The 72,089-nt window shown below is 36.9% G+C and overlaps 3 protein-coding genes and 4 pseudogenes across 4 annotated transcripts in view; 5 read left to right on the top strand and 2 right to left on the bottom strand.

The window, feature by feature from the left end:
- The window catches only part of LOC148589865 (L-type lectin-domain containing receptor kinase VII.1-like), a 9,817-nt gene extending 602 nt beyond the window's left edge, over positions 1–9,215 (top strand). Inside the window, exons 2-5 of one of the 2 annotated variants that reach the window (XM_088512163.1) lie at positions 3,120–5,089; positions 7,771–7,806; positions 8,510–8,550; positions 9,172–9,215. In XM_088512163.1, coding sequence (XP_088368289.1) covers positions 3,120–5,089; positions 7,771–7,806; positions 8,510–8,550; positions 9,172–9,215 — 2,091 coding nt within the window. Of the gene's footprint in view, positions 1–3,110; positions 5,093–7,770; positions 7,807–8,503; positions 8,551–9,169 lie in introns of those variants that run through there. The other variant, XM_088512164.1, reaches the window with a different exon arrangement.
- A 7,236-nt stretch (positions 9,216–16,451) lies between these two features.
- On the top strand, positions 16,452–18,495 carry LOC132172132 (L-type lectin-domain containing receptor kinase VII.1 pseudogene; annotated as a pseudogene).
- An 8,548-nt stretch (positions 18,496–27,043) lies between these two features.
- Positions 27,044–28,021, bottom strand: LOC132169835 (uncharacterized). Its single transcript, XM_088515464.1, has one exon. The coding sequence runs from the start codon at positions 28,019–28,021 to the stop codon at positions 27,044–27,046; it is 978 nt and encodes a 325-aa protein (XP_088371590.1).
- A 6,871-nt stretch (positions 28,022–34,892) lies between these two features.
- On the top strand, positions 34,893–37,640 carry LOC132171022 (L-type lectin-domain containing receptor kinase VII.1). The gene has a single exon (XM_059582216.2). The coding sequence runs from the start codon at positions 35,344–35,346 to the stop codon at positions 37,414–37,416; it is 2,073 nt and encodes a 690-aa protein (XP_059438199.2). The 5' UTR covers positions 34,893–35,343; the 3' UTR covers positions 37,417–37,640.
- Positions 37,641–41,937: 4,297 nt separating this feature from the next.
- On the top strand, positions 41,938–58,216 carry LOC148589864 (L-type lectin-domain containing receptor kinase VII.1-like; annotated as a pseudogene).
- Positions 58,217–59,828: 1,612 nt separating this feature from the next.
- On the bottom strand, positions 59,829–61,322 carry LOC148589863 (L-type lectin-domain containing receptor kinase VII.1 pseudogene; annotated as a pseudogene).
- A 3,873-nt stretch (positions 61,323–65,195) lies between these two features.
- LOC132172548 (L-type lectin-domain containing receptor kinase VII.1 pseudogene) lies at positions 65,196–67,274 on the top strand (annotated as a pseudogene).
- Positions 67,275–72,089: the final 4,815 nt, after the last annotated feature.

Raw genomic sequence — 72,089 nt, 5'->3', positions numbered from 1 at the left:
TCATTCTAAATTATCTGTACGGTCAATCGTGTATATATATATATATACGATTGCATTTAAGTCATGCGTTAGTGTGAGTGTGATACTTAAAATTGTAATATATGACCATGCTCGTCAATGACGGCCTACTCTAGCGAAACTATACATGATTGTAGTTCTTTCTCTTTTGGCAATTCGACTCATCTATCACTAAGGACACACACACACACGCGTATATATATATGGTTAGGATTGTATTTAAGTCATGTGTCGGTGTGATACTTAAAATCGTAATATATCACCATGCTCGTCAATGATGGCCTACTCTAGCGAAACTATACATGATAGTAATTCTTTCTCTTTTGGCTGTTCGACTCATCTATCATTAAGGACAAAACCATAATTTTTATCGAGGGGAGACAAAGCATGAATCAAGAATCAAGTCTAATTTTGATAGAAAGAAGGGTAAATATATTATAAATCTCTGAGTCAACGCACCAAAACTATAAAATCCAATTTTTTTTTTTTCTTCGAATTTTACTCCATGGGTCAATCAAAAATGCAAAAAAAATCCCTACCGTTAGATTTTCCCCCAAATGTTTAACTTTCATCAGTCCCAAACTAAACAGACCATTTTGCCACTTCAGTATATTAATTTTTTTTATAAATTTAATTTTAAAATTAAATAATTTTTTTTAAGGGGTGGCCAATGTAACATTAAACTACTCAAGAAGAGAGAATAAAATGGAAATAAGGAAAGAGTGAGAAAGAAATTACTCCTTCATTGAATCAAATGGCTAATTTGAGATGACTAGTCTCCTACAAAGCATTTCGAGGATGTTTAAACCTCCAAAGTTCCTCCATGAACAAATGACTCCAAAACTTCTTATTACATCTTCCTGCAGGCTATTTATAATTCCTTCCATGCTAACTACTACCACTAACAACAATTAACAACTTGCTAACTTCTACAACTAACTTCTTAACTACTTTAACCAACTACTCAACTGTATGGGAGGTTACAATAGAATGTTCCATTAACCTAATATACCCATTTCAGTCGGAAAGCCATCCCTAACTTTTGACCACCCTCGAAGGGGTTAGAGGTGGCTGAAAAGCCACCCCCAGGGGATAAGGGTGGCTTTCTGGCCACCCTGAACCCCCTGGGGGTGGCTAGAAAGCCTTAGTCCAATGGCCCTCAACAACATCAACAACAACGGAGGCCGAACTCAAAAGGACAACTGTGTGCTTGTTTAGCTTTTCTGTCCATAGAGTAATAGAGGAGAGCTCCAAGTGAAGAGAAAAAATGTTAGAATTCACGGCGTTCATGATGCAGTACTCGTGGTGGCCCCAACCCCACAGCAAGGAGCTCCTCCTTGCCATGGAAGAGTCCATTCCCCACCCCCCCACCCCTTTTTTTCCCTTAATCAAACATTTACCTTCTGGGTTTTGAAAGATTTACAAGAAATTGCATACCCATGCAACAGTTCGTGATTTCTATCGTCGTTCTAATATTAGAGTTCAGTGAAATTGGACAACTCGCTAGCATGATTTGCATTTGAAAGGCAAGTTTTATTTAAACCAACGTTGTGTACGAAGTTACAGTGTGAAAAATTGGAAATCGCTAGCATGATTTATGGCCACCCCTAACGCCACTAACGTTAGGGGTGGCCGGAAAGCCACCCCCAACCCCTGGGGTGGCTTGTGAGCCATCCATAGAGGTGGCTAGGGGCCAAATCTGGTTGGGAGTGAACGTTAAGGGTGGCCGGAAAGCCACCCCCAACCCCTGGGGTGGCTTCTGAGCCATCCGTAAAGGTGGCTAGGGGCCAAATCTGGTTGGGAGTGACACGCGGCCAATTCCATGGCCTAAAAATTTTCCTAATAAAATAATTATTCTATTTCAAATTTCTCTATTTTCGGTAATACATGTTCTCTTTCTTAATGGAATACTCAATTTCAATTAGGCCATGTTTGATTTGCGGAATGAGTATTCAATTAAGGAAATGAATATGTATTATTGGGAATATAAAATGTTGGAATTGAAAATTCTTTAATTTAGTAGCAACACATATTTTATAATTGGAATTGAACCAAAATTACTAAAAAATCTCATTTAATTTCTAATTTTTCCAAAACTCAAATTACAAAAAAAAAAAAAAAAAAAAAAAAAAAAGGTTGAAGGTGCGGTGGTTTGCCTCCCACAGCAGGCATTGAGGGTGGCCGCGCCACCCTAAAGGACCTCGCCGTGGCCCTCTAGGGATGGCCAAGACCACCCCCGGTGAGAGTCCGAGCCACCCCCGATGGCACCAGGGTTGGCTGCGTCACTACCGAAAGGCTTCACCAATCCACCACGAGAAGAATGACTATTTCATAGGAATAGCCATTTTAGGGAATAGACATTCTATTTGAAACAAATGAATAACTATTTATAGGTATAACTATTTCATTTTAGGGCATGAACCAAACGGATCATAGTCTTAAAACCACGTTGAACTCCTGGACTGTCGCATCTGTTCCCTTTGTCCATCCAAACACACAAACCATGTGCAATGCTTCAAGTCTTCGGACGCCACTTGATTTTCGCAGCATGTGGCGCCAATATGAGGTCAAAGATAGATGGCCTTGATCTCAAACAAAAATTTGACCGTTGGATCATATAAATAATGACATCGCTCCATGAATAATGAAAATTTTTGAACAATTAATGACAGTGCCACGTCGTTGCATTCGCCTTCAGAATCTAAAGACACCCTTTTTCTTGCCTTCTCTTTCAAATTATGCCCTCATTTCTGAAGACCATTCCTCGTCGCCCGTCGGATTCGCTAAAAACAATCAGGAGATTCTGGATTGTACTTGGGAGGCAAATTAAACCATGCAATTCTGTAGCCCTTCTTTGACTCTTCTAAACTCGATCTCATTCTCTTCTCAATCCCATGTTTTTTCTCCATTCACTACAATTGATAACTCTGCTATGAAAATGTTGATAGATAACAACCCGGCTACCTGCGTTGTGGCGAAAGAAATCAAATGCAATGAATATCTACAAGGTGACCAAGAAAGTTCAATAACTCCTCATCCAATCCAACACCATCTGCTCATCTCTCTTTCCGTTTTTCTAGCTATCATCCCCCATGGATGAGCATAAACACCAACAGCCTCTCCTACTATGCTTTCTGCTTCCCGTTTTCCTCTTCTTCCAATCCATATCGGCTGTTGATTTGGTCTTCAATGGCTTCAAGTCCTCCGATATGTTACTCTATGGCCTGGCCGACGTTGAATCTCGTATTCTAACGCTCACTAACAGAACAGATCACTCAATCAGCCGGGCAATTTACCCAGAAAAAATCCCCGCTAAAAACCCAAACTCTTCTTATGTATATCCTTTTTCAACTTCTTTCATCTTCTCTTTGGTTCCTTACAAGAATAATCCTTCTGCTAGGCATGGCATAGTTTTCATGTTTGTGTCCGTTAAGGGCATCGAAGGCGCGGGCCCAGGTAATTATCTAGGCCTTCTCAACTTCACCAACAATGGGAATCCCAATAACCATGTCTTTGGTGTCGAGTTTGATGTGTTTAAGAACCAAGAATTCGATGACATAAGCGCCAACCATGTTGGAATCGACGTGAACTCCCTCAAATCCAATGCATCACACGATTCCGGGTACTGGCCCGACAACAGCAGCGATGCTGATGATGACAAGTCATTCAAGGAATTGAAGCTCAACAGTGGTGAAAATTACCAAGTTTGGATTGACTATTCAGATTCTTTGATAAATGTTACTATAGCTCTGGCAGGCATGAAAAGACCTCTGAAGCCTTTGTTGAATATTTCTATTGATCTTTCTGAGGTTTTTGAGGATGAAATGTTTGTTGGCTTTTCTAGTAGTACCGGAACGTTAATTCAAAGAAACAATATTTTAGCTTGGAGCTTTAGTAATTCCAACTTTTCGTTAAGCCAAGAGTTGATTACCACCGGTTTGCCATCGTTTGTTCTTCCAAAGGGTTCTATATTTCGATCCAAATGGTTTATTGCAGGAATCACAGTGGGAGGCTTCTCCGGTGTCTGTCTTTGTACTCTGTTTGCTCTGTTTTTGATCAAGAGGAAGCGAAGGGGAGTACATGTTAGGGAGAGAGAAGAAATGGAAGAGTGGGAACTGGAGTATTGGCCACACAGAATGACTTATGTAGAAATTGAGGCGGCAACAAGAGATTTCTCAGAAGAAAATGTGATTGGAACTGGAGGGAATGGCAAGGTCTATAAGGGTGTTTTAGCAGGAGGGGCAGAGATTGCAGTGAAATGCATTTCGCACGAAAATGATGGGATGAGAGAATTTCTGGCTGAAATTTCAAGCCTTGGAAGAATGAAGCATAGAAGTTTGGTGGGGTTGAGAGGGTGGTCCAAGAGAGACAAGGGCAAATTCTTTTTAGTTTATGACTTTATGGAAAATGGGAGTTTGGACAAGTGGGTGTTTGAATGTAATGACAGGAGGATGTTGAGCTGTGAAGACAGGATAAAGATTATAAAAGACGTAGCTTCAGCAGTCTTGTACTTACATGAGGGGTGGGATGTCAAAGTCCTTCATAGGGACATTAAGGCCAGCAATGTGTTACTTGACAAGGATATGAATGGAAGGCTAGGGGATTTCGGATTAGCCCGAACGTACGACCATAGTCAAGTGCCTAACACGACAAGGGTGGTTGGGACCGTCGGATATTTGGCACCGGAAGTGATTAGGAGCGGACGGTCATCGGCTCAAACTGATGTGTTTGGATTTGGTATCCTGATTTTAGAAGTAATGTGTGGGAGGAGGCCTATAGAGGAAGGCAAGCCACCATTGGGAGATTGGGCATGGCTATTGATGGTACAAGGGCAATTAATGAATGCCCTTGATGAGAGATTGAAGGGTAGAGGCGAGTTTGATGAACAAGAAGTGGAGAGGGTGCTTCACTTGGGCTTGTTGTGTGCGTACCCTGACCCAAGTTCCCGGCCAACCATGAGACAAGTAATGAAAGTGTTGGAGGGAAACAATGAGGTTGCGGAGGCGGTTGAAAGTGAGGATACAGATGCATATTTGCTCCGTAAAATGAAATCCATTCCACGAAATTTTGGGTCTTCATCCATGGATCTCTCTTGGTCCAAAACTATGGTGGGGGCAGGTGAATCTGCATCATGAATGGACAATTGAGTGTAATTTGTTGCATCATCTCAGAAGCAACAGAAGAAAGAAAGTAGATTACATGCATAATGAACGAGGGTCTAAATGTATTACATTGTATTATGGGTGTTGGGTATCTATATGACTTGTCTTCACTGTTTGTCTCTATTTCTATGTATTAATGTATATGACATGTATGTAAAAATGCAAATGCATATAAGTTATTAGCAATATCAGCAGCTATCACTTTAAGGTATCTGCATCTGCATCTGCATTGTGCGATTATTATCTGCATCCACACGATTATTACATTAAGGAGGGGGGAGGGGAGGATTCGAACTAATGATCTTCGCTTCATTAAGCGTAGTCACAGCCGATTGAGCTACCTTTTGTGGACGTAATTTGTGCTTCTAGTTGAACACTATTATTCATATCACACTTATTAATCATTTTGCCATAAATTACAAATCCAGCAAACCAACAAAAAAAAAAAATCAACACATTATGAATCTAAATCAACCCTCCTACAAGTACAAATCATGAATCAATTAAATGTAAAATATAAGGACAATTGTATTGTAAGTAAAATATGACGAACTAATAAGCTTCATTACTTATAAACTTCTAAGCAAGAGAAAGAGACGCTTCAATAATTGAATTTAAAACTTTAATATGTATTATATATAAAGGGAATACATATACGATTATTAATTGTATCTATATACCTTAAAATTTCTATCTGCATTTGTATATGCAGATAGTGGATGCGATCGATTTTTATCTACCCGCACTTTCATCATTATTCTTAAGTACTCGAAAACCTAACATCCATAAAAAATAAAATAAAATAAAATAAAATTTGAGTGGCTATATGATGCGTAGAAATATATAATATGAAAGAGAGAGCGGAACTAAAGAAAATATGATATATTATTGTTAATTTCTATATTCTCGTGCTTAGATAAATCAGGGGTGATGTCCCTATTAGAATTCTACAACATTCATTGACATAATGGCTAGTGTAAAAAGATCACAAAAGTCTAACGGTGACGTTATTCAATTGAAACTTGAAATCTCCAATGGGTAGTTGATATAGAAAATAAATAGAAGGAATTATTAATTACCTGCAAAAAAAAAATCATTATTTTTCACTTATTTTTAAATATTCCAGCCTGTATCCGAGCCTATCTGTCCTTATCCTGAAAGTGATTGTTCTATAAGGTTACATGAAAATGCATTTGATTATAAGAGCAATCAGATCAGAAAAAAAAAAAATTATAAGAGCAATCACAATGGCTCAGTTCTTACTTTATCTAAAATAGAGGAGTAAAACACTAAAAAATCATCTACATTATAATATTATGCATCTCAATTAATGCAAAATACATTTGTTTAGCGTTTGTGAACAATTCCGCTATATGTAGTTGATACTATTCACACATCTATCTCATTAATATACTATTTATTTCTCTACATCGCTCTTTTCCCAAGATTTTCTCTTCTACATCTCTGTTTTCTCAAAATTGTTACCGGTCGGAACAGTAACTGGTTTTTAAAAAAAATTGTTTTCTTAGCTTATTTTTTGTATTGGGCCTAAAATAAGCCTATTTTTTCATATAATTGGCCTATTTTAAAAAACATCTATTAGCTTTTTTGTCAAAATTAATTGGGTTTTGTTGTGATGGTTCCAAATAATTAAAATAAAAAACCAAAAAAAGCTCAAAAATCATTAAAAAAAAAAAAAACATTTTTGCCTATATGGGCCATAGAAATAAAAATTCAATTTTTTTAAAAGGCTCTAAAAATTATTTTAAATTAGTTACATAAAGAAAACATTAAAACAATAAAAATAAGTATTTAAACAAACCAACATGCACAAGAAAAACCCCCTTACTACAACAATTCAAAACCCAAAAAAAATAAATAAAACAAATATTTAAATAATCTACCAACCAAAATAAATACCTCTTACAATAAAAATAGTTCATAAATATAAATATATAAATAGTTCGTAAAATTTTTTAATATATATAAGTACCCTGTTCCCGGTAACCCGATAATTACCGGGTACCAAAAACCGGGTATTGGAACCGGGTACCGGTTTTTGGTTTTTCCCAACTCGCACTAACGAATTTCTGAAAGTTGACCAAGAAACTTCAATTACTACTTCTCATCCACCACCACCACCTTTTCTTAATTTTCTCAGATCCACCTGCATCTGCTTATCTCTCTTTCATAATTTTCTTCAATTATGAAAAAGCAGAAACACCGACAGCCTCTCCTACTATCGTTTCTGTTGCAGGTTTTTCTCTTCTTCCAATCCAAATCGGCTGTTGATTTCGTCTTCAATGGCTTCAACTCCTCCGATATGTTGCTCTATGGCCTGGCCGACGTTGAATCTCGTATTCTAACGCTCACTAACAAAACAAATTTCGCAATCGGTCGTGCTCTTTACCCAGAAAAGAGCCTAGCTAAAAACCCAAACTCTTCTTATGTGTATCCTTTCTCAACTTCCTTCATCTTCTCGATGGCTCCTTATAAGAACACTCTTCCTGGGCGTGGCATAGTTTTCCTTTTTGTGCCCATTACAAGGATATGGATGCATACTGCTCCGAAAAATGAAACCCATGGGTAGGTGGTCTGAGATTCAACGAGATTTTGGGTCTTCATTGTTGTGCGAAAGGTCACGAATTTCTCACACAATCAATCAAGCAGAATAAACAAAATGACAACAAGAACACAAAATTTATGTAGTTCGGTAAATTACCTACGTCTACTGTGCCACAGTAGAGAGATATTTCACTAATTCGGAAGGAGAGACACAAAAGAGTGTTTAATCACTCACAAACCCAAATCCCCAAATTCACCTAATTTCTCTCACTCACAAGTTCTGTTCTATTTTCTGCCGATCGAGGATACTTTCTACAACTCCCATGTAACCCTTTTATAGAACAAGGTAGCATGTGAAATGAATAAACTAAATGAGTTTATTCATTTCTTCTGACGGCTGCCCAAGATGGCTATACAATTATGGGTGCTTCTTTTGTTGACAATCAATAATAAACAAAAGAGTTATTATAAGGCTAAAACTCTTGGGTGCAGTGAATTCTTAGGTGAGAAGTCTTTATGCGACGGTTCTCTGGAGATTAAGGACAAATCACAGCAAATGAGGTGGCAGACTGGCAGCTTCATTTTACAAAAAAACTGAATGGCATATGTTGGGCGCAGCTCTTAGGTGCGGCAGAAGGCAGCCCACAATTCAAGCCTTTTTCAACTTTGCTTCTCCATTAAGAAAACAAATAACAAATTCAATAACCAAAAATTTGGCCCATTTCTATTGATCAAATATGAGCCAATCAATTTCAACATTCATCACACCCAACAATTGAAGATATTCTGCAGTTCCACTCTTCATCTGTTAACTCAGTTTCCGGTCACCCCGGAGAACTTAGGTTCAATTGAGGTGGTGCAATGTGCTAGATAGCTATTGATAATTAGAAAGATATTGAACTCTGAAGGGAGAAGGAGAAGTGGGAGTTTTTTGGTGTAAGAGCTTTGTTCTATGAATGAATTCCTCTGTTCTCATTAGCAGTGCATGTCTCATATATATATATATATATATATATATATATATATATACTCGCACATTTGGTTACAACACGTTTTACATACGTATACACAGTACACTATCTTACAAGGGATGGCCAAAATCTTTCATTTGGGTGTATTGAGACGTGCGTTTGTCAGATTGGCCCTTCTCCTTTTATGTGCATCCTTGGTTTGGGTCGGTATGGCCTTACTATGGGCCAATTTCTGTTAGTGGAAAGGTGTGGCCGATACCTCTCGCGCAAGAGAGGCGTGCTTGAGTCAGGTCCGTACGTAGTGGTTACCATAAATAGCGAGGTCATACAATAAATGCGACGTGCACAATGGGCGCACAGTCACATGCCCACTAGGCGACACGGGCTCACTGAGCGACCTGCTGTTGGCGACTCATCGCCTTGCTTCTAAGGGGCTGATTTTCTCTCCAACATCATCATGTCTATCTCTTGGTCCAATATTGTGGCGGAGGGGAGGTGAAGCTTAGCTGGATCATGAATGGAGAGTTGAGGGTCATTTGTTCTATCAGCTCAGAAGCAAAGGAGATTTGCTTAAGAATACTTGACGTTGCTGGATTTTGTGTCTAGACTCGGCTTCTGGAAGTCCGGACAAGGCCTTCTAGAATCAGCTTTCTGGACATCCTGAGATGCTTCATTTTCAACAACTTACATGTAAACCGAATGTGCCAAAACATAACCTAACAAACTCCCCCTTTGGCCATTCGGAGACAAAAATTATTGTACATGAAAATGACACATCAACTCCCCCTTTTTGTCTCTGAAGGACAAAAGGAAACAACAACAAAAATGGGATTCTAGAGTTTAAACTGAAAAACAACCCATTAAATCTGAAATAAGTAGCCACAATAAACAACAAAACAAAATTCCGTGACATAATGGCATGCGATTTGTAAGCAAAGCAAACAAAAATGAAAATTATTCTTGCCAAAAACTGTCCTTGATATACTTCACATCTTGCTCCAAAGTCGTCAGGTAGGTGTTAATAGCTTCGATGCTTTGGCCTTGAGCTTAAAGTAAGTCAATTATTGTATTTAATTGACCGGAAACATCTGATGAACCCGAGGAGGATGCAGCTGGAGGATCTTGAACGATTGGAGGAGCATGGTCAGCTGGAGCGGGAAGCCTATGAAGTTGGGCATTTGACTTCATCACTGTTGCTTTGCCAAAGTAACCTTCAAGAGAACTTTTAAAAGAAAAACACGACAAGGCTGAAATAGGCGTGTCCGGACAGGTAAGCGATGTGTCCGGACATCCTCCCCCTCAAATTTAAAGCAAAACAAAAAAAAATCTGATTTGATTTTTTTTTTTTTTTAAAAAAAATAATAATAAAAAAAACACAACTTGTATAGATACCCAATATCTCATGCATGTCCTTATGAATATCTTATCAATCCGGAGTGATCAACATACTACACACACCATAAATGTACCATATGCATGAAGTACCCATGTTCTGTGAATTCAGAAAAGTAAGCAATAACTCAAAAAACTATGCAAAAGGTGTAGTGTGTGAAAACTCCCGTTAAATAAGATTTCATTAGTGGAAGACAAATCTAGACAGACTTTTTGTAAATGAAAGACAAACAGTCTGATTCAAGCCACAGTCAAACCTTATAATGTTAGGATCTAGATTCCCTCATCCGATACACTCCCCCTGAGACGAAGCATTCGCTTTTCACCATGTCCTTTAGTAATCATCTATTTCCGCAATGATTTGATCACTGATTCTTTCTATAGGGACATATAGAAGCAAACATAAGTCATTTGAGCACATTTTATGCCTCCTTTTTTTTAAAAAAGAAAATGTCGGAATTTTTAGGAGCTAGGTTCAACTAACGAGTGGTCAAATGGATAGAAAAGACATATCTATCTTCCAAACAAAAAGTTTGATCTGAATTCCCAAACACATATCAAAAATACTAACTTAATGGGGGCAAATAGTGCACAACTTCGAACATGAGAAAAACTGACTCTTACTCCCTCAACAGTCTTCAGAAGAACAAGATAGATCATAAAACATATGAATCATTAGATGTAAATTGCAAAATTATTGACCCCACTCTTATGTACAATATGCATTTCAGAACAATACATGAGAAACTGACCATTGAACAAGAAAGAGAGAAAAGAAAAAAAAATATCACAAAAATAACACACAAAAAAACCTCAGAATACCAAAGAAAAATGAAATATGCATAAATTCAAAAAATAACACAAAAAAAAATGCCTTAGAATACCAAAGATAAATGAAATATGCATAAATTCCAGGCATGTCATGTGCCCACCTAATCTAGGTGAGTCCATTACCACTCCCCCACACTCCCCCTCAATGGGTGAATGATATTAATCTTCTTGACCCAAACTTTCTTCACAATAGGGACAACTGTGTGACTCTTATCCAAGACATCTAACCGTGTTATTACGTCTCTCATCATGTTGAATAATTTCTCATAACTATTTTTAGAATGGAAATATTCTCTTTTAGGCTCATGACTGTTAAGCTGAAAACACTGAGGACGAATATGTCCAATCTTACCACAGTTATGACACGTTAGAATAAACCTTTGAGAAGGTTGGTTCCTTAACATATGCACACTTCTTGACTTAGAACTAGACATATAGGAATCAGTTAGATTTCCCTTACCTTTTCCACCGTTGGAAATTTGAGGAGAAATTACCTTCTTTTCAGCCAAGCTATCTTCTTTGTTCACTGGTTTCACAAAAATCATCTTTGAAGAAGAAGCAACATTAGTAGATAAAATAGCTGATTTATCAAAACCCAATCCAGTTCTATCAAACGAATGTTTCTGATTATGTAGCATTTGATTTAGCTTTTCACTAGAGAATTTTGTTAAATGATTCTTTGATTCATTCAGTTCATTCTTTAAGGATTTCACTTTGGCAATTAGCATTTGATTTTCAGACATCAAAGTATTATGAGTATCAAGAGAATCAGTTAAGGTGATAGAAAGTTGATAATTTTCAAGATTAACCTCTTTGAGTTTCTTCAATTGCTGCTTATTCAACTTTTTCAGTTTAGTGCATTCCATAAAGAGATTATTATAAGCATTTTGCAGATCATCTTCTTCTTCTGAATCATTATCGGACACACCTTGTTTGTCTTGAGAATTATACTCACTATTCTCATGCTCACTCTCATAACTAACTCCAAATGCTAAGTAATTAACTCCCTGTTTAGCATCGTCCTTGTCTGACTCATCACTTTGAGTCACATTAAATGCCTTGCTATTTGACTTTCTCAAGTTAGCACAGTCAACACGAATGTGCCCATGTCCTAAAAATTCGTGACAATTGATACCTCTAGGTGACTTTCCTTTCTCAACATTCTCAATTCTAGATTTCTTAGAAAATTGTGAATTACTATTTCTAAAATTTCCTTTCTTGGATCTAAAGAATTTCCTAAACTTCTTAGCAAACATAGCAATTTCTTCCTCATTTCCAGAATCCTCATCAGATGCACCACAAGAGTCAACCTTAACATTTGTTGCCTTAAGAGCAATATTCTTGGTGCTCTTGTGTTTAGGAAGAATTAACTCAAAAGTTTGAAATGAACCTACAAGTTCTTCTACTCTCATTGTGTCTAGGTCTTTGCTCTGTTGTATGGCAGCAATTTGAGGTATAAACCTCTCAGGGAAAGACCTTAAGATTTTCTTCACAACTTTAGCATCATCCATTTTCTTTCCTAAATTGATAGTCGAGTTTTTAATGACACTAAGTTTTGAGTAGAATTCATCAAATGTTTCATCTTCTTGCATTCTAATCTCCTCAAACTGAGAAACCAACATTTGAATTTTTGAAGTTCTAACAACCTTAGTTCCTTCATGTGTGATTTCTAAAGTTTCCCAAGCTTCCTTAGCTATCTCACATCTAGAAATTCTTGAAAATTCCTCATTTGAAACAGATATGTAAATAGCATTTATAGCTTTGTCATTAGCAGTAGCATTATTCTTTTCCTCCGTTGTCCATTCAGCTATTGCTTTGTCTGGACGAGTCCATCCAGATTCAACAATATGCCAAACGCTAATGGATTTAAAGTATGCTCTCATACGTATTTTCCAAAGCGTATAATTAGTTCCGTCAAAGACGGGAAGGGAATTAGGAGCAACAGTATGAGACATTTGATATGGAGTCTCGGATCACACTCAGGAAATAATTCCTTCACAGAGTGAACCCGCTCTGATACCAATTGAAAAACCTAACAACGACTCCAAACGACACCTATCCACATGTCTAGGTGTTTCACAAAGATTATGCAAAAATAGATCTAACCTAGCAGTTAAAAATCAACCAAATACAGATATGAAATAAGCAATCAAGAACACAGATATTTGGTTACGGAGAGGAAACCATTTAGAGAACTCTCTAAATGTAAAACCTCTCCAGGGCAGCCAAACCCAGGAAATCAATCCACTATAAGAAGAATAAGGAATACAAGAAGAATTACAAAACCTTTGCAATTTACTCTTCCTAGTACACGACAAGCGACCCACTTGACTTCTATCGCAGTAGCCCTTTCCAGAACATCTGGCACAATTCTTCTAAAAGATTTCCTTTCACTGGAACTCTAATTGGCTTCACGTATTTAATCTTTACTCACATAAACTAAAACAATATCTCGCTCTAAGCTCTCTATTTTTGTTCCCCAAAATGCGTACATATAATAGGCAAAACAGTTTGCTTGAATAGAAAATAAAACACCATTTAGCAGTCGTGTCCAGACAGGAATAGTGGGTGTCCGGACACAGCTAGGGTTACATATGCGTAACCACATGGTGTCCGGACATCCAAGTCTTGTCTCCGAATAGGCTATATAAAATGGACTTGCTGGAAATTGGGTCCAGACCTGACTCTCAATTGCAGCTTTCTGGAACTTGGGTCCGAACCCAGCTTCTTGCGGTCCAGACTTGCAAATCAAAATCAGCTTGCTGGATTTTGTGTCTGGACTTGGCCTCTGGCGGTCCGGACAGGGCCTTCTAGAATTAGCTTTCTGGACATGTTGAGTTGCTTCATTTTCAACAACATACATGTAATCCGAATGTGCAAAAACATGACCTAACAATATATATATATATATATATATATATATATATATATATATATATATATATTGTTTTTATTTTTACTTTAGGGTTTTCTTTCTCTCTTCCACTTCCACTTCCGCCTCCCTTTCTCTACCTCTCTCTCTCACTTCCAGGAACCGGCAACAAGACGAAGTAAACCCTAGGGAGCACGGTCTTCCCGGCGGAGAGATAGTCCCAGCGACCGCTCTTCCCGTCGAGATTATACATCGCCGAGCACATGTCCATCGAGACTGTGAGCAGGTTTGAGTGCATCGAAGCTGTAGACCGGCTTGACGAGGTCGGAGAGGAGGGCGCACGTTGATCTCCAGGCGGCCCCTGTGCGCTTTATGGGCTTATTTGCTTCAGTCTCATCAATTTGGTGTTGATGTTTTTTTATTTTGGTTGATTGGATGAGATCTGTTTCCTTCTAGATCTAAGTTTTGTTGATTTTTGGGTTTCAGACTCTGTCGTTGGTTCTGTGATTTTAGATTTGAAATTGATGCAGATGAATTTTGAAATTTGATAAATTCAATTAGTGATTTGGGATCTATGTGAATTTTTTTTTTTTGTTGGTTTTGTAGATGTTTGAGAATTTTTATCTGTCTAAAGCATTTTTTCTTTTCTTCCTTTAATCTTCTATTGCAGCTAGTTTTGTGATTTAGAATGGGTAAAGACTAAAGAGAAGGTTCACATTAGCATCGTTGTCATCGGCCATGTCGACTCCGACAAATCGACCACCCAATTAGCCAAAAAAAAAAAAAAAACGCAATTTTCTTAAAAAATCGGTTACCCGGTCCGAAAAATCGAGTGAAAATTGGAACCGGGGTACCCTGATTTTGGCCAAAAACCGAGAAACCGGACCGGGTTGAGACCCCTAGTTTTAAGTCATGTGTGATACTTAAAATCATAATATATAATCATGCTTCGCAACCGAGGTCAACAACGGGCCTACTTTAGCGAAACTATACAAGATAGTTGTCAGTTCTCTCTTTTGGTTGTTCAACTCATCTATTACTAAGGACAAAACCATAATTTTTATCGAGGGGAGAAAAGGCACGAATAAAGAGTCAAGTCTAATTTTGATACAAAGAAAGCTTAATTTTTAAACCCAAATGTGTGTGTGGTATATATATATATATATATATATATATAACCCCAATGATAATTATTACCCACCACCCTTCGTGAATATAGCCCCATGAATTGACTCTTTCACCATCCGAAAAAAGAAAATGAAAATGACAAAAAAAAAAAAATCATTCTCGGTTTTGGGTTTTTGGGGGTGGTTGGACAACCCCCAAGGGCATGGGGGTGGTTTCAGCCACCCCCTACGGCCAGTATGGGGGTGGCCGAAACCGCCCTTGGGGTTGGTCCGGCCACCCCCAAAAGCCCAAAACTGTGAATGAGTTTTTTTTTGTTTTGGCCTTTTGGGGGTGGCCAGACCATCCCCTTAACCATGAACCACCCCCAGACCAGCCATGGGGGTGGTTGGAGCCACCCTGATTTTCTTTTTCTTTTTTTACTTTTTTTTTTTCTTTTTTTTAATATTTTGCCTATTCTTTTTTCTTTTTTTAAAACAAAAAAAAAAAATGACAATTTTAATGCCCAAAACGATGTCGCTTTGGGTTAGGGTGGGTGTTGCAGTTTTGTGGTGTTTTCGGAATTTCAAATGGACTAGGTGAGGGTATAATGGGCATAATGGGCATAAAATGCCAAATCGTTTGAATTTAATGTTGAAAACTAACAGAGGGGTCCAAAGCGATAGAAATTGAAAGTTAAGGAGTTCAAAGTGAAAGATTTGAGGGGGGTTTGTAAAATCGGCTGAAGTTCAGGGAGGCCAAAGTGAAGTTTTTCCAGTTTATAAATTATTTTTTACAAAAAGAAAATAGTGGGGGTGACACGTGGCCTCCCCATGGCCTAGGAATTTTCCTAATGAAATTTTTATTCTATTTCAAACTCCTCAATTTTCAGTAAATAAATATTAATTATCTTTCTAAATGGAATACTCAATTCCAATTAGTCTTAAAACCACATTGAACTCCTGGACTGTCGCATCTGTTCCCTTTGTCTTTCCAAACACGCAAGGCGTCTTTCTAGATGCGCAAGGCTTCAAGTCTTTCACGTCACGTGGGCTTACCCGTTGCATTCAACTTCATGATCTAAACACATTCCAATCGGGCTATTAATGAGTGATGGCTTTTTAAGATTACTTGTGGCCACCCTTTTCCTTGCCTTCTCTTTCAGATTATGCTGTGACTCTTCTTCTGAAGACCAGTCCTCTTCGGACAAAAATTATTCTGTCATATCTTGGAGAATGCATGCAAGTTGGATTGGCTAAAAACAATCAGGAGATCTGGATTGTATTTTGGAGACAAATTAAACCATGCAATTCTGTAGCCCTTCTCTTCTCAATGCCATTTTTTTCTCCATTCACTGCACTTGATAACTCTGCTATGAAAATGTTGATAGATAACAACCCGGCTAACTGCCTTGTGGCGAAAGAAATCAAATGAAACGAATATCTACAAGGTCATGACCAAGAAAGTTCAATAACTCCTTATCCAATCCAACACCATCTGCTCATTCTCTTTCCATTTTTCTAGCTATCATCCGCCATGGAGGAGCATAAACACCGACAGCCTCTACTACTATGGTTTCTGTTGCCGGTTTTTCTCTTCTTCCAGTCCATATCGGCTGTTGATTTCGTCTTCAATGGCTTCAACTCCTCTGATATGTTACTCTATGGCCTGGCCGACGTTGAATCTCGTATTCTAACGCTCACTAACAGAACATATTTCTCAATCGGCCGGGCAATTTACCCAGAAAAGATCCCCGCTAAAAACCCAAACGCTTCTTATGTGTATCCTTTCTCAACATCTTTCATCTTCTCGATGGTTCCTTACAAGAATAATCCTCCTGCCGGGCATGGCATAGTTTTCATGTTTGTGCCCTTTAAGGGCATCGAAGGCGCGGACCCAGCTCAATATCAACGCCTTCTCAACTTCAACAACAATGGGAATCCCAATAACCATGTCTTTGGTGTCGAGTTTGATGTGTTTAAGAACGAAGAATTCGATGACATAAGCGCCAACCATGTTGGAATCGACGTGAACTCCCTCAAATCAAATGCATCACACGATGCCGGGTACTGGCCCGACAACAGCAGCGATGTTGATGATGAGAGGTCATTCAAGGAATTGAAGCTCAACAGTGGTGAAAATTACCAAGTTCGGATTGACTATTCAGATTCTTTGATTAATGTTACTATAGCTCTGTCAGGCATGAAAAGACCTCTGAAGCCTTTGTTGAATGTTTCTATTGATCTTTCTGAGGTTTTTGAGGATGAAATGTATGTTGGCTTTACAAGTGGTACCGGACTGTTAGTTGAAAGCCACAAGATTTTGGCTTGGAGCTTTAGTAATTCAAACTTTTCGTTAAGCCAAGAGTTGGTTACCACCGGTTTGCCATCGTTTGTTCTTCCAAAGGGTTCAATATTTCGATCCAGAGGGTTTATTGCAGGAATCACAGTGGGAGGTTTCTTGGGTGTCGGTCTTTGTGCTCTGTTTTTAATCAAGAGGAAGCCAAGGGGAGTACATGTTAGGGAGGGAGAGGAAATGGAAGAATGGGAATTGGAGTATTGGCCACACAGAATGTCTTATCAAGAAATTGGGGCGGCGACAGGAGAATTCTCAGAAGAAAATGCAATTGGAACTGGAGGGAATAGCAAGGTCTATAAAGGTGTTTTAGTAGGAGGGGCAGAGATTGCAGTCAAATGCATTTCGCATGAAAATGATGGGATGAGAGAATTTTTGGCTGAAATTTCAAGCCTTGGAAGATTGAAGCATAGAAGTTTGGTGGGGTTCAGAGGGTGGTGCAAGAGAGACAAGGGGAACTTCTTTTTGGTTTATAACTGTATGGAAAATGGGAGTTTGGACAAGTGGGTGTTTGAATGTGATGACAGGAAGATGTTGAGCTGTGAAGACAGAACAAGGATTTTGAAAGATGTGGCTTCAGCAGTCTTGTACTTACATGAGGGGTGGACATTAAGGCCAGCAATGTGTTACTTGACAAGGATATGAATGGAAGGCTAGGGGATTTCGGATTAGCCCAAATGCACAACCATAGTCAAGTGCCTAACACGACTAGGGTGGTCGGGACCGTCGGATATTTGGCGCCGGAAGTGATTAGGAGCGGACAGGCATCCACTCAAACTGATGTGTTTGGATTTGGTATCTTGATTTTAGAAGTATGTGTGGGAGGAGGCCTATAGAGGAAGGGAAGCCACCTTTGGTAGATTGGGCATGGATATTGATGGTACAAGGGCAATTAATGAATGCCGTTGATGAGAGATTGAAGGCTGGAGGGGAGTTTGATGAAGAAGAAGTGGATAGGGTGCTTCACTTGGGCTTGTTGTGTGCTTACCCTGACCCAAGTTCCCGCCCAACAATGAGACAAGTAGTGAAAGTGTTGGAGGGGAACAAAGAGGTGAAGGAGGAGGAGGTTGAAAGTGAGGATGCCGATGCATATTTGCTCCGAAAAATGAAATCCATTCCACGAAATTTTGGGTCTTCATCATACCCAACACTTGGAGATACTCGGAAGTCCCACTCTTCATCCATGCGTTTCTCTTGGTCCAAAACTATGGTGGGGGGCAGGTGAATCTGCCTCATGAATGGACAATTGAGTGTAATTTGTTGTATCATCTCAAAAACAACAGAAGAAAGAAAGGAGACTGCATGCGTAATGAAAAAAGGTCTAAATGTATTACATTGTACTATAGCCTATCTCTATATGACATGTTATGTGTGTGTGTGTGTGTGTTTTAAGCAAATAACAGGAAGAAATAAGCCTCAATACAACCAATGTAAAAAGACTAATGAAATTGACTGCAATTTTTTTTTTTTTTTTTTTTTGGGTTTCTAAATTATAATGTCTTGTCATAGGAGAGCGTTTACACACATCAATGAGATCTTCCTCAATTTCGAAGGCAGGAGGGGGACCAAAAGGTCACCTCCAATCTCCATTTGAACAAAAAGGTGGGTCAACGTGATTTTTCATCAAGTCACGTGGGGGGTCACTCAACTCAAGCCTCCATTAGCCGCCGCCTTGCTGTGTTCTTCTCCCCCATTGAATCTACAACTTGTTGGTCCACGAGATTTTTCATCGAACAACTTGTTTTAGCCGCCTTGCTTTATTATTATTTTTTTTTGTAAGTATGCCTTGGGCAAGTTTAATTCAAATTAATCATTTTTAATTAAATTTGAATTCCTTGCAATGAATACTTTGTAATTCCGTGTAATCCAGTAATTGCCGTTGGTTCTCTTAATTTAATTGTAATTGTTTAAGTAGTTTTCCAAATGATGACATGGAATAGATCTCGTAAATATCTTGATGTCCACTGGGATTTATTTGACTGAGAAATGGCGAAGAAAAGGAATCAAAGCTGCCAGCATTGTCCGGCGAAGGATAGCTCCAATACCTAAGTTAGTCACAGTGTTTAAGATAAAATATAACTTCAAAGATAGAGATAATCAAAGATATTCAGCTCAAGAGAGGAAAAAAAAAGTTATTAAAATCAAATAAGGGACCCCCCTTTTATAGGCATTAGTCTGTACCGGTGGACTTGACACGATGGACTTTTACTGAGAGTCCACGTGTCAAGTAATATATTTGAAGAATGATAAATAAAGTATTATACAAATATAATTAATATTCCGACGGTAACCCTCGGTTGATCCTTCCAGGCTCGGCTAACCGAGCCTAAGAGCCGAGTGTTTGAGGATATAAGTTCAGATGAGCCTAAGTTTACCGAGCATAAGTTTGATGAATAGTAAAACGACCGAGCTTTGACGATGGGCTAGCAGGTCATCCTGCCAGGCCCAAAATAGATGATCCATGACCTAACAGTTACCCCCCAATTTCCTAGTCTGACTGACTACGGAAATTTCATATTTTTAGAGAATGGATCAGTTATTTTTAAGCTCGGTTTTGCTTTTGATAAAATAAAACAAATTGGCTCTTAAATTTTAAAAAAATTTTACTTTTGAATTTTCAAAAAATAATGGTTGGAGCGTTTAAACGATTTACCTCCGCCTTTTGAGAGCCACGCGCTAGACTTCTTGCTGTTTAAAATTTGAGGCCGCCACGTGTCAACCCCTGCATGGAGAGTAAGAAAGAAAAAGGCGCCTCTTGCTGAACCCTAGTCCCTAGGGTCTTAATTGCGCCACTCCAGCTTTCCCTTTCGAAATCCCTTTAAAAACTCGTCTTCCCCTTTGTTTGTTTTCCACTATTTCCATTAGAAACCATTGTTGCATCTTTAGAGCTTTTGCATATCTCCCTTTTTCTTTCTAAGCTGGCTCTTTTTCACTCAAACCTTTTTGCCGAGTATTACTTTTTAAGAGTTGTGTACTTCAGAACCTCAGTCGAGTCTGTTCCTTCAGCAGAACCCCATTTCTAATTCAGCAACGTCTTGTTTCAATCCCTCGCCAACTAACTCCCGAATACCAATACCTAATGAGTTGCAGAGTCGAGGATGCCCCTAGTGAGTTGGGAGCATTACACCATATTACATGGGAGTCTAAACTGTGGGGGGAAAGTGAACACGAAATTTATGAAATTTGCCACCTTCCCGACTCGATTCAATTACGCTTTGATGACGATAACGTTAGGGCTATGGTGGATGCCGATAGTAATGAGGCCTATGTTTATCTGGACATGTTCCGGATAGGTTTAAGGTTGCCTTTCCCAAGGATAGTTCTGGAATTGCTGAGTTATGTTCGGATATCTCCTCACCAACTGTCGCCTAATGGCTGGAGACTCTTCTTTGCTTGCATGATCGTTTGGCCGAAGATTCTTAGGGTATACCACCCCCTTACAGTAGTGGAGTTTCTAAAAATTTACCAACTGACCAAATGCCCCAGAACTAAGTACCTGTTCACCTTCCAAATTTGAAAGTAATTTAAGCTCCTCACTTTTAGATCCACTTACTTGAGCAACAAAGGATGGAAAGAAGAGTTTTTCTTCGTTCGAGGTGACTAGGAATTTGCAACTTCGGAAGTTATCTGTGATCCGAGCATCCCTCGGGAAACCATCGCCCCATCAAACCGAGGTATAAACCAAGCTTGGCTTTGCTTATTTTTATTTCCTTTTGCAGCAAAGCTAATCTTTACGTATGCTTTCAGGTCAACAAGAACCGAGTTTGACCGTTAGTGAAAATCAACGCGTAAAGGACGTGTTACGGCATGCCGAGCTTAATCCATTAGAAATGGATTATGACGCTGTTATGACTGAGGAGAACAAGGCATTGTATCTGTGGACCCAGCACCTGCGAGAATAGTGGAAGCTGCTCCGCCGAGGATACCATCAGCCGTGGTGCCAAGAAGACCGACTGCCGAGCCTGCCGAGCTTCCAAGAAGGAGAGCCATCTGAGCTAAAGAGCCCCTTAAGAGCAAAGGAAAGAGGAAAGCCGAAGTGGCTTTCTCAAAGAAACCTTCGCCCCCAATTGCTGCAAGGGTTTCTCTGGTGGTTGCTGATGAGCCTGAGGATCCCAGCATTCCTTCTCTAAAGAAGAGTGAGAAGAAAAAAAGGAAAGCCGAGAGTAGTTCAGGGGCAGCAGGGCCAGTTACCGACCTTGAGTTGGAGGGGGCTGCAATACATCCGAACTTTCCACATGAAGAAGAAAGGAGCAGAGCTGTAAGTGACTCGGGAGCCCTAGAAAAAAGGCCTGCCCCTGGGGTAGAGACACCTGCTCCCCACATTAGTGCATACACAGAGGTTCTGGGTGGGGTCAGGGAGTTCCTGAGCAGATAAGAAAAATCGGCTCAGGATGCCCTTCTTGCACAAAGGCCGCCCCGATCATCCCCTCACACACCCATTAGAGCCAAAGTCTTTATTTCCAAGCCTTTAGAAGTTGAACCAATTTTGGCTGTCCCCATTTCTTCCACTCCTAGCGAGGCTATGCAACTGAGTTCTTCTGAGTCTGAGGAAGAGGAACCGGTGGATGTTGGTGAGATCCTCACCTATCTTGCCTAAAAAACGTTGACCATAGAACCATTGGCGGTGGTCTTCCCAGGGCAAACTGAAGGAGAAAACTCGTCCCCGCACCCTAAGATTGTCAGCACCGAGCCTATGGTTGTTGAAGTTACAGGCAGTGGACCTGAGGTTGAAGAACTAGTTATCACTGAACCCTTGGCCGCCGAACCTGCTGATGATATACCAATAACTACAGAGCCCATGGTTGGCGAATCTATAACTGCTGAAGAGGTGGAAGGTGTTCGCGATGTTACCGAGCAACTGGATACCGAGCCTATTACAACTACGGATAAAGCTGAAGGAAGTTCAGACAACCTTGGAGGTTCGGTTTAGTTGCCGAGAGATATTCTTCCAAGGGAACCTGTACAGAATCCCACCGAGACTTTAAGACCAACTGACCCTTCGGTAGACTGCACACCTGAGCCAGTTACCTGGTCATTTGGGGAGCCTCTTGCTCGGCTGGGTGACAACTGGCTCGGAAAAGCTTTTGCTGCTTTGGTAAATTTGATCGCAGCTGATAGTTCCCCAGAGGTCAGAGCCCAACTTCCGAAAGAAGTGATGGAACACATGTTGTACCACCAGCTGGAGGTAAATTGCTCTTTGTCTTTCTATTCTTTTATAAAGATAAGATTGGTGATTTTACCGCTTCTTCTTTTGTAGGAATCAATGCAAAGTTTGAACTACTATGTCCACTTCAGAAGGTCTACAGAGAACTCGGCTTTAGAAACCGAGAATATCAAGAAGAAGCTTGAAGAGGCCGAGGCAGAATTAAAACGAGCCTGAGAGCTATCCTCTGAGCAAGGGAACGAGCTCCTTCTTTCTAAGGAGCAGATTACCGATTTGGAGGCTCGGTGTTCCCAAGCTGATTCTCGGATTCGAAAACTAGAAGCTGAGTTGGTTGTTGAGAGAGCCAAAGGTAGAAGGTTGTTGATTGATTACTCTACCTTGGAGGATGAAGCTGCGCTTCTAAAGGAAAAACATGCTGACGCTGAACTTCAATGCCGAGCCACCGAGTCTCGCATCAACTTGGTTTCTGAAGAGCTTGAAGAAGCTCAGAAATACTCGGCCGCACAATGTACAAGAGCTGAGGTGGCTGAAGGCAAGTTAAAGGTAGTTGAAAACCATCTTTTAGTGGCTCGAAAGAAACGGAAGTCGGTCGAGAAGAAGCTCAAAGTTGCGGAGACAAGGGCTGCGAGTTTTAAGAGAAGATTTTCCCGATCCAAAGAGCAAGTGAAGAGATATAAAGATAAGGCTCAGGACTTCTTTAAGAAGCTTTCATTTGCTTCCTGGGGCCGAGATTGCGGTTGGGGCACAGGCTTCATCTCAGGTTTTGAAACTTTCCGAAGTTGGTCGAAAAATCCTCCCGAGGGTGTCGGCATTAATACAACTAAACCTGAAGATGTTCCTCCCACAAAAGAAGCTATTTCAAAGATTTTCATAATCTGTCAAGAGCAGATGCCTGACTGCAAAGGCATTACAATCTTTGGTTTCAATCCATTTGCTCGGTAATAGACTGGGGAATCTTCTTCTGCCGTAGAATGTCCTGAAGATGAAGGATCTTCATCTGAAAGGTCGGTAAATGTATCCAATGAAGAATGGGACCATGAACCAGATGGAGCTACTTGATTTTCCCATTTGTAATTGCTGAGATGATATATCTCTTTTTTGTACCTAATTGCTTCATATAATGAAATAGAAATATTTTTAAAAGAGACCAATTCTATACATCAACTTCGCATATTTAACTCATATTAACTCTGTAATTCATGTTATGTATACCCCCCTCAATTCCCATAGGTTATAATTTTAACTTATAACAATGGGAATCTTGATGGAGTGTAATATTTTGAATCCGTTTGTTAGTGTGTTGCTCAATGCTTGGTTTTCGGATTCTGTGGATAAACCACACGTCTTACCGAGAATGTATGTTTGTGTGATAATTCTGTTCAAACGTAATAGTTGAATATTTTGCCTTAGGAGAGCGCTCGGTTAGACCATGGGGTAAAGGATTAAACTCGGAAAAAGTCCTGTGGTTAGTCATTAACTGTACTTCTTCCTCGGGAAAGCGCCTGAGCGATATTTCATCGAGCAAAACTCGGGAAATTCTCCGGCTATATTTCACTGAAGTGGAACCTTTCAGTAAAGGCTAAGTTCTGGAAATTGCTCCGTTATGGCTATACTAATGAACTTCTTCCTCGGGAAAGCGCCTTAGTGATATTTCACCGAGTGGAACTTGGGAAATTCTCCGACTCTATTTCACTGAAATAGAACCTTTGAGTAAAGGTGTTTAGTTTGGAAAACGCTTGTTTAGCTATATTTCCGAATTCTTCCTTGGTGAAAGGGCCTTAGTGATAATGCCCCGAGTGATGCTCGGGAAATTCTCCGGCTATATTTCACCGAAGGGTTGGAAAGTGCTATAGATACTTTTCCAAGTGGCTCTTGGAAAACGCTTTACTTAGATGTTTCTTTTTTCGAGTATATAGATAAAAGTATGGTCTGCCGCATTTTTAAGATTTTTGCATGATTATAATCTCAGAGGATCCTTCATTTATGAGTATTTATTTGTTATAACAGAAGTACAACAAAAGTGAAGCTCTGAGAATTATAATCCTATACAAATACTTCTTAAGATGTTCAGCATTCCATGGTCGTTGAAGTGGTTTGCCTTCGGAGTTTGTGAGATGATACGTTCTTGCTTTGCCACATTTGATTACTTTGTATGGTCCTTCCCAGTTTGGTGATAGCTTTCCATCAGCTGTATCTCTGGTTGCAAGAGTGACTTTTTTCAAGACTAAATCTCCAACTTGAAAACTACGATATTTGACCCGCCGATTGAAATACCGAGCTACCCTCTGTTGGTATGCTGCCATAGTAACCTGGGCTTGATCCTGTTTTTCTTGTAGCAAATCTAAATGCAGCTTTAGACCCTCGCCGTTCAACTCAGTGTTAAAGGTGTCCACACGAAAACTCCTCGACCTAATCTCGGCTGGAATGACAGCCTCGATTCCGTAGGCTAAAGCAAAAGGAGCTTCCTCGGTTGGAGTCCTTCTGGTGGTGCAGTATGCCCATATTGGTGAACTCTACTAGAAAGTCTGCAAGTGCTTGGCCTTTAACAGCGCTACGTGAAATAAACTGGATATCAAACTCACTAATTTCAACTGCCCAATTGACAAACCGACCAGAAAGATCCAATTTCCGAAGTACTTTCTTTAATGGATACTCGGTTAGTACATTGATTGTGTGGGCTTGAAAATACGGCCGAAGCTTCCTAGATGCAATGACCAGAGCAAAAGCGAGTTTCTCCATTTGCACATACCTTTCCTCAGCACCATGTAATGCTCGGCTGATGAAGTAAACTGGTTTTTGAATTCCCTCCTCCTCTCGAATCAAAGCCGCATTGACTGCGGTTGGAGACACTGCTAAATATAGATATTACAATTCCCCGGGAATAGCTCAGCTAAGGGGGGGTGAGCTAACCAAGTACTTCTTGAGTTGCTCGAATGCCTGTTTGCACTCCTCGAACCATTCAAAAGCTTTCCGTAAAATTTTAAAGAAAGGAAGGCACTTGTCTGTAGACCGAGAGATGAATCTATTCAACGCCGCAATTCTATCAGTCAATTGTTGAACCTGCTTTATATTCTTTGGAGATTGCATATCCAGCACTGCTTGATTCTTCTCTGGGTTGGCTTCAATTCCTCGGCTTGACACCATATAACCGAGGAACTTCTCAGATGAAACCCCAAATGCACACTTCATTGGATTCAGCTTCATTTTGAATCGCTTCAATGTTGTGAACGCCTCTTGTAAATCCGCCACATGATTTACCTGCAGCCTACTTTTGACCAACATGTCATCGACATAAACCTCCATATTCTTACCGATCTGCTCTTGAAGCATCTTGTTCACCAACCTCTGGTAAGTAGCACTGGCATTTTTTAAACCGAAAGGCATGACCTTGTAGCAATATAAGCCTCGGTCGGTGATGAATGTTGTTTTATCCTGATCAGATGGGTGCATGAATATATGATTGTAACCAGAAAAGGCATCCATGAAGCTCAACAACTCATAACCTGTTGTTGCATCTACCAATGAACTGATGTGGGGCAATGGAAAACTATCATTTGGGCAAGCTTTGTTAAGGTCGATGAAGTCTACACACATCCTCCATTTCCCAGACGATTTTTTAACCATCACCACATTGGACAACCAATCGGGATAATGTGCTTCTTCGATAAACTGTGCTTTAAGCAATTTGTCTACCTCCTCAACAATTGCCATGTTTCTCTTAGGAGAAAACTTTCTTCGCTTTTGTTTTACTGGCTTGGCTTCTAGATTGATGTTTAGATGATGAACAATGTCTTTAGGATCGATCACCGGCATGTCCTTAGGAGACCATGCAAAGATTTCTAGAGAATGAGAACTTCCCTAACTTCTGGAGTTAGTTGAGAACCGATCTTCACAACCATTCCTTCAACTATCGGTATATCAACCAATGGCTCGGCTGGTTCCTTCTTCAACTGGATCTTCTTCTCACTGCCCAGATTACCGATTGTCAATAGTGCTGATTCTGGGCATTTCTTTAAAGATGTATTGTAACACCTTCTGGCGATAACTTGATCACCTTTAACCTCACCGACGCCTTCGGTTGTTGGAAACTTCATCTTCGGATGATAGGTAGAAGTTGCAGCTTTTAGTTGATTCAAAGCTGGGCGACCGATGATCACAATGTATGCCGACGGTCGGTCAATTAATAGAAAATCCACCATGATAGTGGACTGTTTAGGAGTGGTTCCTGCTGTTACTGGAAGGGAAACCATTCCGATAGGTTGGACACGCTCCCCTGCAAATCCTATCAATGGTGATCAACTGTCCAATAGAGAATATCAGCCGAGCTTCCATTGTCCACAAGAACTCGGTGAATAGCGTGATTAGCCACTGTCAAAGTTATTACCAATGCGTCATCATGTGGCATTGAGATTTCTTTCACATCCTCCTCTGAGAATGACAGAACACTCGGTTCCTGTTTCTATATTTTGGAGGGCTTTTCAAGCGAAAAGACTTCTTCCATTCTCACTTGCTTAACGTAAGCTTTCCTTGCCGAACTAGATTCCCTTCCGCCAGCCAATCCTCTTGAGATTGTTCGAATCTCCCCAACTATGGTTTGATTCTGAGGGTTTCATTGACTGATCTGAGGAACCCTCGGTTCATCACGCCTTTGTCTCTGATTGTGCAGGCCATCATTGTTCAACCCCGAGCTTGGTCCTGACCGGTGGCTCTGCCCAACCGGAGGATTCTTCTCTTGACCCTTCTCTTCGGCTACGAACTTCAATAACTTTCCATTTTCGAGAAATTTTTCCATTTCGAACTGAAGACTTATACAATCCTCGGTATAGTGCCTATGGTCGTTATGATACTCGCAAAACTTCTGAGTGGTGCGATTTTGGGGAAGAGCTTTCATCTTTCCAGGCCATCTGAAGCTCAGATCCTTCTTTACCTCCGTGAACACCTTGTAGATAGTGGTATTTAGAGGTGTCCATCCTACATACTGTTGCTGCTGATTCTGCCTGGGTGGCAATTCAATCTTCTTCTCTGGGGTTCTCACATTCTGATGGTCTCTTTTTTTCTTTTTCTTCTTCTCCACAAAAGTTTTTGGTGTTACCGTAGCCGAATCTGGAATAGGCCTACTTTCTTCAGGTTTAGACTTCATCAAAGCTGAGATAGTTTCTTCTTGGTTGATGAATTCCTCAACTTTGTTAGAGAATTGCCGAAGAGTTCCCGAAGTTGATTTTCGAGATAATTCTACCATCAACGGCCCATCAGCCTTTATGTCATGCATCAAGGCTGAAAGAACAATTTGCTCATCTGAGGTTTCCACTGTCAACGTCTCCCGATTAAACCATAATATATAATCTTTCAGGGACTCGGTTTTCCCTTGTATGATGGATAGTAAATAAGCTGGATTCTTTTTCCTCTTTCGAACCGCAAGGAACTGACCCAGGAATTGTTGTCCGAGATAGTCAAAACTATCAACAGATTTAGGACTCAGTCCTCCAAACCATTCTTTAGCAACACCTTCCAGAGTTAACAGAAAAGCTTGGCAAGCTATTTCGTCTGGAGTATCGTGAAGAATGATGTGATCTCGAAAACTTTCCATATGATCAGAAGGATCTTTGCTTCCATCGTACTTGTCGACTCGAGGCAAAGGAAACGGGAAAAGGAAACCTCATTACCCGATCAGTGAAAGGTAAGTTAGTATATTGCATAAGATCTTTGGCTGTGGACTAATCCTCACCATTTTCAATTAAGAAAGCCATCTTCTCATATTTTTTATTCACCGTAACCCCTTCAGGCTTTACACAATGTGAGCAACTTTGGTGAGAACGACTGTGATGAGATTTTGCATGACTAGTTTTGCCCCGGTGAGATTTGCCACCAAGATGCACCTTATTACAAGATCTTTCTCAGTGGGAGTCTTTCCCGGTTTGGATAGTAGTATGACTCCCATGTATTGAGCTTCCGGTGTCATGCCGGTGGGTTGGTGATGGTGGTGCCCGGAATACTTCTTCTTGCCTTTCACTGTGCGTCAGATCCCTTCTAGGAGTTAACTTAGAGACGATCTCTTCATTTTGTTTCTTCATGGCTTCCATTGATTCGGCTATTCTCTTCATAAAGCTTTCTAACAAGGCTGTCTGAGTGTTTGGGTTTTGTGACGTTCCAGGAACATCAGGCAGAACATTTGGAACAAGGCGCGGAGGTGTAACAGGGATGGGGTGTGGAGGTGTATCAGGATGCGGGGGTGTGTTCACCATATCGGAATATTGAGATTAGTAAGAACCGATAAAAAAAAAAAAATCGAGTTCCCACAGACAACGCCAAACTATTTAAGTAGTTTTCCAAATGATGACGTAGAATAGATCTCGTAAATATCTTGATGTCCACTAGGATTTATCTAACTGAGATATGGCAAAGAAAAGGAATCAAAGCTGCCGGTGTTGTCCAGCAAGGGATAGCACCAATGCCTAAGTTAGTCACAATGTTTAAGAGAAAATATAACTTCGAAGATAGAGATAATCAGAGATATTCCGCTCAAGAGAGGGAAAAAGAAGCTATTAAAATCAAAGAGGGGACCCCCCTTTTACAGGCATTAGTCTGTACCGGTGGACCTGACACTATGGACTTTTACCGAGAGTCCACGTGTCAAATAATATATTTTAAGAATGATAAATAAAGTATTATACAAATATAATTAAGGGAAAAATATAAAAAAGCCCCCCAAACTACCAGCCGTTTTCGATTTAGCCCCCTAATGTTTCAAAAGTGATAAAGTAACCTCCCAAACTACCAAACTATTACATTTTGGCCACTCTGTTAGTCAAAACCGTCAGTTTTGACAGAAACTGAAAAACGATGTCATTTTGTTGGGGGGCTACTTTATCACTTTCTAAACATTAGGAGGCTAAAATCAAAACGGCTGGTAGTTTTGGGGGGCTTTTTTATATTTTTCCCAATTTTTTTTTTTTTTTTTTTTTCATAAAAGGGCATTGTAGTAACTTACCCATAACAAAATGACGTCGTTTTGCAATTTCCGTCCAAACTGACGGTTTTGACTAATGGAGTGGCCAAAATGCAATAGTTTGGTAGTTTGGAGGGCTACTTTATCACTTTTGGAACATTAGGGGGCTAAATCGAAAACGGCTGGTAGTTTGAGGGGTTTTTTTATATTTTTCCCTATAATTAATATTCCGATGGTAACCCTCAGTTGATCCTTCCAGGCTTGGCTAACCGAGCCTGAGAACCGAGCGTTTGAGGATATAAGTTCAGATGAGCCTAAGTTTACCAAGCATAAGTTTGATGAATAGTAAAACGACCGAGCTTTGACGATGGGCCGGCAGGTCACCCTGCCAGGCCCAAAATAGCTGATCCATGACCCAAAAGTAATTAAACTTGGCCCAATCTTTTACTAAAAGGATTGAGCCTTGCTTTCACCTTCCATAACGAAAGACTTGAGCTTGCACGAAGCGAAATACAGCGACAGAAAGAGACTTTTGCGCGTGAAAACACTGAGAGAGACTGGAGAGGTACAGTTGCACCGTCATGCTTTTTCTTACTTTTCAAGTTGCGGCACGGCACTAAGAAAAAAAAAAAGGAGTTTTACTTTTCAACTTTTCCTTTCAAGTTGAAAATCAAATGCCCGATCACCTCTCAAAAATTTTCTTTACGCTAGTAGGATTTTTTCGAATGCCCTAGGTTGCCTACTCTCAATCATTCATTAAGGTGCAAATCTTTCTCAAGAGAACCGGAGTTCACGACTCATTATTCTAATTTTCTTTCAATTCAGGCATTTTAATAATTAGGTCAAGAGTTTAGAAAAATGTTAAAGAAGAAGAAGGTTGAAGACAATGATAATTATTAACCCCTTCAATTCAGGCATTTTGAGAAAGTCCTCTTAACCCCTTCAAACTACCACCACAATGATAATCTTCCTCCCAAACTATCAATTGCGACAATTTCTCCCCTCTCAAACTACCAAAACAATGACAATGTATCCCCTAATAATAGCAAAATGATGAAATTATCCCTATAAAATTTTTAATAAGACAAACATATCCCTTAAATTTTGAAAAAAAAAAAAAAAACAATTAAATATATTTAATATTTAAAATACAAATATTAAAAATATTTGGCCAGAATGGGAGTAGCGAGCCACCCCATGGCCTAATGGCGGTGGCCCGACCACCATCGAAGGGTGGTTCGGCACCCCTTTTTGCTTTTTATTTATTTATAAATTTTTTATTCTTTTTTATTTTTTTATAAATTTTTGTTTTTTTGTTTTTAAAGTTTAGTATGGGTAATTTCGTCATTTTGTTAAAATTGGGAGTACATTGTCATTATTTTGATAGTTTGAGTGATAAATTGTCGTAATTGATAGTTTAGAAGGAAATTGTAATTAAGGTGATAGTTTGAGGGGTTAAGATGACTTTACCCAAAAAATTTTGTTTTAATCAAGCTTTAATTAAGCATAACTAACAACTTTAAAAGGCTCTTACTTTAAAGTTGGACATTTTTCTTTTTTCTTTTTTCTTTTTTCTCTTTTTTTAATTTTTTTTTAATTTTATTTTTTTTTAAAAGCAACGACTTTAAACCTATTGCCTAGGTATATATATTTAAAATTCTAGATCTTTGGTAATTTGTGAAATCCTAACCAACAACACTAGTAAATTAGAGATTTAGAGCATTTCAATAAAAAAAATAAAAAAAAATCAGAGAATTAGAGTCTTGGAAATCACACCAAGGTTATTAGTTCTAATATCCTATCCCTCTTGTGTGGACATGTCAAAAAAAATTTCTAAGAATTAGAAGCTGTTTAACAATTTAAAAATTCTACTATTTGCGATTTTTTTTTATACAATATTTCTTCCTTTTTAAGCCATCAACAATTCAAATTAATTTTTCCTACTTTGTCTTAAAATATTCAGCTATGTAGTCAAACTTTTACATTGTTAAAAATCATTTACGTAACCAAATGAAAGATCAATGGATAAATGATTGTTTGATCACATATATTGAGAATGATATATTCAAGATTATCACGAATAAAAAAAATAATTACAACGATTTCAAAATATGAAGATTCGTTAGAGCCAATTGAATAAATTAACGTCAAGTGCCAAAAATTAAATTGTAAGTTACATTTATATGTTTTAAACAATATCTAAATTTTGTTGAATCATTTTTTTATTTCATTTATATATATATTTTTTATATTTTTAAATTAATTTTGTTAGACTTTAACTTTTTTTAGAAAAAAAAAATCTTGACTCCCTAACAAAAATCTTGGCTACGCCACTGTCTGCATTTGTATCTGTATAATGTGGTTATCACTTTTAAGTATCTACATCTCCATTTGCATTGTGCGATTAGTATCTGCATCCACACAATTATTACAGTCATTAAATGCAGTTATTATTCGTTAAGGAATATTTTGCACCTTGAAGTTGTAATTTGTGCTTCTAGTTGAACACTATTATTCAGATCACACTTATTAATCATTTTGCCATAAATTACAAATCCAGCGAAAAAAAAAAAAAAAAAAAAAAATTTCAACACACTATTAATCTAAATCAACCTCCTACACGTTCAAATCATGAATCAATTAAATGTAAAATATAAAGAAAATTGTATTGCAAGTAAAATATGACAAGCTAATAAGCTTCATTACTAACAAACTTCTAAGCAGGAGAAATAGATGCTTCAATAATTGAATTTAAAGCTTTAATATATATTATATATAAAGGGAATACACATACCTTAAAATCGCTATCTGCATATGTATATGCGGATAGCGGATGCGATCGATTTTTATCTACCCACACTTTTACCATTAATCATTAGTACTCGAAAACCTAACATCCATAAAATAAAAAATAAAAAAATCTAAGTGGCTATATGATATGTAGAAATATATAATATGAAAGAGGGAGCAGAAGTAAAGAAAGGCCCTTGACGATATCAAGGATATATTATTGTTATTTTATTTTTTTAAAATATGATATATTATTGTTAATTTCTATATTCTCGTGCTTAGATAAATCAGAGGTGATGTCACTATTAGAATTCTACAAAATTCATTGACATAATGGCTAGGGTAAAAGATCACAAAAGTCTAACGGTGACGTTATTCAATTGGAACTTGAAATCTCCAATTGGTAGTTGATATAGAAAATAAATAGAAGGAATTATTAATTACCAGTAAAAAAAAAAAAAAAAATCATTATTTTTCACTTATTTTTAAATATTCCAGCCTGTATCCGCAATCAAGCCCTATATGTCCCCATTACGTTAGCTTATCCTAAAAGTGATTGTTCTACAAAGTGACACGAAAATGCATTTGATTATAAGAGCAATTATAATGATTTAGTTATTTCTTACTTTTATTTAAAATAGATAAATAAAATATTAAAAAATCATTTACATTAGAATATTATACATCTCAAATGCAAAAATACATTTTTTTAGCATTTGTGAATAATTCACCGCTACATGTAGCGGACACTGTTCACACATCAATCTCATTAATATACATTTTATCTCTTTACATCGATCTTTTCCCAAGATTTTCTCTTCTACATCTCTCTTTTTTCAAAATTTTCTTACTATTTCTCTCTCAATATCTCTTTTTTTTTTACAAAGTTGAAAAATAAGATCTTTAGAAAAAATATGCTTATTAAAAAATAAAATTTAAATAATATAGATTAAAAAAAATTGGATAATTAGATGTATAGTGTCTTTTAAAACTTATTAGCTAAATTAGATAAAGTAAGTTTTAATTAGTCATTTTGCATAAAAATATATATAAACCAATGTGAATACTCTAATATGTACAAATTTTAAATTAAGTTAGAGAAGGAGAAATCCTTGTTACATTATATTTAATACTCATCCAATAATGTTGAAATTTTTTTATTATATATTTAATAAGATTAAATCTAGAAGTTATTTAGGAGTATAATATTAAACAATTATAAAATAAATATTTAATATTTAATATTCCCGACAAAAAAGCTGTCCTCATAAGAGGTCGGGGTAAACTAAGCACTAAATTATTAACAAAAAAAATAAAAATACATGACGTATGTGTTTGAAAAGTAAATAATATCTAAATGGTGGAGATATTTTTATTCATCCATTAAGATTGCCCATTAAATATCTGTTGATAATAAGTTAATAACTCATTCTAACTTATCTGTACAGTCAGTCGTTCAATGAATGAGTTATGATGCAGTAACAACTCGAACTTAATTTTGATTCAATTTTTCTTTCTCTCTCTAATTTAAGGTTTTCTCTTTCATCTACAAGTAACTTTATTCTTAAAACTTAAGAAAAAGATTGAGTTAAAGTTGAATTTAAATTGTGCCTTTATTATTTTTTTTCAATGAATATGCTAATAAAAGTCGAAGGGAGATTGGGTGGATGTAAAGTTTGTCTAATAATACAAAGAAAAATTGGTCTAAGAAGAAACAACAAAACATGTTGCTACAAACAACCAAAGCTCATTCTAGAGCTGTCGACACATGCCATGCCAACACGAAACCACGCACTTCTGTAGCCATCTTCGACTCTTCTTCTCAAATGTAAATTAGAGGTGTCGAACCAGTTCAGTTTTTTAATTTTTGGCTAAAATTTGGAATTGGAATCAGGATACCCCTGTTCTTGGTTTTGGGCAACCGGAACCGGGAACCAGGTCCCAATAAACGGGGGTTCCGGTTACTGGTCAGAACAGTAACCATTTTTTTAAGAAATTTTTTTTTTTTTGGCTTATTTTAGGTATTAGGCCTAAAATAAGCCCATTTTTTTCATACAGTTGGCCCATTTTTTAAAAAATCTATTAGTCTTTTTATCCAAATTAATTGGGCTTTGTTGTGATTGTAATAATTAAAAAAAAAAACCTAAAAAATCCCAAAAATCCTAAAAAAATTAATATTTTTGCCTATATGGGCCTTAGAAATAAAAATTCAATTTTTTTAAAATGCCCTAAAAGTTATTTTCAATTAGTTACATAAAGAAAACATTAAAACAATAAAAACAAGTATTTAAACAAACTAACCTTCACAAGAAATACCCCCTTACTACAACAATTCAAAACCCAAAAAGAAAAAATAAAACAATCATTTAAATAATTTACCTACCAAAAGAAATACCCTTACAATAAAAATATTTCATAAATATAAATATATAAATATATAAATAGTTCCTAAATTTTTTTAATATATATATATAAGAGGTACTTCTGTTCACGGTAACCCGATAATAATTAGGTACCAAAAATCAGGTACCGAAACTGGTCCCCAGTTTTCCGACTTTTCGGTTTCGATTTTTGATAATTTTTGACACTGTTAGTGTAAACTCCAAGAAACCTATCCCAGCTTCTCTGATGCCTATCTCGACTAGCGTGCAGCTATGCCAACCACTTGACTTTCCCCTTTTAACCAAAAAAAAAACACATGTTTTAACTTGAAATGTTTATTTGTAGCTACCACCTTCTACAACGTTCCAGCTCTAGATCGATGTTTTTCAGAAATTGGGTCACGTTTGGGAAAGTAACCAACAGGTGCCATTTTTGCCACTTGATAGATTATTTTCTATGAAAATCTTGGTTGATTCACACCTACCGGCTACCAGGCTACCTGCCTTATGAGTCTCTGACCAACAAAAAAAAAAAAAAAATCCAACGAATTTCTGAAAGTTGACCAAACTCGATCTCATTCTCTTCTCAATGCCATTTTTTTTCTCCATTCACTGCAGTTGATAACTCTGCTATGAAAATGTTGATAGATAGCGACCCGGCAACCTGTCTTATGACAAAAGAAATCAAATGCAATGAATATCTACAAGGTGACCAAGAAACTTCAATAAGTCCTCATCCAATCCAACACCATCTGCTCATCTCTCTTTCCATTTTACTAGCTATCATCCCCCATGGACGAGCATAAACACCAACAGCCTCACCTACTATGCTTTCTGCTGCCCGTATTCCTCTTCTTCCAATCCATATCGGCTGTTGATTTCGTCTTCAATGGCTTCAACTCCTCCGATATGTTACTCTATGGCCTGGCCGACGTTGAATCTCGTATTCTAACGCTCACTAACAGAACATATTACTCAATCGGCCGGGCAATTTACCCAGAAAAGATCCCAGCTAAAAACCCAAACTCTTCTTATGTGTATCCTTTCTCAACTTCTTTCATCTTCTCTTTGGTTACTTACAAGAATAATCCTCCTGCTAGGCATGGCATAGCTTTCATGTTTGTGCCCGTTAAGGGCATCGAAGGCGCGAACCCAGCAAATTATCTAGGCCTTCTCAACTACACCAACAATGGGAATCCCAATAACCATGTCTTCGGTGTCGAGTTTGATGTGTTTAAGAACGACGAATTCGATGACATAAGCGCCAACCATGTTGGAATCGACATAAACTCCCTCAAATCAAATGCATCACACGATGCCGGGTACTGGCCCGACGACAGCAGCGATGCTGATGATGACAAGTCATTCAAGGAATTGAAGCTCAACAGTGGTGAAAATTACCAAGTTTGGATTGATTATTCAGATTCTTTGATTAATGTTACTGTGGCTCTGGCAGGCATGAAAAGACCTTGGAAGCCTTTGTTGAATGCTTCTCTTGATCTTTCTGAGGTTTTTGAGGATGAAATGTATGTTGGCTTTACTAGTGCTACCGGACAGTTAGTTGAAAGCCTCAAGATTTTGGCTTGGAGCTTTAGTAATTCCAACTTTTCGTTAAGCGAAAATTTGGTCACCACAGGTTTGCCATCGTTTATTCTTCCAAAGGGTTCAATATTTCGATCCAAAGGGTTTATTGCAGGAATCACAGTGGGAGGGTTCTTTGGTGTCGGTCTTTGTGCTCTGTTTGCTCTGTTTTCTATCAAGAGGAAGCGAAGGGGAGTTAGGGAGAGAGAGGAAATGGAAGAATGGGAATTGGAGTATTGGCCACACAGAATGACTTATATAGAAATTGAGGCAGCCACAAGAGATTTCTCGGAAGAAAATGTGATCGGAATCGGAGGGAATGGGAAGGTCTATAAGGGTGTTTTAACAGGAGGGGCAGAGATTGCAGTGAAATGCATTTCGCATGAAAATGATGGGTTGAGAGAGTTTTTGGCTGAAATTTCAAGCCTTGGAAGATTGAAGCATAGAAGTTTGGTGGGGTTGAGAGGGTGGTGCAAGAGAGACAAGGGCAACTTCTTTTTGGTTTATGAGTATATGGAAAATGGGAGTTTGGACAAATGGGCGTTTCAATGTGATGACAGGAAGATGTTGAGCTGTGAAGACAGGATAAGGATTTTGAAAGATGTAGCTTTTGCAGTCTTGTACTTACATGAGGGGTGGGAAGCCAAAGTCCTTCATAGGGACATTAAGGCCAGTAATGTGTTACTTGACAAGGATATGAATGGAAGGCTAGGGGATTTTGGATTAGCCCGAATGCACGACCATGGACAAGTGCCTAACACAACAAGGGTGGTCGGGACCGTTGGATATTTGGCGCCGGAAGTGATTAGAAGCGGACGGGCATCGGCTCAAACCGATGTGTTTGGATTTGGTGTCTTGATTTTAGAAGTCATGTGTGGGAGGAGGCCTATTGAGGTAGGGAAGCCAGCTTTGGTAGATCGGGCATGGCTATTGATGGTACAAGGGCAATTATTGAATGCTCTTGATGAGAGATTGAAGGCTAGAGGCGAGTTTGATGAGGAAGAAGTGGGCAGGGTGCTTCACTTGGGCTTGTTGTGTGCTTACCCTGACCCAAGTGCCCGGCCAACAATGAGACAAGTAGTGAAAGTGTTGGACGGGAACAATGAGGTTGAAAGTGAGGATATGGATGTATACTTGCTCCGAAAAATGAAACCCATGGGTAAGTTTCCTGAGATTCCACGAGATTTTGGATCTTCATCACACCCAACATTTGAAGATATTCGACAGTCCCACTCTTCATTCATGTCTTTCTATTGGTCCAATACTACGGTGGAGGGGAGGTGAAGCTAGATCATGAATGGAGAACTGAGGGTCATTTTTTCTATCAGCTCAGAAGCAAAGGAGATTTGCTCAAAAATACTTGAGGATTGTCTTCCCAACGTTGGCAAATAGTCTAAAACCTATTGGATTTACTGTACTCAGGAACAGAAAAATATTCATTTGGTAAATATTGAGAGAATAGTTTTGGTTAGCTTACCTAAATAGTCAAAACTCTTCCATTCATTTATATAGAGGAGTTTGTTTTATACATTGTAATGCTAATTGTACAGTTTGAATTTACTGAAAAGAATATATATACTATTATGAATGTTGTATCCCATAATTGATAAAGTACAAAAAAAATAGTAAATATATTTAAGGTGGACCCAAGAAAATTGTTGCCAAATTATCACAGTAAATTCGCAATTTCTTCGATATTGAATCCACAACTTGATGCTCTGTGATAAAATTCTTTAACCATTTTGCATATGAAATCGCTTCAAAGCATGCTATGAACTCTATATGAGGAAGCTAATACACATTAACACAGTTTAGTAGTCGATATTCTAGCACCATTGCAATTTCGCTGCAAAAGTTTCATTTTTCATTGTGATGATTTATGGATGAAGACTGAAATTTGTTTTTGTATTTCATTGACAAACAATGGAAAATTATAAATTATTGTCATTCATTTCTTCATAAATGGCTTAACTTTGAGCCTCCTTGCTCAAAAGGATAAAACTACCAATTACAAGTAAAATAAGAAGAACATGTTTCGAACTTGATGGATTTGATGAACAGAGTAATGTTAAATACTTAACTTTCGTCTCACTCCCATACAATTGGATTGATGTAATAGTGTCCCCATCTAATGAACAACATGTTCTTCAGGACTGCAAATGAGTCTGTTTTGAGCAAATAAGAAATTTTTTGGTACATGCTTGATATTGTTACCTTGGTGCTGGTTTGGTCCTCAATGTATATTTTGCATATGTTCTAATTAGTCTAGAATGAAATTAGCATATAAAACCCTGTCTTCCCCATTATAACATGTAAACTGCAGTATGTTGCCTTTTGCTTTGACCATTGAGCTTCTTTGTTTTTATTTTCTTAGTTGGTTCTTAAGATACTGTACATTTGCTATTTTAAGGGGAGGGAAGATAAAAGAGTTACTGAACATCTTCATTGTTCCAAATTCATAAGAAGATGGTACCTGGGTACATTGTTTCTAGCACAAGATACAAGAAGGCTGAGAAAACAGAGGAAATGAGTGGATGTGAATTTTTCAATCCTCGATGCTGTGGATGATATTTGAATATGGACAATTAACCATAACAAAAAGAATACATAGAGTGGGGGAAGTGGCTTCATTTTGGCTGTTTCTTCTGTGTGTTTGTATATCCATGTAATATTTGTATTGGTCCATACGTATGCATGTGAATTGATAGTTTTGCAATTCTTTTCTATTCTACCGAACTGAATTTAAAATTGCGAATATTGAGGAGAAAAAAAAGTTGAGGTTATGTTTGGATTGTTTAAAGAATATAAAATTTTGAATAAAGTTAAAAAGTTTAAGTTGAGTGATAGTGGTGTCAAATCAACTAAAAACAAAGAAAAAAAAGTTGAGAAGAATTGAGAAGAATTGTCTTCCATACAAACCCTTAACTTTTATCTAGGCACCCTCCCCATATTTGATAATATATATTTTTGTACGTTATTACTTTTGAAAATTGGCTAAGAGAGAGCGCTTAAGAGCACTCGTAATAGAGGAGTCAAATTGTACTTTTATCTAAAATTGCTAATCATATTTGTAAAAAACCTCCCACCACATTGGATTAGTCAAAAAAAATGCAAAATGGATATTTTATTGCATTAGTCAAAAAACAAAAAAATGCTAGATACTATTTACCTTCTGCAGCTCTCTTTTCACAAAATTTTCACCTACTATTTCTCTCTCCACATCTTTTTTTTCAAAATGTTGAAAAATAGGATTTTTATGAAACTATAATCCTTATAAAAAATAAAAATAAATAAAATTTAAATAATATAGTTAAAAAAAAAAAAAAAAGATGATCCGATGTATGGCTTCTTTTAAAACTCATTAGCTAAACTAGATAAACTGAGTTTTGATTAGTCATTTTGTATAAAAGTATACATTTTTTTCTTTTTTTTTTTGAGTGAGTATAAAAATATATATCAACCACTGTAAATGTTCTTAAGAGCTTATATATATATATATATATATATATATATATATATATATATATAGTTTAGATCATATTTAAGTCATGTGTGATACTTAAAATCATAGTATATAATCATGCTTCACAACCGAGGTCAATAGTGGCCAACTTTAGCGAAACTATATATGATAGTAGTCATTTTTCTTTTGGTTGTTTGACTCATCTATCACTAAGGACAAAACCATAATTTTTATGGATGAGAGACAAAGCACGAATAAAGAGTCAAGTCTAATTTTGATAGAAAGAAAGCTTAATTTTTAAACCCAAATATGTATGTGGCATATATATATACCTTTTACCCACCACCCAATGTCAATATAGCCCCATGAATTGATTCTCTCACCATCTGACACTCTCGAACTGCCAATTACTAACCAAGCCCCCAACCCCTGTCGTTAGGGAATCTTATTAAATCAGATGAAATATTCTTTTTTTAGACATTAAATCTCATTAAATGAAGAAAGAAAAACCTCGAATAAAAAATATCAATATTAAAAACTAAAAAACAAATAAAAAAATTAAACTAAAATAAATAAAAAAATGCAAACTCAGTCCATGTGGGTGGCCTAAATTATAAATCTCTCCATGCAGTATAAAAAAAATTAATAGTAATTCAAAGGTTATCGGGTAGGCCAAAATAATAATTTAGTTCGTGCAGTCAAATTCCGTCAAACACTTGACAAACTCCATTAGTGTGCCATGTCAGCACTAATAAAATGATGACACGTGTTACCCTTAATAAAATATATATATATTAAAAAGATAAATATATAAAACTTAACAACTATTTAAAAAAAAAAAGAGGGGTGGTGGCCAATAAAAAAAAAATCAGAAATCAAAATTTAAAAACCAAATAAAAAATTAAAACAAAAAATATAAATATATAAAAAAAAATTAAAAAAAAAACTTATAAATTAATTTTATTTTAAAAAAAATGTCAGAATAATTTTATGACATAAATTATTCTGTCATATCTTGGAGAATGCATGCAAGTTGGATTGGCTAAAAACAATCTGGAGATTCTGGATTGTATTTTGGAGACAAATTAAACCATTCAATTCTGTAGCCCTTCTTTGACTCTTCTAAACTCGGTCTCATTCTCTTCTCAATGCCATTTTTGTTAGGAAATTAATTCTATTTCGCAAGACCCATGAGATGTGAAAAATAAGAAGAATGTAGAATAATAAAGATAAACAATTACACATAACACAAAAATTTAAATGGTTCGACTTAACAAGTCAAGATCCACTGGCAGAGACGACCCGGAAAAAATCCATTATCAAAAGATGAAATACAAAAATAGTAGAGAGAAAATCACTCAGATCTCAAAGTTCCAATACACCCAAATTTCACTATCACACAAGAGAGATTATTTTCAAAATAAAATACAAAAGACATATATACAAACTCTTCTTTTGCTAGAAGAGATGGCAGCTGATCTCTATTTTTTTCGCTCACTCTACAGTATATTTTCTTTTAATCACTTATTTTTTGCTCCCCAAAAACCACCAAAAAAAAAAAAAACATACCCTTGCTGCCCTTGCACACATTTTCTCAGATTCTCTCTTTTTCTCGGCCCTTAAGTGCTCACATATATTCACGTTTCGGCGCATCCTCTCTTTTATGTTTCACTGGTGCTTGAGTTTTGCACTTGTGTGCGGCTTGCTACCACCACACTGCTTTTAAGCACACAAAACAAGAGAACCAAAGCATGCTTTTATAAGCATATAGGTCGGTTGCAATAGGTACGGTCCCTAAGGAATCCAATTTGGACGACAAAGTCCAATACAAGTCAACACAGGAATACAAACCCAAGTTGTAGTCGTAGAAGAGCCTCCAACATAGGGAAAAGTAAAGGTACACGCTGGGCCCACCATATTCATGGGTGGCAAGTCACACCTAATCATTTTTTCTCCATTCACTGCAGTTGATAAATCTGCTATGAAAATGTTGATAGATGACGACCCGGCAACCTGTCTTGTGACCAAAGAAATTAAGGGGGTGTTTGGCAAATGAGATGGCCTAAACGCTGTAATTGATGTAAATTGATGTAAAAAAAAGTATGAATGTTTGGTATAAAAAAAATAAAAAAGTGAAAAAGTTTTGTTTTGTAGTGATTTTTTTATTTGAATAATAACAAAAAATAAATGATTTAATATTAAAAGTAAAAAAGTTAGAATGTTTTGATGTTGATTTTTTCGGAAAATAGTGATGAACAGTGTTTGGGCCAACCCCATCCCCATCACCAAACAAAGCCCAAATGCAATGAGTATCTACAAGGTGACCCAGAAAGTTCAATAACTCCTCATCCAATCCAACACCATCTGCTCATCTCTCTTTCCATTTTTCTAGCTATCATCCCCCATGGAGGAGCGTAAACACCAACAGCCTCTCCTACTATGCTTTCTCCTGCCCGTTTTCCCCTTCTTCCAATCCATATCGGCTGTTGATTTCGTCTTCAATGGCTTCAACTCCTCCGATATGTTACTCTATGGCCTGGCCGACGTTGAATCTCGTATTCTAACGATCACTAACAGAACATATTACTCAATCGGCCGGGCAATTTACCCAGAAAAGATCCCCGCTAAAAACCCAAACTCTTCTTATGTGTATCCTTTCTCAACTTCTTTCATCTTCTCTATGGTTTCTTACAAGAATAATCCTCCTGCTAGGCATGGCATAGCTTTCATGTTTGTGCCCGCTAAGGGCATCCAAGGCGCGCACCCAGCTAATTATCTAGGCCTTCTCAACTTCACCAACAATGGGAATCCCAATAACCATGTCTTCGGTGTCGAGTTTGATGTGTTTAAGAACGTAGAATTCGTTGACATAAGCGCCAACCATGTTGGAATCGAAATGAACTCCCTCATATCAAATGCATCACACGATGCCGGGTACTGGCCCGACAACCAAAGAAGCGACAACAGCAGCAACGCTGATGATGTGAAGTCATTCAAGGAATTGAAGCTCAACAGTGGTGAAAATTACCAAGTTTGGATTGATTATTCAGATTCTTTGATTAATGTTACTGTGGCTCTGGCAGGCATGAAAAGACCTCTGAAGCCTTTGTTGAATGCTTCTATTGACCTTTATGAGGTTTTTGAGGATGAAATGTATGTTGGCTTTACTAGTGCTACCGGACAGTTAGTTGAAAGCCACAGGATTTTGGCTTGGAGCTTTAGTAATTCCAACTTTTCGTTAAGCCAAGAGTTGGTTACCACAGGTTTGCCATCTTTTGTTCTTCAAAAGGAGTCAATATTTCGATCAAAAGGGTTTATTGCAGGAATCACAGTGGGAGTTTTCTTCGTTGTCTGTCTTTGTGCTCTGTTTGCTCTGTTTTGGATCAAGAGGCAGCGAAGGAGAGCTAGGGAGAGAGAGGAAATGGAAGAATGGGAATTGGAGTATTGGCCACACAGAATGACTTATATAGAAATTGAGGCGGCCACAAGAGATTTCTCAGAAGAAAATGTGATTGGAACCGGAGGGAATCGGAAGGTCTATAAGGGTGTTTTAGCAGGAGGGGCAGAGATTGCAGTGAAATGCATTTCGCATGAAAATGATGGGATGAGAGAATTTCTGGCTGAAATTTCAAGCCTTGGAAGATTGAAGCATAGAAGTTTGGTGGGGTTGAGAGGGTGGTGCAAGAGAGACAAGGGCAACTTCTTGTTGGTTTATGAGTATATGGAAAATGGGAGTTTGGACAAGTGGGTGTTTGAATGTGATGACAGGAAGATGTTGAGCTGTGAACACAGGGTAAGGATTTTGAAAGATGTAGCTTTTGCAGTCTTGTACTTACATGAGGGGTGGGAAGCCAAAGTCCTTCACAGGGACATTAAGGCCAGCAATGTGTTACTTGACAAGGATATGAATGGAAGGCTAGGAGATTTCGGATTAGCCCGAATGCACGACCATGGACAAGTGCCTAACACGACAAGGTTGGTCGGGACCGTTGGATATTTGGCGCCAGAAGTGATTAGAAGCGGACGGGCATCGGCTTAAACCGATGTGTTTGGATTTGGTGTCTTGATTTTAGAAGTCATGTGTGGGAGGAGGCCTATAGAGGTAGGGAAGCCAGCTTTGGTAGATTGGGCATGGCAATTGATGGTACAAGGGCAATTATTGAATGCTCTTGATGAGAGATTGAAGGCTAGAGGCGAGTTTGATGAGGAAGAAGTGGGCAGGGTGCTTCACTTGGGCTTGTTGTGTGCTTACCCTGACCCAAGTTCCCGGCCAACAATGAGACAAGTAGTGAAAGTGTTGGAGGGGAACAATGAGGTTGAAAGTGAGGATATCGATGTATACTTGCTCCGAAAAATGAAACCCATGGGTAGGTGGTCTGAGATTCCACGAGATTTTGGGCCTTCATCACACCCAACATTTGAAGATGTTAGTAATTGGACCTCAATATACCCACAGTGGAGTTGGTCCATATAAAACCAAGAATTGTTTCTCTTGGAATTAGTAGCTTCCATAACCAAGAGTTGTGTTTTTTGGTTGTTTATAAATTACCCTTAGGATGTAAGTTAAAACTACAGATTTATTCATTCATTTGAAAATTAAAATTTATGAATCTCTCTCAATTCTCTCTTATATATTCTCCATCAAAGAGCATTTAGGTTGTGGGCATATGTGTTTTGTTCTTGTAATAAAACACCTACGTGAGAGGCATCACTATACATTGTAGACCACTTACCAAAGATCCTAATTTGTTAGTTCTAGAAGAAAGGTACACACATAGAACTCTATATTTTTTATGTTTATGTTTTACTCAACATTGGTATCAAAGCCAAGTTGAGTGTTTCTCATTGTATGTATGCATGTGTAAATGTTTTTCTATACATGAGAAATTGCAATGAAATCAAGTTTTTGATTCATATACCATTTTCGTTAATATATGGCCTTTATTGGCAAATTTTGAAAATGAATGAATTAGACCACCAAATTTATACATGTTGTAGAGAACATTTGATATGTGCCAAATATTGCATATTTGGACTCCTTAATTTACTTGTGTTAATCCTTTAGCTGTGTTATTATCTGATGTTCTGTGTTAGTTTTGTGTTTTTAGTATTTTGTAGGTGTTGAAGAAAAACTACTTTTTGGAAGAAAACTTACTTTGAGAAGACCTAGATGATGTGGTTAAATTTAACCAAATCCAAGAAATGGTTACATAGGATTAAGGATAAGATTGGATAAAATTTCGAATTGGATTCAAATTCAGATTCTGCACGTCTCAATATTTTGACCATAACTTTTTGTTCACATATTCGATTGAGGTGATTCAAGCGACATTGGAAAACTAACTCAAAATACTACAATTCCTTGTCAAATAGGAGTTTCCTAATTCGGACTTTTACTATTCAAAAATTGTCCCGCAATAAAAGGGTACAAACCTGGACGAATTTGATCCGATTTCAACTTATAAAACCCTAAGTTTTAGGTCTATAAATAGGGAATTATCAAATTAGTTGAGGGAGGCTACGAATTTCAAGATTGCAGAGGAGAAAGAAGAGAGTTTAAGGTTTTCCTAGCTTTTGAATCTCAACTTTATGATTATTATTTATAAGTACTCAATTTTACATTATGAATTCAATCAATTTAGTTTTGTCTTTCAATAACATGAGAGGCTAAACCTTCAACTAAGGTTCAAGATGAAGCCACACTTATGATTAGCAACTTTGTTTCATGTATGTAATATTTCCCAATTTAATGGTTTAATTGCTCTATTGTTTTACTTCTAATCAATTGGATTGAATAACTCTTGGATATCTTTTGTGATTCAAGGATACACTTGATGATTTAAGATTATTCAATACAATTGATTGCTTAGTTTTCTATGTTAAAAATTAGATTTTCCCTGTGATTTATTCTCTGGATACAATTGATGTTTTGATAAAGATTGGATATTTTCTTGTGATTTACGGATACAGTTAATGATTTGATCAAATATTGGATTTCTTTTGTGATTTGGGTTATGAATGGATACATGGGATCTTTTGATTCATTCTTTGAAGCAATAGTAAAACAAACTTAAGATTTATATGTGAGAACTTTGGGGAATATTATAGATCATGAAATTATGTTATGAATTTGTGAGTGCGGATTCCGAAACCTTAGTGCTTCGTCATAAGATTTTAATCACTTTAAATTGCTCACGCTTTTGCTTTTTCATTCAAACAAAAAAAATCTCTCAAAAATTTGGAACTAGATTAGGGTTTAATTAATTTAGATTTAAAATTGCTTTCAAGAATACAATTCCCTGTGGGTTCGACCTTGCACTTGCAATCTATTAACTACAATTGATTCGTGCACTTGCGAATTAAATAAATTTGCACAACAACATTCATATGAACATGCCCACAAAATTTGGTGATGATTGGACATGTATGTTGAGAGATATAACATTCTTAGTTGAAGAACATGAAACTTTGTTTCTATTGTTCTGATAATTGTTTATCATCAAATGCATTAATTTTACATATGGTTAGATTATACTTGTCATAAGGTGTAACGCCCCAAGTTCTAGAGGTAGAGCGATTGAGAGAAATTGTAACATATTCATATTTAAACAAAATAAAAATAAAAATTTTCCTAATATAAGATCATAACGTCACCAGAGTACTATAATTTTTCGTTTATAAAATCACAAACACATAATGTGTTAGTATTCAATAATCTCATAAACAATAAAATTACACCGTCTAGTCTATAGAATGGAGTCCCAGACACTTTTACTGCTACTGCTCCTGCTAGTCCATAAAGCAGCGATAGGATCTTTAACAACTAAGAGGCCCACTGGTACCCATGTCTTCAATTATTACGATATACATATAGAGCAATCTGAAAAAGATGTATAGGGAGAAGGGGTGAGTTCGACAACTCAGTAAGTAGCCACAAAACCAAGATGCTATAAAATATGCAATGCAGAAGTTATGTTATAATATCAATTATGCACAATTAATAAAATAAATGACAATTAATTCAAGAATATTAGGTGACTTATGAGATGTACAAGCACTTCCTTTTTCTTTCTTTCAAAACTGCTGTTTTACCCTTTTGACCCGACGCCACAATTTTTACCGTGAGCAGCGCACGTTGGCTTGTCCTGAAGGACCTATATGCTCAGCCTGTCGTCACAGGGGAGAGCTACCAGGTTGGGAACTTCCCTAGGTGAAGGCCACCTGGCCGGTAGCACACACCTTCTCGTAACCGTCCTTCGGTGTGCTTGCCCTGCTACCCTATGCGGTACCGATCATCACTATAATCGTGTCTCGGGTTAAACATTTAAAACCATGAATGCACATATAACATTTCATATGATCTGTAAGCTCATCTGTAACTGTATGCTATGCCATGAAAGTAACTGTATACTGTGCTATAAATGCACATACAACATTTCATATAATCTGTAAACTCATTTGTGCCACGAACTTTGAGAACTCTTTTCATTCATAATTGCAGTCATGTATAAATCATGAAATATGGTAACTGTATCAAACTTCTTAAACAATGACATATGAATAAATAAAACTTGTCATTAAAATATGGAAGAAAGTGCAATTGAAAATCATATAAGTGGATTCTTTATAAAATCCCCAACATTTTTCAAAAGATTTATAATAAAAATTTGTTGGGGTTTTTGGTGTTGTGTCCCCTTACCTGGCATTGCATGCCCTTATTTTGAATCCGCATCCAACTCACAATTCCTTGAAGAGTTCTCAAATTTTTTATTTCTTCATCCTCTTCTCTTTTTTTTCTTTTTTTCTTCTCTCTTCTCTCTTTTCTTTCTTTTCTTCTCTTTTCCCTTCTCTCTCTCTTTTCTCCTCTCTTTCCTTTCTTTTCCTTCTTCCGGATCTCACGCTCACTTGAGCTGTGAGCAATTGAGAGGATTTGCTCTCCTTAAATACCCACGTGGGACATTTTCCCTTGAGAACTTTCTACATGTTTGTTCCACATGCAGCGAATTCCTTCTAAACCACAAAACAAGTGTCCACCAAGTGTCCCACATACATTCAATTTCCTCTAACCACAAGACAAGTGTCCAGGAATGTATTAAGAAGATGACACCTTAGAACCCCAGGTGTTCACCGAGAAGGCAAGGGCAACATGCTATATAACACCTGTACCTTTAGGTGTCAACCAAGCAACTTCTCATGCAAAGCCACGTGTAATTTTGACCTTGGTAACTTGTCAAGCTTTAAAATCCTCATGCATTTACATTAAAAAGTGATCATAAAAATATACAATTAATCCTTAATGAACCTAAACCTTTTGACTAACACATACCAAAAAAACGTGGCTTACAGGCATCATTAACCCATCCAATTAATTTCCCAAATCGCAGGTACTTCAACTACTCCGCAGCTTGACCTATTAAACTTGGAAAAATCATAACTCTTTCAATTTAACTCCAAATGACACAAACTTTGGCTTGAAATTTTCCTCATTCAAAGATGCACAACATATCCAAAAATCATAGTAACCCATAACTGTTTGGTACCTCAAAAGTCCCACGAAATTCGGTGCCTCTGTTTGACTGAAATTCCTGTTTTGACACTTGCATCTTCTAAAAATCATAACTCCTTCTACAAGCATCCAAAAATCATGAAACCACTTTTAAAATCTTCCTTTCTCATCATTCTATAATATCTTAAAACAGTTTTATTTAAGGTCACTCATAGAAATTTTGGTGTCCAAAACAATGTGACTTTTCTTTCAATAACCACTAAAATTATAACTAGCAATTTACCTAACTCCATATAAATCTTAATAAAATTACAAATCCTCCTTATCCTTGATATTAAGATCACATTTATTCTAGGTATAAATTTCGGGGTATTACATAAGGTTTAGGAGAAAATCCACTTTACCCCCTTGAAGTTTCAGGGGTTTTTCAATTTGAACTCCAAAGTTTAAAAATTGGCAATGTACCACCCTAATGTTTCAAAAATTTTCAATTTAAACATTCCGTTACTAATTTCTGTTAAATTAGACGGAAATTAAAAATAAAAAGCTTGAGGGTAATTACGTAATTTCATAGATTTATGTCCAATTTGACGGAAATTAGTAACGGAAGGTTTAAATTGAAAATCTTTAAAACATTAGGGGGGTACATTGCCAATTTTTAAACTTTGAGGTTTAAATTGAAAAACTCCTGAAACTTTAGAGGGGTAAAGTGAATTTTTTCCTAAGGTATAATTTGACATCTGGAATGCGAAAAACGGACCTATAATGAGGGAGATATGAAGGATTTAAGTTTCAAGGCGAATTTGAAAATAGGGCAACATTTGAGTTTTCAGAGGTTGAAGAAGGTCTGGTCAAATATGTAAATAACCGTTTATAGATTTGGATCGTTGTACTCTTTCATGAAGCGGCTCTAGCTTAATGGTTGAGTGATGCTCTTCACGAGTAAGGTGGCCCTGTTTCGATTCTCCACTCTCGCGGTTTTGGTAATATTCATGGGTTTGAACTAGGGGTGTCAACCCGGTCCGGTTTCCCGGTTTTTGGCCAAAACCGGAACCGGAACCGGGGTACCCCGGTTCTCAATTTTGAGAAACCGGAACCGGAACCGGGACCCCGGTTAACCGGGGTTCCGGTTACCGGCCGGTTCCGGTATTACCCGGTCCGGTAACCGGTTTTTTTAAAAAATTGATTTTTGGGCTTATTTTAGGCATTGGGCCTAAAATAAGCCAAATTTTTTTTTCATAGGTTGGCCTATTTTTTAAAAAATTTATTAGTTTATTTGTCTAAATTAAAAAGGCTTTGTTGTGATTGTTCCAAATAATTAAAAAATAAACCTTAAAAAGTCCAAAAATCCTAAAAAATCATTGTTTTTGCCTATTTGGGCCTTAGAAATAAAAATTTAATTTTTTAAAATACCCTAAACCTAAACCTAAGTGTAAAAAATATTAATATATATAATATATATATTAATATATAAATATATAAATATTATTAAATAAAATGGAAACCCGGTTCCGGTATTCCCGGTAAAAACCGGGTACCAAAAACCGGTACCGGAACCGGGGTACCCGGTTTTTAGATTTTTCAAACCGGAACCGGAACCGGGACCCCGGTTTCCCGGTTTCCGGTTTTCCGGTTTCCCGGTTTTCCGGTTCCGGTTCCGGTTCCCCGGTAATTTTTGACACCCCTAGTTTGAACCCATGCCGTGTGGATAGAGTGGTCAACACCTTAACCGATAGGCTACTAGGATCCTTTAGAAATGAATTACCCTTTGTTATTTATAATACAATAATATATGTATAAAATGAATGAAAATTCATTTGTTGAAGAGATTGCATGTTAAATATTTTTTTTTGTACGGTATGTTTAAATATTGGCATGCATGTAAAATTGTTTGGGGTAGTAGTAATTTTTATGGATTTATTTTTATATAAGAATTGTATATCTAAATCCATAATTATTTCTTTGGAGAAATGAAATGCATGCTTACTCTTTTAAAATTTGTTGAGATAATTTTTAGAGCATGTGTAGCACCTAATATGATGGCATTGAATTTATTCTTGGCATGATATTATTTATGTTTGTTGCCTAGAATTAGTTTAAATAGTGGGAGTTAGGTTGAGTTGAATTTATTTCTCCTCCCTTATGTATTTTTGCGCAAAAATCAAATTAAACATGATAAAGGGTACTTGTGGCGCGAGAGATGATTAAGAGCTTAGCGAATTTTCAATCTCGCGACTTGTGCATAAATTATTTTATTTAATTTGGAGTAACGCGGCAAAATTTTGTAAATGTGTGTACATATTAATAATATTTCTCTCGTTTTAAATGTACTGAAAATGGCCTCTAAGAGTATTATTGCTAATTTAAATAAAGGAGAGAAATTGGATGGGGATAATTACGACATTTGGCATCAAAATATCCGATATATCTTGAACAAACAAGAGGTCTTGAAGACCATAACCCAATCCATGACTGATTCTCAACGAGGGGACACTCCTCAACATCAACGCGATCTTGATGCCTATGAGAGTTGGATCAAGAAAGATCGCTCTGCGCACTTCACATTGTTAAGCAGCATGAGCAATGATCTTATAGGCGAATTTGAAGAGTGTCAGACTGCCCATGACATGTCGAAAGCCCTCAAGTTGAGATATGGAGGCACTTCGGCTACTAGGCTGCACGGATTAACAATGAAGTTTGACTCATACTCAATGCGCTATAACCATACAATGAAGCAGCATTTAAGAGTGATGTCTTTTATGATTCGCAAGCTTAAAGTCGCTGGAAACAATCTCACAGATGAATAGCAGGTCCAAGCTATCATTCGTTCTCTTCCAAAATCTTGAGAAATTATGAGTCAAAACATGACGCACAACGAAAATATTAAAACATTTGAGGATGTAGCGCGTCATCTTAAGCTAGAGGCTGAGTGCCTAGAGGCTGCTAAACCTGAAGCATTTGTTAATATAGCTAAATCAAGTTCGCGTAGGGCATTGAGGCCCAAGCGCTGGAACCAAAGAAAAGATCTCATGCAAGGAATGACTCGAAGACCAGCGCTTAAGAAGAGGCTAAATCCACCAAACATAGGAGAGGTAAGTGTGGTGGGAAGAAAGACAAATCTAAGTTGAACTGCTTCAATTGTGGCAAGGACGGACACTTCGCTAGTGAATGCACTGAGCCGAAGAAGGTACTCCCTAATTTCATGTCTCGTGGTATTTATGTTACTAGTCATGTTATGGTTGTTGATTCTTCTTCTGAATGGATTGTAGATTCAGCAGCAACCGAACATGTAGCGAGAGAACGTACAAGGTACTTAGAGTATCGTCACGTACCAGTTGGGAGCCGAATATTATACATGGGGAACGGATCTAGTGTGGATGTAATAGGCATTGGTACTTACAAACTGGATTTACGATGAGGGCGCACTTTGTTACTCCATGATGATTTGTATGCTCCTGAAGTTCGCCGAAACCTGCTATCAGTTAATCGGTTGCTTAGATTAGGGTTTGAGATTGATTTCAAGAATATGGGTGAAAAAGATAATTTTAGATACACATTACCATGGTTGTGGCTTTGTTTCTAATGGTTTTATGGTTTTGGACATCAATAATTTATATTATGATAATACAATTGCTTTTTTGACTTCTAGTGATAATGTTTATAATGATTCTATATTATGGCATGCTAGATTAGGCCATATAGGGCAAGATAGAATGAAAAGATTGGCTAGAGAAGGTCTTATAGACCCACTCGCTAAAACGTCATTGCCCACATGTGAACATTGTCTTATGGGAAAGTCAAAAAAGAAAACCATTTGAAAAAGCCACTAGGGCATCTTTCCCATTGCAATTAATTCACTCAGACATTTGTGGCCCAATGAATATGAGGGCAAGGCATGGTGGTTCCTACTTTATCACATTTATTGATGATTACACGCGATATGGTCATGTCTACTTAATCTCCCATAAGTTTGAAGCTTTGAATTGCTTTAGGCATTATATGATTTTGGTTGAGAACCAGTTAGACAAGAGCATCAAAGTTCTAGAACTAACCGTGGACGCGAGTATCTATCTAAGCAATTTAAAGTGCTATGTGAAGGAAAAGAAATCAAAAGGCAGCTAACGATGCCTTGTACGCCACAACAAAATGGTGTGGCGGAAAGGAGAAATCAAACTCTACAAGAAATGATTAGGTCAATGATGGAACAAGCAAACCAACCAATATCCTATTAGGGAGATGTACTTATGACTGCAGCCTACATTCTTAATTGAGTGCCCTCAAAATCAGTAACTTCCACACCGTACGAGTTATGGACCGGTGAAAAGCCCAATTTGGATAATCTACGACCATGGGGTTTGACGGGTTTTGTTCATGATACTTCCCATAAACATGGGAAGTTAGGCCCTAGAGAAAAGAAGTGTATTTTTATAAGATACTCAGAACATTCTAAGGGCTACGTGTTGATAGGCGAACAACCAGATGGAAGAGTGACTGAAATAGGGTCACGAAATGTCTATTTCATTGAGAATGAATACCCTAGCAAGGGTAAGGTTAATAAATATTTGGAACTTTATGAATCAGGGGATCAGGAGGGAGATGCTCCAAGTAGCCTAGTAGAGAATGAGGAAGAAATTTCCCAATCTCCTAGGAGCAGTGGAAGTGACTTGCCGCCTAGTGGGAGCACACCACTAGAAGAGGGTTCACAAGAACCTCAATTGCATAGAAGTGAACGTGGAAAAATCCCTTGACGACACTTTGAGATTGAAGGTGATGTTTTCATGGTTGCTCCGCAAGATGATGATGAGCCTAGGTCATACCATGAGACTATCTCATCTCCAGCTTGTAATGAGTGGATAAAAGCAATGAATGAAGAAATAGAGTCAAAGAGGACTAACCAGGTCTGGGATTTGGTAAACCTTCCGCCAGGACGCAATGCCATCGGAAACAAATGGGTCTTAAAGATCAAGCGTAAGGCGGATGGTTCAATTAAAAGGTATAAGGCACGCCTTGTAGCGAAGGGTTACACCCAAAAAGAGGGTGTTGACTACGAGGAAACCTTCTCTCCAGTAGTAAGGTTTGCCTCCATTCGCACGATCCTTGCCATTGTCGCACGTTTGGATTTAGAATTATTCCAAATGGATGTTAAAACTGCTTTTCTCAATGGAGAACTAGATGAGGAAATATATTTGGATCAACCTTTGGTTTTGTAGCTAAAGGAAAAGAGCGCAAAGTTTGCAAGCTCAAACGATCCATTTATTGTTTTAAACAATCATCTAAGCAATGGTATATGAGATTTCATCAAACCATTATTTCTAATGGATTTAAGATGATTGAAGAAGATCATTGTGTGTATGTGAAACGATCCAAAGGAATTTTTGTAATCCTTTCTTTGTATGTTGATGACATTTTATTGGCAGGAAATGATAAAAACATGATTGTCGCCACTAAAAGATGGTTGTCCTCTACTCTCGAAATAAAGGACATGGGTGAAGCAGACTATATTCTTGGAGTTAAATTTTGTAGGGATCGTTCAAAGAAATTTTTGAGTTTGTCTCAACAAACTTACATCAAAAGGATTCTTGAACGCTTGCAAATGCATAACTACAAACCCATTAACACTCCTGCTTTTAGGGGGGAACCCTTAAATCTAGAAATGAGTCCTAAAACTCAAGAAGAAAAGGAAAAGATGTCTCGAGTTCCATATTCTAGTGTTGTGGGTAGTCTGATGTACGCTATGATGTGTACTCGACCAAATATATGTTATGCTGTTGGGTTAGTTAGCATATTCCAATCAAATCCAGAACTAGCTCACTGGAAAATAGTGAAGAGAATACTCAGATACCTCATGGGAGCGATGGATTATGCACTTTGCTATCAAGGCGAAGATTTGCGTTTAGTTGGTTACAGTGATGCTGATTGGGGTAGTGACCCAGACGAGTGCAAATGCACGACAAGATATGCATTTTTGCTCAATAATGGAGCGATTACTTGGAGTAGCAAAAAGCAACCTTGTATAGCTTTATCTACTATGGAGGCAGAGTATATAGCATGCTCAGCAGCAATACAAGAGGCAGTTTGGTTGAGGCGATTCTTACATCATTTGAATGTGGTCACAACAATTATGATCCTGTGACAATACATTGTGATAGTATGTGTAGCGCCCCGAAATTTTCAAAGTTATTTAAACAGATTATTTTGATGATGATGTTATTTTGATATCCATTTTAGCCTATGATTTTAATTCTGGGGAAATTTATGATATTACAGAGAGTGGTAATTAGAGAATGGTAATTGGTGAAATAATAGGATAATAAATGGTAAGAAAAATTGTAGATGGATAAATGTAGATATAATAGTGTTGGTAGATGGAATAGTAAAATGGAAGGTAGAATAGTAAGGGAAGGTAGAATAGTCAATGGTAGGTATAATAGTACTAGTAGAATGGAGATTTATATATGGGTAGTAGTAGGTGAAGATTTATAGATGGATACTAGTAGGTGAAGAGTTATAGATAAGTACTAGTAGATGGAGATTTATAGATGGATACTAGTAGGTGGAGATTTATAGATAAGTACTAGTAGATGGAGATTCATAGATGGATACTAGTAGATGGAGATTTATAGATAAGTACTAGTAGATGGAGATTTATAGATGGATACTAGTAGATGGAGATTTATAGATAAGTACTAGTAGATGGAGATTTATAGATGAAGATTAGTGGATGAAGGTTTGTAGATGAAGATTGGTAGATGGAGATGGTTTCCTATAAATAGAGTCCTCACCCTTCACAAATTTCACTACTCCTCTCCCTTCTCTTCCACATATTCTTCCTTCTTCCGTTTTCTACTCGGTCTTTCTTCTTTCTGAAAGTGTTTACACGAAACAGAGAGAGAAAGAGCGAGACAAAGCGTTGCAAGAAAGAAAGAACACGAGAGAGAACGGACTTGAGAAATTAGTTTGAAAGATATACTAGTAGTGTTAGTCAGATTGGAGCAACTAGATCCTTCAGACCACTTTTAGCTTCAGTCTAGAGGTAAGTAAATTCATTACCCCTTCTAAAATTACTTCATGTCATGCTATTTATTCATTCTTGTATCAAACTGTAAATGATTATTTTATTTACCTGTCATGGAGATATGTTGCATGCATGAAGGATTTCTAAAAGAATTATTTAGAAAGTTTATATTTCTTTAAATGCTTTCTAAGTACACAAGTTTATATTTGGAAAAGTTTCCATTTTTTAGAAAAGAAAGTTGAGAAATAATGATGATTATAAGAAAGAAGAATGATGATAAACCCTCCTACATGTTGCCCTAAGATGCATCAAAAGAAGTACAAAGAAAAGTACAAGAAATGAGTTAAATGTTTATGAAATGAGGGCACATGTATGGAGGAGAGTATTTTTGGCCCCAAGATAAGATGAGATGAGTTCGGTACCAATACTCGGATGGAGGCAAAACCACTGAAGGAGGCTATGCCAAAAGGTGGTATTCCATCAACATGACCGTTGAGTGCACCAAGAAAATAGTTAATTGACGGTCGGGCATGGCTGAGGCCACAGTTCAGTGCCATGGTCACAAGGACCCGCAACCCTCGTACACAGGGGTAATAGTGTATATGGGCCCTAATATGAGAAAATGATAATATAATTTCAACGATGATTTACTATGATGATTTTCAATGATGATTTATAGCGATGCATTATGATGATGATTTATGAAGATGATTTATGACGATGATCTAGTAATAGATGTAATAGTACGTATATGCTACGGAAGATGCAACCGTACATACATGTATTATTATTATGGCTGGATGTATATTTATTTGTAAAAACATTTATCAAAACTGAGAACAACGAACAAAACTATTTATGGTTGTGGATTTTACTTGCTGGGCCCCCTTTGGGCTCATTCAGTTTTATTTCTTGTTTTCAGGTAGAAAGGACGCTGGTATAGAAGGCCGGAATTGGGGCAGGAATAATTATTAACTTTCAAAGTCTTTTCATATCAATTATTGTAATAATATGATTTTCCGCAACTAAAGTTTAATGTTTTCTAATTTCGCTTGTAATAAAATCTTTTGAATGATGTTTTATATATTTATCGTATCCTTTAAAATCAAGCACTCTGATAGACCTTATAGATCTTTGCAAGAACTTTTGTTGTAAAAGAAGAAAAGTGGCAAACTCAACCTTAACGGGCTGGGGATGTTACAGTATGGCAGCACTTGCCTATGCTAAGGATCCCAAATATCATGCACGAACCAAACACATAGACATCAAATATCACTACATACGAGATATGATCACCAAGAAAAAAGTGGTGCTTAAACATATTTCTATGAGTCAAATGATAGTTGATCCGCTAACAAAGCCTATAGTTCGAGATGCTCATATGGCTCATGTTAAGAGTTTAGGACTGTGTAGGTTATGATTATTTTTTTTCTGACCATGTACATTGGATGTATTTTACTTGCAATATTATTTTTATATATGTGATGAATTTTCATTTTTTGTGTGACATTAAAGGATTATATTGTTTTTACTAGTACACACATATAATCCATGTTTAGTATTGGCGAAGAAAGTATGTCAACAGGTTTAGATCGGCTTTCTCACATGAGCAATCGCCTCTAATGCTGTGGTAGCAAGGTAGAGATGAGACATTGTGTCATTTGGCACTTTGATAGCGAACAAGTTAAGATAAGGTTGCTTTAGCTGGTGCTAAGGTGAGACACATTTATAGATATGTCGCCTTAGTTGGTGCTAAGATGAGGTCTATGACGAGTATTGTTTTTAGGACCGTGCATGGATATCCCACAATCCATTTAGCCTGTGACAAGCCAGATGTGGGACCTTAATTTGGCACCTGAGGTGGCGAGCAAATAAAGGACTCAGGTTAGACGCTTGGGTAACGACTAGACTAAGATTTGTACGGTGTTTTTGAGCTTAGACATACACTTTTTTGGAAAGAGAACTCTATCGTAACATGTATTTCATACTACATGTGCTCGTTCGACCAACAATAGAGGTGAGTGAATCGATCCCTTCTTCCTCATCGTGTAAGTCTTATGGGTCATTATTAAGACCCCAATTATGCCCTATGTGACCTTTGACTATGTTGTGAAGCAAAGGATTCAACATTTGCTACTTTAGCATGTTGTCTATGGCCACGAATGATGCGGCCTAAAGAGACATGACTGGAAAAGCGGTTGAACCTAAGCCAAGTGACATAAGGACGAGGGAAGATTATTTGGTAACACATTCATGTTTTGTATTTACAGTCGACGGGTTATGTCGCTTCTGAATGTTGCGCCATAATCGTGAATACATTACAATCAGTGGGGGTTTAACATACTTATGAAAAATTAAATTCATGAGGGATCCGAGATGTTTAATCCAATGTGACCGAATGAGTCTAAGACATAACGAGACCTTGTTTTTGTTTTTAGGGATGTTGTTATGCTAGTCTCTAACAAAACTTAGTGTAGTGCTCCAGATCTTTCTACAGGTGTGCTCGATGGTCGCACGACCTATTTGCAAGTATGAATGATGTCAGAGATTGATAAGAGAGACGTATCAATATGAAAGATGTATGGTTAACCCATGCTCACTGTGTGTAAGTGGGAGATGTTAGTAATTGGACCTCAATATACCCACAGTGGAGTTGGTCATATACAACCAAGAGTTGTATCTCTTGGAATTAGTAACTTCCATCACCAAGAATTGTGTCCTTTGGTTGTTTATAAATAACCCACGGGATGGAAGTTAAAACTACAGACTTATTCATTCATTTCAGAATCATAGATTCTAAATCTCTCTCAATTCTCTCTTATATATTCTCCATCAAAGAGCATTTGGGCTGTGGGCATATGTGTTTTGTTCTTGTAATAAAACACTACCATTGAGTTCTTTCAAATTTGTACGTGAGAGGCATCACTATACATTGTAGAACACTTACCAAAGATCCTTATTTGTGAGTTCTAGAAGAAAGGTACACACATAGAACTCTATATTTTTTATGTTTGTGTTTTAGTCAACAGAAGATATTCGGCAGTCCCACTCTTCATCCATGTCTTTCTCTTGGTCCAATACTATGGCAAAGGGGAGGTGAAGTTGGATCATGAATGGAGAATTGAGGGTCATTTTTTCTATCAACTCAGAAGCAAAGGAGATTTGCTCAAACATACTTGAGGATTGTCTTCCAAACGTTGGCAAATAGTTTAAAACCTTTTGGATTTACTATACTCAGGCGAAGAAAAATATTCAGTTGGTAAATATTGTGAGAATAGTTTTGGTTAGCTTACCCAAATAGTCAAAACCTTTCCATTCATTTATATAGAGGAGTTTGTTTTATACTTTGTAATGTTAATTGTACAGTTTGAATTTACTTATAAGAATATATATACTATTATGAGTGTTGTATCCCATAATTGATAAAGTACAAAAAAGTAGTAAATATATTTAAGGTGGACCCAAGAAAATTGTTGCCAAATTATCACAGTAAATTCGCAATTTCTTTGATACTGAATCCACAACTTGACGCTTTTGATAAAATTCTTAAACCATTTTGCCTATGAAGTCGCTTCAAAGCATGCTATGAACTCTATATGAGGAAGCTAATACACATTAACACAGGTTAGTAGTAGATATTCTAGCACCATTGCAATTTCGCTGCAAAAGTTTCCTTTTTCATTGTGATGATTTATGGATGGAGACCCAAATTTGTTTTTGTATTTCATTGACAAACAATGGAAAATTATAAATTATTCTTATTGATTTCTTCATAAATGGCTTAACTTTGAGCCTCCTTGCTCAAAAGGATAAAACTACCAATTACAAGTAAAATAAGAAGAACATGTTCCAGACCTGACAGATTTGATGAACATAGTAATGCTAAATACTTAACTTTAGTCTCACTCCCATACAATTTGATTAATGTAATAGTGTCCCCATCTAATGAACAACATGTTCTTCATGGCTGCAAATGAGTCTTTTTTGAGCAAATAAGAATTTTTTTGGTACATGCTTGATATAGTTACCTTGGAGCAGGTTTGGTCCTCTATGTATATCTTGCATATGTTCTAATTAGTCTAGAATGAAATTAGCATATAAAACCCTTTCTTCCCCATTATAACATGTAAACTGCAATATGTTGCCTTCTGCTTTGACAATTGAGCTTCTCTGTTTTTTTTTTTTAGTTGGGTTCTTAAGCTACTATACATTTGCTATTTTAAGGGAAGGAAAGATAAAAGAGTTACTGAACATCGTCATTGTTCCAAATTCATAAGAAGATGGTACTTGGGTACGTTGTTTCTAGCACAAGTTACAAGAAGGCTGAGAAAACAGAGGAAATGAGTGATGTGGATTTTTCAATCCTTGATGTTGTGGATGATATTTGAATATGGACAATTAACCATAACAAAAAGAATACATAGAGTGAGGAAAGTGGCTTCATTTTGGCTGTTTCTTCTGTGTGTTTGTATGTACAGGTAGTATTTGTATTGATCCATATGTATGCATGCATGAATGAATCGATGGGTTTGCGATTTTTTTCTATTTTATTGAACTGAATTCAAAATTGTGAATATTGAGGAGAAAAAAAAAAGTTGAGATTATGTTTGGGTTGTTTGAAGAATATAAAATTTTGAATAAAGTTGAAAATTTTGAGTTGTGTTGAGTTAAGTATTAGTGGTGTCAAATCAATTAAAAAAAGAGAAAAAAGTTTAGAAGAATTGAGAAGAATTGTCTTCCCAAACAAACCCTACATCTTTCAAAATCCTTATCCTGTGTTCACAGCTCAACATCTTCCTGTCATCACATTGAAACACCCATTTGTCCAAACTCCCATTTTCCATATACTCATAAACCAAAAAGAACTTGCCCTTGACTCTCTTGCACCACCCTCTCAACCCCACCAAACTTCTATGCTTCAATCTTCCAAGGCTTGAAATTTCAGCCAAAAACTCTCTCACCCCATCATTTTCATGCGAAATGCATTTCACTGCAATCTCTGCCCCTCCTGCTAAAACACCCTTATAGACCTTCCCATTCCCTCCGGTTCCGATCACATTTTCTTCTGAGAAATCTCTTGTGGCCGCCTCAATTTCTATATAAGTCATTCTGTGTGGCCAATACTCCAATTCCCATTCTTCCATTTCCTCTCTCTCCCTAACTCCGCTTCGCTTCCTCTTGATCAAAAACAGAGCAAACAGGGCACAAAGACCGACACCAAAGAAACCCCCCACTGTGATTCCTGCAATAAACCCTTTGGATCGAAATATTGAACCCTTTGGAAGAATAAACGACGGCAAACCTGTGGTGACCAAGTTTTCGCTTAACGAAAAGTTAGAATTACTAAAGCTCCAAGCCAAAATCTTCAGGCTTTCAACTAACTCTCCGGTAGCACTAGTAAAGCCAACATACATTTCATCCTCAAAAACCTCAGAAAGGTCAATAGAAGCATTCAACAAAGGCTTCCGAGGTCTTTTCATGCCTGCCAGAGCCACAGTAACATTAATCAAAGAATCTGAATAATCAATCCAAACTTGGTAATTTTCACCACTGTTGAGCTTCAATTCCTTGAATGACTTCTCATCATCAGTGTTGCTGCTGTTGTCGCTTCTTTGGCTGTCGGGCCAGTACCCGGCATCGTGTGATGCATTTGATATGAGGGAGTTCATGTCGATTCCAACATGGTTGGCGCTTATGTCATCGAATTCTACGTTCTTAAACACATCAAACTCGACACCGAAGACATGGTTATTGGGATTCCCATTGTTGGTGAAGTTGAGAAGGCCTAGATAATTAGCTGGGTCTGCGCCTTCGATGCCCTTAACGGGCACAAACATGAAAGCTATGCCATGCCTAGCAGGAGGATTATTCTTGTAAGAAACCATCGAGAAGATGAAAGAAGTTGAGAAAGGATACACATAAGAAGAGTTTGGGTTTTTAGCGGGGATTTTTTCTGGGTAAATTGCCCGGCCGATTGAGTAATATGTTCTGTTAGTGAGCGTTAGAATACGGGATTCAACGTCGGCCAGGCCATAGAGTAACATATCGGAGGAGTTGAAGCCATTGAAGACGAAATCAACAGCCGATATGGATTGGAAGAAGAGGAAAACGGGGAGCAGAAAGCATAGTAGGAGAGGCTGTTGGTGTTTATGCTCCTCCATGGGGGATGATAGCTAGAAAAATGGAAAGAGAGATGAGCAGATGGTGTTGGATTGGATGAGGAGTTATTGAACTTTCTTGGTCACCTTGTAGATATTCATTGCATTTGATTTCTTTTGTGATTTGTGTGACAAGACAGGTTGCCGGGTCGTTATCTGTTATGTGTGACTTGCCATCCATCAATATGGTGGGCCCAACAACGTTATTCCTTCTCCAATTAGGAGAGGTTTCTTGCTTCAGTCGACTTCTCCTACTCGCACTCAATATTGGATTCCTTGTCATTCTTGGACTTAATTGCCTTGAGAGGCTTATGACCGATTTAGTCACACTATAAAAGAGTGTCTTGTTTATTGAGGAGGGGCAAGCCGAATAGCTTCATAAGAGTGTGCCAAACCTAAATATATGTGAGCACCAAAGGGAGGAGAAAAATAGAGAATTTGAGAGATGGAGGTACAAGGGCTGTAAGGTGTTTTCTTCTTGGTGCTTTTTGGAGGAGTCAAAAATAAGTTATTAAAAGAAAATGTGCTACAGAGTAAGAGAAAAAAATAGAGATCCGTCGTCATCTGTTCTAGCAAAAAAAGAATTTGTACGTCTATCTTCTGTATTCTATTTTGAGAATATTCTCTCTTGTGTGATAGTAAGATTTAGGTGTATTGAAGCTTTGGGATCCGAGTGATTTTTTTTCTACTATTTTTGTACTCCATCTTTTGATAGTGAATTTTTTTCGAGTCGTCTCTGCCAGTGGATGTAGGCTTGTTAAGTTGAACCACTTAAATCTTTGTGTCGTGTGTGATTACTTATCTTTGTTATTTCACTTTTTTTTTTTTTTTTAATTTTTTCGCATCTCACGGGTCTTGAAAAATATGATTAATTTCCTAACAAAAATGGCATTGAGAAGAGAATGTGCTCGAGTTTAGAAGAGTCAAAGAAGGGCTACAGAATTGCATGGCACGCTAATGTCATCATTTTATTGGTGCTAACATGGCACGCTAATGGAGTTTGTCAAGTGTTTGACGGAATTTGACTGCACGAACTAAATTGTTATTTTGGCCAACCCGATAACCTTTGAATTACTATTAATTTTTTTATACGGCTTGGAGAGATTTGTAATTTAGGCCAACCATATGGACTGATTTTGCATTTATTCATTTTTTTTAGTTTAATTTTTTATTTGTTTTTTAGTTTTTAATATTGATATTTTTTATTTGAGGTTTTTCTTTCTTCATTTAATGAGATTTAATGTCTAAAAAAAAAATATTTTATCTGATTTAACAAGATTCCCTAATGACGGGGGTTGGGGGGTTGGTTAGTAATTGGTAGATCAAGAGTGTCGGATAGTGAGAGATTCAATTCATGGGGCTATATTGACAGAAGGTGATGGGTAAAAGGTATATATATATACCACACACATATTTGGGTTTAAAAATTAAGCTTTCTTTTTATCAAAATTAGACTTGACTCTTTATTTGTGCTTTGCCTCCCCTCGATAAAAATTATGGTTTTGTTCTTAGTGATAGATGAGTCGAACAACCAAAAGAGAAATGACTACTATCATGTATAGTTTCGCTAAAGTAGGCCGTTGTTGACCTCGGTTGCGAAGCATGATTATATATTATGATTTTAAGTATCACACATGACTTAAATACAATACAAACTATATATATACACACACACACACACACACACACACACACACACACACGAAATGGTTTATCAAAACGTACTTTATCTAGTTTAGCTAATGAGTTTTAAAAGACGTTATACATCCGATTATGTTTTTTTATTTTTTATTTTTTTTTTTATTTTTTTTATCTAGATCATTTAAATTTATTTATTTATTTTTTTATAAGGATTATAGTTTTCCTAAAGATCCTATTTTTCAACATTTTGGAAAAAAAGTGATGTGGAGAGAGAAATAGTAGGAGAAAATTTTGAAAAAAGAGATGTGGAAAATAAATAGTAGGAGAAAATAAAATGGCTCTTCTAAATAGTGCTGCTACATGTAGCATTTTTTTTTTTTTGGCTAATCCAATAAAATATCCATTTCGCATTTTTTTTACTAATGCAATGTGGTGGGAGGTTTTTTACAAATATGATTAGCGATTTTAAATAAAAGTACCATTTGGCTCCTCCATTGTTAGTGCTTTTATGCGCTCTCTCTTAGCCGATTTTCGAAAGTAATAACATACAAAAATATATATTATAAAATATGGGGAGGGTGCCTAGATAAAAGTTTAACTTTTATCTAGGCACCCTCCCCATATTTTATAATATATATTTTTGTATGTTATTACTTTCGAAAATCGGCTAAGAGAGAGCGCATAAAAGCACTAACAATGGAGGAGCCAAATTGTACTCTTATCTAAAATCGCTAATCATATTTGTAAAAAACCTCCCACCACATTGGATTAGTCAAAAAAAAAAAAAAATGCAAAATAGATATTTTATTGGATTAGCAAAAAAAAATGCTACATGTAGCGGCACTATTCAAGAGAGTCATTTTATTTTCTCCTACTATTTATCTTCTACCTCTCTTTTTTCAAAATTTTCTCCTACTATTTCTCTCTCTACATCACTTTTTTCCAAAATGTTGAAAAATAGAAACTTTAGGAAAACTATAATCCTTATAAAAAATAAAAATAAATAAAATAAATAATCGGATGTACGACGTCTTTTAAAACCCATTAGCTAAACTAGATAAAGTATGTTTTGATTAACCATTTTGTGTATATATATATATATAGTTTGGATCATATATATATGAGCATTATTATTACCCACCACCCTCCATCAATATAGCCCCATGAAATGACTCTCTCACCATCCGACACTCTTGAACTACCAATTACTAACAAATACCCCCCCCCCCCCCCCGCGCGGGCCTTCGTTAGGGAATCTTGTTAAGTCAGATGAAATATTCTCTTTTTAGACATTAAATCTCATTAAATGATGGAAAAAAAATTTCAAGTGAACTAAGTAAGGGTATAATAGATATAAAAAGTCAAACCGTTTGAATTTAACATTAAAAACTAACAGAGGGGTCCAAAGCGAAAGAAATTAAAAGTTCAGAGATCCAAAGTTAGAGATATGAGGAGGTTTGTAAAATCGAATGAAAATTCATGAGGCCAAAATAAAGTTTATCCAATTTATAAATTATTTAAAAAAAAATAATGCGGGTGACATGCGGCCACTCCATGGCCTAGGAATTTTCCTAATGAAATTTTTATTCTATTTCAAACTCCTCTATTTTCAGTAAATAAATATCAATTTTCTTTCTAAATGGAATACTCAATTCCAATTAGTCTTAAAACAACGCTGAACTCGTGGACTGTCGCGTCTGTTCCCTTCGTCATTCCAAACACACAAGGCGTCTTTCTAGATGTACAAGGCTTCAAGTCTTTCACGTGGGTTTACCAGTTGCATTTCAACTTCATAATCTAAACACATCCCAATCGGGCTATTAATGAGTGATGGCTTTTTAAGATTACTTGTGGCCACCCTTTTCCTTGCCTTCTCTTTCAGATTATGCTGTGACTCTTCTTCTGAAGACCATTCCTCTTCGGACATAAATTATTCCGTCATATCTTGGAGAATGCATGCAAGTTGGATTGGCTAAAAACAATCAGGAGATTCTGGATTGTATTTTGGAGACAAATTAAACCATGCAATTCTGTAGCCCTTCTTTGACTCTTCTATACTCGATCTCATTCTCTTTTCAATCCCATTTTTTTCTCCATTCACTACAGTTGAAAACTCTGCTATGAAAATGTTGATAGATAACAACCCGGCTACCTGCCTTGTGGCGAAAGAAATCAAATGCAATGAATATCTACAAGGTGACCAAGAAAGTTCAATAACTCCTCATCCAATCCAACACCATCTGCTCATCTCTCTTTCCGTTTTTTTAGCTACCATCCTCCATGGATGAGCATAAACACCAACAGCCTCTCCTACTATGCTTTCTGCTGCCCGTTTTCCTCTTCTTCCAATCCATATCGGCTGTTGATTTCGTCTTCAATGGCTTCAACTCCTCCGATATGTTACTCTATGGCCTGTCCGACGTTGAATCTCGTATTCTAACGCTCACTAACAGAACATATTACTCAATCGGCCGGGCAATTTACCCAGAAAAGATCCCCGCCAAAAACCCAAACTCTTCTTATGTGTATCCTTTCTCAACTTCTTTCATCTTCTCTTTGGTTCCTTACAAGAATAATCCTTCTGCTAGGCATGGCATAGTTTTCATGTTTGTGCCCGTTAAGGGCATCGAAGGCGCAGACCCGGCTAATTATCTAGGCCTTCTCAACTTCAACAACAATGGGAATCCCAATAACCATGTCTTTGGTGTCGAGTTTGATGTGTTTAAGAACGAAGAATTCGATGACATAAGCGCCAACCATGTTGGAATCGACGTGAACTCCCTCAAATCAAATGCATCACACGATGCCGGGTACTGGCCCGACAACAGCAGCGATGCTGATGATGACAAGTCATTCAAGGAATTGAAGCTCAACAGTGGTGAAAATTACCAAGTTTGGATTGACTATTCAAATTCTTTGATTCATGTTACTATGGCTCCGGCAGGCATGAAAAGACCTCTGAAGCCTTTGTTGAATGTTTCTATTGATCTTTCTGAGGTTTTTGAGGATGAAATGTTTGTTGGCTTTTCTAGTAGTACCGGAATTTTAATTCAAAGAAACAATATTTTAGCTTGGAGCTTTAGTAATTCCAACTTTTCGTTAAGCCAAGAGTTGGTTACCACCGGTTTGCCATCGTTTGTTCTTCCAAAGGGTTCTATATTTCGATCCAAATGGTTTATTGCAGGAATCACAGTGGGAGGTTTCTCCGGTGTCTGTCTTTGTACTCTGTTTGCTCTGTTTTTGATCAAGAGGAAGCGAAGGGGAGTACATGTTAGGGAGAGAGAGGAAATGGAAGATTGGGAATTGGAGTATTGGCCACACAGAATGACTTATGTAGAAATTGAGGTGGCCACAAGACATTTCTCAAAAGAAAATGTGATTGGAACTGGAGGGAACGGTAAGGTCTATAAGGGTGTTTTAGCAGGAGGGGCAAAGATTGCAGTGAAATGCATTTCGCATGAAAATGATGGGATGAGAGAATTTTTGGCTGAAATTTCAAGCCTTGGAAGATTGAAGCATAGAAGTTTGGTGGGGTTGAGGGGGTGGTGCAAGAGAGACAAGGGGAACTTCTTTTTGGTTTATAACTATATGGAAAATGGGAGTTTGGACAAGTGGGTGTTTGAATGTGATGACAGGAAGATGTTGAGCTGTGAAGACAGAATAAGGATTTTGAAAGATGTGGCTTCAGCAGTCTTGTACTTACATGAGGGGTGGGAAGCAAAAGTCCTACATAGGGACATTAAGGCCAGCAATGTGTTACTTGACAAGGATATGAATGGGAGGCTAGGGGATTTCGGATTAGCCCGAATGCACGACCATAGTCAAGTGCCTAACACGACTAGGGTGGTCGGGACCGTCGGATATATGGCGCCGGAAGTGATTAGGAGCGGACGGGGATCAGCTCAAACTGATGTGTTTGGATTTGGTATCTTGGTTTTAGAAGTAATGTGTGGGAGGAGGCCTATAGAGGAAGGGAAGCCACCATTGGTAGATTGGGCATGGCTATTGATGGTACAAGGGCAATTAATGAATGCCCTTGATGAGAGATTGAGGGGTAGAGGGGAGTTTGATGAAAAAGAAGTGGACAGGGTGCTTCACTTGGGCTTGTTGTGTGCGTACCCTGACCCAAGTTTCCGGCCAACCATGAGACATGTAGTCAAAGTGTTGGAGGGGAACAAAGAGGTGGAGAAGGAGGAGGAGGTTGAAAGCGAGGATATGGATGCATATTTGCTCCGAAAAATGAAATCCATTCCACGAAATTTTGGGTCTTCATCATACCCAACACTTGGAGATACTCGGAAGTCCCACTCTTCATCTATGCATTTCTCTTGGTCCAAAACTATGGTGGGGGGCAGGTGAATCTGCATCATGAATGGACAATTGAGTGTAATTTGTTGTATCATCTCAAAAGCAACAGAAGAAAGAAAGGAGATTACATACATAATGAAAAAGGGTCTAAATGTATTACATTGTATTATGAGTGTTGGCTTGGCTATATATATATATATATATATATATATATATATATATATGTGTGTGTTTGTTTTCTAAGCAAATAAAATAAGCCTCAATACAACCGAATCCGTTTGCATATTGCGAAGGGAGAAAAATGAGTTTTTGGTAATGAAATTGACTTGCAATTTATTTTGTTGGGTTTCTAAATTATAATGTCTTGTCATAGGAGAGCGTTTACACACATCAATGAGACCTTCCTCAATTTCAAAGGCAGGAGGGGGGTTGCCATATCTGAAAGGTCACCTCCGGTCCTGCAATCTCCATTTGAACAAAAAGGTTGGTCCACGTGATTTTTCATCAAGTCACGTGGGGGGCCACTCAACTCAAGCGTCCATTAGCCGCCGCCTTGCTGTGTTCTTCTCTCCCATTGAATCTACAACTTGCTGGTCCACGTGATTTTTCATAAATACAGCGACAGAAAGAGACTTTTGCGCGTGAAAGCTGAGAGAGACTGGAGAGGTACAGTCGCACCGTCATGCTTTTTCTTACTTTTCAAGTTGCAGCACGGCACTAAGAAAAAAACAAAACAAGGAGTTTTACTTTTCAACTTCTCCTTTCAAGTTGAAAATCAAATGACCCCTCACCTCTCAAAATATTTTCTTACTTCAATAGGATTTTTTCGGATGCCCTAGGTTGTCGACTCTCAATCATTCATTAAGGAGCAAATCTTTCTCAAGAGAACCGGAGTTCACAATTCATTATTCTGATTTTCTTTCAGTTCAGGCATTTTAATAATTAGGTTAAGAGTTTAGACGAATGTTGAAAAAAAAAAAGAAGGTTAAGGATAAAGTGTCGTTTTTTTTTTTTTTTTTGGTTGCAAAATCGCATAGTTTAGGGTTCTTTTTTATTTACCAAAACGAATTGTTTTACAGTTTTACTTAGGCTGAAAAGAGCTCCTTTAGCATAAAATTTATTTTAGAAAAAAATCCTCTTAACCTCTTCAAACTACTACCCCAATAATAATCTCCTCCCAAATTATTAATTGCGACAACCTCCCTTCCTTCCCCAAACTATCAAAACAATGACAATGTACCCGCTAATGATAATAAAATGACGAAATTATCCCTATAAAATTTTCAATAAGACAAACATATCCCTTAAATTTTGAAAAAAAACACAATTAAATATATTTAAAATTTAAAATACAAATATTAAAAATATTTGGCCAGAATGGGAGTGGCGAGCCACCCCCATGGCCTAATGGCGGTGGTCCAACCACCATCCATTCCAGGGGTGGTTCGGCACCCCTTTTTGCTTTTTATTTATTTTTAAATTTTTTATTCTTTTTTTTTTTTTTTTTTTTTGTATTTTTGGTTTTAGGGTTTAGTATACGTAATTTCGTCATTTTGTTAAAATTGGAGATTTATTGTCATTGTTTTAGTAGTTTGAGTGGTAAATTATCCCAATTAATAGTTTAGAGAGAGATTATAATTAGGGTGGTAGTTTAAGGGAATTAAAATGACTTTACCCAAAAAAAAAATTTTGTTTTAATCAAGCTTTAATTAAGCATAACTGACACCTTTAAAAGGCTCTTACTTTAAAGTTGGACTTTTTTCTTTTTTTCTTAAAAAAAAAAAAAAAAAAAAGAAGAAGCAACGACTTTAAACCTATTGCCTAGGTATATATATTTAAAATTCTAGATCTTTGGTAATTTACGAAATCCTAACCAACAACACTAGTAAATTAGAGATTTAGAGCATTTCAAAAAAAAAAAAAAATAAATAAAAATAAAAAATAAAATAAAATAATCAGAGAATTAGAGTCTTGGAAATCACACGGAAGTTATTAGTTCTAATATTCCATCCCCTCTTTTGTGAACATGTCAAAAATAATTTTCTAAGAATTAGAAACCGTTTAACAATTTAAAAATTCAACTATTTGCAATTTTTTTATACAATATTTCTTCCTTTTTAAGCCTTCAACAATTCAAATTAATTTTTCCTACTTTGTCTTAAAAATATTCAGCTATGTAGTCAAACTTTTACATTGTTAAAAATAGTTTACATAACTAAATGAGAGATCAATGGATAAATGATTGTCTGATCACATATATTGAGAATGATATATTCAAGATTATCAAGAATAAAAAAATAATTACAATGATTTCAAAATATGAAGATTTGTTAGAGCCAATTGAATAAATTAACGTCAAGTGCGAAAAATTAAATTGTAAGTTACATTTATATGTTTTAAACAATATCTAAATTTTGTTGAATCATTTTTTTTTTTATTTCATTTATATATATATTTTTTATATTTTTAAATTAATTTTGTTAGACTTTAATTTTTTTTAGAAAAAAAAATCTTGACCCCTTAACAAAAATCTTGGCTCTGCCACTTTCTGCATTTGTATCTATATAATGCGGTTATCACTTTTAGGTATCTACATCTACATTTGCATTGTGCGATTAGTATCTGCATCCACACAATTATTATAGTCATTAAATGCAGTTATTATTCGTTAATGAATATTTTGCACCTTAAAGTTGTAATTTGTGCTTCTAGTTGAACACTATTATTCAGATTACACTTATTAATCATTTTGCCATAAATTACAAATCCAACAAAAAAAAATAAAAAATTAAACACACTATGAATCTAAATCAACCCTCCTACACGTACAAATCATGAATCAATTAAATGTAAAATATAAAGAAAATTGTATTGTAAGTAAAATATGACAAACTAATAAGCTTCATTACTAACAAACTTCTAAGCAGGAGAAAGAGATGCTTCAATAATTGAATTTAAAGCTTTAATATATATTATATATAAAGGGAATACATATACGATTATTAATTGTATTTACATACCTTAAAATCGCTATCTGGATTTGTATATGCAGATAGCGGATGCGATCGATTTTTATCTACCCGGACTTTCACTATTAATCATAAGTACTCGAAAACCTAACATCAATAAAATAACAAAAAAAATCTAAGTGGCTATATGATGTATAGAAATATATAATATGAAAGAGAGAGCATAAGTAAAGAAAGGCCCTTGACCATATCAAGGGTATATTATTGTTATTATTATTATTTTTTTAAATATGATATAGAAAATAAATCGAAGGGATTATTAATTACCTGCAAAGTAAAAAATCATTATTTTTCACTTATTTTTAAATATTCCAGCATGTATCCGCAATCGAGCCCTATCTGTCCCCATTACATTAGCTTATCCTAAAAGTGATTGTGCTACAAGGTGACATGAAAATGCATTTGATTATAAGAGCAATTACAATGGCTTAGTTATTTCTTACTTTTATCTAAAATAGATAAGTAAAACATTAAAAAACCATCTACATTAGAATATTATACATCTCAAATGCAAAAATACATTTTTTTTTTTAGCATTTGTGAATAATTCACCGTTACATGTAGCGGATACTGTTTATACATCAATCTCATTAATATATTATCTATCTCTTTGCATCGCTCTTTTCCCAAGATTTTCTCTTCCACATCTCTCTTTTACCAAAATTTTTTCTTACTATTTCTTTCTTAACATCTCTTTTTTCTTAAAGTTGAAAAATAGGATCTTTAGGAAAAACATAATGCTTTATAAAAAAAATAAAAAGAAATAAAATTAGTAAATAATCAAATGTATGGTGTATTTTATAACTCATTGGCTAAACTAGATAAAATAAGTTTTGATTAATCATTTTGCATAAAAATATATATAAACTAATGTGAATGTTCTAAGATGTAGAAATTTTCAATTAGGTTAGAGAAGGAGGAATCCTAGTTATATTTAATATTCATCCAATAATGTTGAAATTTTTTTATTATATATTTAATAAGATTAAATCTAGAAGTTATTTAGGAGTATAATATTAAACAATTATAAAATAAAAATTTAATATTTAATATTCCCGACAAAAAAGCTGTCCTCATAAGATACTTGTGTTCAACTAAGCACTAAATTATTAACAAAAAATAAAAATACATGACGTATGTGTTTGAAAAGTAAATAATATCTAAATGGTGGAGATATTCCTATTCATCCATTAATTAAGATTGCCCCTTAAATATCTGTTGATAACAACTCATTCTAACTTATCTGTACGGTCAGTCGTTCAATGAATATGCTAATAAAACTCAAAGGGAGATTGGGTGGATGTAAAGTTTGTCTAAATTCGTCTAAGTAGAAACAACCAAAACATGTTGCTGCACACAACCAAAGCTCATTCTAGAGCTGTCGACACATGCCATGCCAACACGAAACCACGTACTTCTGTAGCCTTCTTTTACTCTTCTTCTCAAGTCTAAACTAGGAGCGTCAACCTAATAAGATAGTTTGGTTTTTGGGCAGAACCGAGGATCGAAACTGGGATACCTCGCTCTTGGTTTTGGTCAACCCAAACCGGGAACCGGGTCCCAATAAACCGGGGTTCCGGATACCAGTCAGAACGGTAATAGATTTTTTTAAGAAAATTGTTTATTTTTTTGGCATATTTTAAGTATTAGGCCTAAAATAAGCCAATTTTTTCATACAGTTGACCCTTTTTTTTTAAAAAAAATCTATTAGCCTTTTTGTCCAAATTAAATGGTCTTTATTGTAATTGTTCCAAATAATTAAAACAAAAAAACCTCAAAAATCCTAAAAAATCAATGTTTTTACCTATATGGGCCTTAGAAATAAAAATTAAATTTT

Source organism: Corylus avellana, chromosome 1 (assembly GCF_965113065.1).
Source record: "Corylus avellana chromosome 1, dhCorAvel1.hap1.2, whole genome shotgun sequence".
NCBI classification, from domain to species: Eukaryota; Viridiplantae; Streptophyta; class Magnoliopsida; order Fagales; family Betulaceae; genus Corylus; species Corylus avellana.
The sequence above is the reverse complement of the archived record's forward strand: the minus strand, read 5'-3'. Positions and strand labels throughout refer to the sequence as shown.

Bases quoted from the DNA above. Each gene is read 5' to 3' on its own strand.
- LOC132169835 (XM_088515464.1), bottom strand. From the start codon at position 28,021: ATGGAAAGTTTTCGAGATCACATCATTCTTCACGATACTCCAGACGAA.
- LOC132171022 (XM_059582216.2), top strand. From the start codon at position 35,344: ATGGACGAGCATAAACACCAACAGCCTCACCTACTATGCTTTCTGCTG.